The following is a 63,094-nucleotide window of genomic DNA, read 5'->3' on the forward strand; positions in this document are numbered from 1 at the left end:
ATTTAAAACACATCAAAGTGGATGAAATGGCTGTGGTCTGCTGCCAAAGATGCTTCTTTAGCATACAAATAGAATTGTCTTAAAAGCTAGTTACTATTATGTGTGATCATACCAAACGCCATCAAATCCAAAAGTCTTTAACAAATTCTGTTGAGAGATATGCCTGGAAACAATTCAAAATCAAGCTCTAAAGAGATAACAGTACACATCAGAATTCTTTGATTGAAGGAACATTGAACGCTGCAGCAAAAGGTTTTTGTTTCTGCAATTTTGAGCATATCAATTTACAAACTTGTTAACTTTGGGCAAATGTGGGAACATAAACTGAAGAAGCTTAAACTAGCAGCACCAGATTGCATCAAATAGGAGGTAAAGCTTATGCTGCTGTGATGCAAATGAGGGAAAGAATGAAAATCAAAGCAAACATCCAACCACAATAAAACAGAAGAGAATCAAAAAAATTTAACAGATATCTTTACACATCAAAGCTCCATTTGTCACAGAACACAGACAACACTTCATAGTCGTGGAGACAGAAAAACTCATCTGACCTTACAAGGGATATGTATCATGCACTCACCAGACTCACTATATAAATAGAGTTTTCTAACCTCAATGTTCAAATATGCATGCCTAATTTCCCACCCACCAAAAGACAAAGAATAATCCAGGGACTCCTGAAAATGGCATCTACTTTGACGCTAAAACATCAATTGCCTGAAAAACAACACCATTCTAGATCAATTGCAATGTGTGAAAAATTGAATTACATGAACTGTAAGCTAAAACACTAAATAACCACATGGAGGGAAGAGTAAAATAAATCATATGTAGCTGAAGTTTGCATAAACAAAATCCCATTGGTGAATCACTTAACATGTCAGAACTTAAGAAAAAATGAAAAGGAGAAAACAAATCTCATAAAAGGAAAGATACATTTTACTGACTCATGGAGAGGCTGGCTCTGACTTCGTTGTCCCCTGTCTTGTTCTTCTTCGATCTGGAGGTGGTCCATCTCTCCGTCTCTCATACCTTCTATTCTCATACTTTGAAGTAGTGCGTTGCTTCGGTTGATAAGTAGGGTATGTGCATGGAATAATCTCCCCATTGACATACTTGTCTCCTACAACAAAATGAAAAATAAAACGTGCATGAAGGGATCCATCATAACATCACGCACATGGGTACATATGCTAAGCAACATGTCATTAACTGATATAGTAAAGCACCTCCATAATCTTTGTTTTTAACATCTATGTACGAGTCTGGCAGTACCCAGAGGACCCCAGGCAAACCTACATAACAAGAAGATAAAAATAAATTCTTCGTAATGTACCATAATATTATGCTAAACAACATGAAAAATGAAAGTCGAAACCAATGTCAATAATTGCTTACCCTTAAATTTCTCAGATGTGGCTTCATCTACTGTGCATTGGAACCCAGTGTAAGTGGTGGTGCTAAAAGCATACATATTCTTCTTCGCCTCTTCCATGCTGGGAAAAAAAAATTCATAAGCACCAACACATTAAAATGCATTACAAAACACTATCACAATTAAACTAACCAAGAAACTCTCATTCAATTTCCTACTATTGTTGAAAATGAAAAAAGAAACATTATCAACACAACCAACTTCATAAAATCCCCAATTCAACACAAATACAAAAGAACAATAATAAACACAGAACCAGAAAAAGCTCATCATCCATGTAAGCTGTTGTCACATCTAACCAAACTATCATCAACGTATAACACCAAATACACAGCCTTCAGTACTGGAACATCGAGAACTCATCTCTTAATGATCCAAAAACACAAAACTCATCAACCATGGTAACTTTAAATAAAACCATAACGAACTAAGACCAATAAATGGCACTAAAAGACACGACCTTAATGCAAAAAGCCATCCTCATAAGCATCATCATGGTCCATCAATACAAATAACCAAACCAAAAATCCAGACAAACCAAAACCCATCAACCAAAATATTGATTTTTCAAAAAACAAAATATAATATAATTAACATCCGACGAAAAAGGACACAACTTTACTACATGAACCTTAAGAAACCATGTTCACGCACATCCTAGTTAGCCATCAATACGAGGAAAACCAAACAAAACCCATCAACCAAATCATCCATTTCTCAATCAAAACCGCAAAAAGACACAAACTTTACAACGAAATCACTAAAACAAGAACAAAAAAGAAACCAACCTGCCCAAGACAGTAGCAAGAGTATTAAGATAAGTATCAATCATCTGTTCTCTAGTAGGAGCAGGGTCTTTAGGGAACTCCATAACAATCAACCAATGATTATAATCACAACCGGGTAACAGTATCGTCTCTCTATCATCATTACTGCTGTTACTTCTTCTTGCTGAGTAATCAGAACCTACAGCAGCCCTTGTAATCAAGGGCTGATACCTAATCTTGGGAGCTGAAATCAGCTGTGAACAAGTCCATGATTGGGGTTTGAGTGAAGTTAGGAAGGTGGGTTTAAGGTTTGAGAGCGAAGGGGTTAGGGTTTTGGGTGTTAGAGATGAAGAGAGTGTGAATGTTGCCATTGGAAAGACTGAGGGGAGAGTGGTGTGTTTGTGTGTTGAGTAATGATTTTGTGGGGTTTTGGAAGAGATAAGGTAGAATGGAGATGTTGTCTGTTCGGTTGAAACGATAGCGTTTAGAATGTTAGCCTTTGTTTGGCAATTTTATTAAGGCATCGTTTTGGAGTGTGCTCGTACCTATATTTTTTAAATTTTTGATTTTTTAAAAAACATATTAAATTAATAATATTTTAGTTTTATTATTATTTTGATATACTTATATCAAAGATAACAAATACAAATATAAAAAAATATTTTAAAAAGCATCATACATCACAATTTCAAACACTACATAAATATAATCCAGCCTATCGAATGGGATTTGATTTAGTATGATTTGATCGATTATGTTATTCATTTCGGTTAAAACTTGATTTAATTTTTAACTTTTTTTAAAAAAATAATATCACTTTAATTTTTTTGAAACTCTTGTAATAACAATATTTTAAATTGATTAAGATCGATTAGGGTTAACTCATCCAATTCTACACAACACTAATAAATTTTTCCATACTGTGATACTCATATATAAAACAAACTAGAAAAACTTTCCAGACTTAAACCCAAAACAATTAACTATCAAATGATAAAATTAAAAAAATAAAAAAATTAAAGGACTAAAATAAATGATATAAAACCCAAATAAAAAAAATTATTGTAATATGAAAAGAATCCATGATAAAAATGTCATGCCCATAGTTGATTGGTTGGGTTTAAGTATGAGAAGTTTCTATTTAAAAAAAATTAAAATAATGTTGTTTTAATTTTAAAAAAATATATTGTAACGAAAATATTTTAAATTGAACAAGACAAAAGGCTTAACTTTGATTTAAGTATATCGTTTGGGAATGCGGCGCAAATCATGTTTCACAAAATTTTTAATTTTGTTTTGCTAAAAATTAAATTTTTTTTGTATGTTTTGGATCGTTTTAATACGCTGATCTTAAAACTAATTTTTTTAAAAAATATATTATTTTGATATATTTTAATATGAAAAATACTTTAAAAAACAATTACAATTACACTCCAATCAGATACTTGTTCTTGAAAGATCGGTTTTAATAATTTTCTTGAAGGTACCATGGGCATGGATTCGAAGCTATTTGAGACTTGCTTTTGTGATATTTTCTTTGCTTATTAATTTTTTTATTTGAAAGTAAATAAAGGTCTAGGTTAGAAATTTTGGGTATTGAAAACATATTTACCACAATTAGAAAATTCTTCTTCTTCTTATAATTATAGGGTTGATAATTTAACCTGTTTCCATGAAAGTTTTTTTTTCCTTCTATGTAGGTCTTAAACTCTAGTTATTTTTTTTTCTCTCTATAGAATCAATAAACTAGAAAAACTTGCCCAACAAACATACACAAGATCGGTTTTAATAGTTATTTTTTTCTCTATAAAATCAATAACCTGCCCAATAAAGTTTTCCGATGGTCATATATAAAATAAACTAGAAAAACTTCTTAGACTTAAATCTAATACAATTAACTATCAAAGGATAGAATTATTAAAACAAAAAAATTAAAGAACTAAAATAAATAATATAAAACCCAAATAATTTTTTTTATTGTAATCCACCATGTTTTACAAAAAGAATCTATGATAAAAATGTCATGCCCATAGTTTTTTTTTTTAAAAAAATTAATATCCAAGACAATATTTGATCCAATCTTGCCTTCACTCCAAGACAATATCCAATCCACACTAATAGCCCGATCCAATCCCAAACAAATCCATCCTAGCTATTGGGTTAGGCTTAGAAAGCAAAATTGAGCTTGGGCTAGGTCTTGCCATCCTAGCTAACATGCTCGTAAGCCCCATGTCTTTCTGCCACAGCCTGCCTCCCTAGGCAGCTTGGAGCTCCGGTCACCACCCCAAGAACACCACAGTCATTTTCCGGCATCCTCATGTTCTTCCCTGTATCTGACTTGGACAAATTGAGAACCCTCCGAGTCTTGATAGAAGAAGGAAGTCTCAAGTTCAAAAAACTATCGGATTTGATTCTCTTGCTGTGTGGTTCCAAGATTAGGTGCATGTTACATCACAAAACTATCAAATCCTGTGGAAGAAAAAGTCCATTTCGATGCGTGATAAGTATATATTTTATCATAAATATTTGACCAAATCTTCTACTTACATCAGTTGCTCAACAAAACTTGTTTATTTCAGAGGGTTAGCAGAGATTAGGGTAGAAAGTAACGCTAGCAGACAGGAAGAAGAGCTAACCAAACCTTGTACTTACGTGTAGAATATCTCCTTGCTAGAACATATTTCCGAGAGATTGCCTGTGTAATGACAGGCAAAGAAAGCTTTGCTAGCAGCCTTGCACATAAATAATTATTACCTTTTAATTTGTGTGGGTGTGGCTATCAATTAAAATAATGCCAACAATTCTCTTAAGGCGTGCTGGCTTCAAGGTAATAAGATGAACATTTCACGGATGAGGATCATCCTCCTTGCCAATTGATGTATTCTTTTAAAAAAATTAGTATTTTTTAATTGTATACTAATAATATATATATATATATTTCCAGTTATTTTTATTGGATTCTAAAGTGGCGAGATAAGTCAACTGCAAAATTAACTCAATTTTTTTTTTATCAAAAAATTAACTCAAATTTAAGTCTATTTATTTTTGCGTTTTAAAAATATTTTTGAAAAAAATTGATTTTTTTTAATTTTTTTTCTTCAAATTAATTTTTAGATGTTTTCATATCTTTTTGATATGTTGATATCAAAAATAAATTTTTAAAAATAAAAAAAATTATTATTTTGATGTATTTTCAAGTGAAAAGCTAGCAACTGCTACCACAATAACAGACGGGCTCTTAATGATTATGTAAACTCGTAGAAATTTAACTCTTCACTATCATTATTTAAAAAATTTTTTTCAAAAAAATTATTTTCAATTCATTCATAATATTTTAAATAGAAAAAAGGTTTTGTTCAAAATGATTTCAGAATAACGAATAATATCTCTGCTATTTTTCATTTTTCATTTTTGTGTTTCAAAATTTGGAAAACAAATTTTTAGAAAAATAAAATAATAAATAATAGAAAAAGAACTATCAACTAACGACATAAAAAATGATAAAACTTACTAGTGAAATTAAATAAATTTCTTATAACATGAGCTTAACTTTCCTTTGGGAATTTAGTGTTCGGACGAAAGCCATATTGACTTTCGCAAGACTAGAGGTTACATGTGGTTTTGTTAGGCTAGGGGGGAGTGTTTCTTTAACTTGCTTAAATTGATGTTTTTTAAATTATTTTTTATTTAAAAAGATATTAAATTAATATTTTTTAAGTGTTTATCGATGATTTTAATATATTAATATTAAAAATAAAAAATATCATTTAATTTAATATATTTTTAATTAAAAAATATCATGCACGACATTACATATTGAAGAGGAGATAACATTATCTGATCTTGTTTCCATGCTTAATTATTGTAAACAAATTAATAAAATAAATACAAAAAGCTGTTGTATATATGATTCTCTCTTTGTGTGTTTGTTTGTACTAACAAATAGGGCAAGTTACTTAACCATTCCAACTTCACAAAGTTCTTTAAAATGTCAAAAAGCCATCAAAGGAATGTTTAGTTAAGTCAGTGGCCCTTTCATGATCAAAAGAAAAGAAGAAGAAGAACTAAGTGTCATTGGCTTTCATTCTTTAAAGAAATTGAGTGCAAGCAAAGGCCTCTAATTGGAGTCTTTATGCTTTGTGTTCAATGGCTTTTGGTGATGCTAGCTAGCTTGGTCTAAATCCAATTCCCAACATGGCTTGGTCTAAAAGTATTTTGTTTCTTATTAATCAATGAATTAATTTCGAATTAGCTAGAATGGAAAGATAAAGATGAAATTCAAGCTCTTAATCGCTTCATAAAGTTCACAAAACCAATGATTAAGAACCCGTCTTTGTTTGGAATTTAGGAACTCTTTCTTTAATTATTGGAAATAACATGAATTTCATCTTTAAAAAAAGCAATATAAAAGTAGCATTTAATTAGTGGCATTTAAAAAAAAAATACCCCTTTACTTCGATAAAAAAGAAGAAAAAAAGGCCAGAAACAATAAGAATATAATTCATTTTTCAGATTAGAAAATAATTTTCCTTTCTTTTCAAGCATAGATTTTCTAATTATATATATATATAAAGGGGTTATACATTAATTCTCAATTCTTATTGAAATGGGAGGAGCATCTTTGAGAACTCTACTTTGTCACATCTTCCATGGTTAATTAAAAATACATAAATGAAAGTAAATAAGAAAGAAAGAAAAAAAGAAACATCTTCGTGTAACAAGTGATATAAGATGAGGTGTGAGTGTGTGTATTGTACACAGATGGGAGGGAAAGAAAAAAAAAGGCAAAGAAATTTTGTGTGGACAAACAAGAGAGCAAGAGAATTCTTTGTTTGGTAATTATGGTAATTTAGAAAAGAAACTAAAAAAAGAGAATTCTTTGTTCCAACCCACCCATCTCTCTACTGCTTTCTACCATAATTGAACATGAAACAATAAACTACATAGTCTTATCAATTATAACTAAAAAAAATATCAGATTTTTACTATGAATTGTACAGTATAACCTATAGTAAATCTATAGTGAAAAAGTTTATGTTATTTTTTTTTGCTTTTGTCTTTGTTTTTTTCTTTTAATTATTTTTTTGTTTAATTTAGTTTGTTAATATTAATTTTTTTTTCTATTTAGTTATCAAACTTTCATGACACGAATCCTAGGTTTGACATGTTAATCTAATTTGGTGGGTTAACCCGGTTGATTTTGTTTTTTTTTTTCTTTTTTTTCATTGGTTTTTTTCTTCAAATTTTATCTTTTAATATTGTAACTATAACTAAAAGAGATCAACTTTGTACCATGAATTGCACCATGCAAATCCACACTGAAAGGTAGATGCCTTTTAGTTATAGGTTTTTTTTTGTTTTTTTTCTTTTTAATTAATATTTTTTTGTTTGATTTAGTTTGTTAATATTAATTTTTTTCTATTTAGTTATCACAGTCTCATGACACGGATCCCAAGTTTGGCGGATTAACCTAGTTTGATGGGTTAACCCAGTTGATTCAGTTTTTTTTACTTTTTCTTAATTAGTTTTTTTCTTCTAATTTCATCTTTTAATATCGATTTGATTAGAAATTAAATTTCATGATTTGTTTTGTTTGTTTTTCATTAGATTATCGTAATCTCATTAGGGGATTTTATTAACAATATAACACAATAAAAATAAAAATAAAATAAACAATAGAAAAATTCAAACACCTTTATTTTATTCACATTGATTCCTCTACTTCTTGGACAAATCGACCCACTTACTTCGTCATTTACAAGAAACAAATCCCTTTAAATTTTAATAGACTATTTAACATTAATTACTCCAAAGATCAAGCATGTCAATTTCTTATGACCAAAATATCCCAGGAAGTACACGTAACACGTGTATCCTGGTTTCACCATTAAGTACACCTCAATGTTACCTCGCATTGACATCAAACCTTGTGCCTATCCACTTGAAATTGACAAATCTATTCTTGATTTATTTAATTAAATATATGTATGATTTTTAATTTATATTTAAAATCTTTGTTATAAAAAAATATTTTTAAAGTTTATATATTTTTTTAAAAAATTATCTGATCCATAACAAAGCACGGGTTAAATAATTTTAAAATTCTAAAATATAGAATCTTAAAAAGAGGGTGGTCCAACTTAAAAATATGATAAATTCTTTGTGGTCTAGCGTTTTTATCAATCAATTATTCTAATTTTGTCTCGAAGACTCGAAAACGACCTGAATTATATAATAAGGTGATCGTCATTAGCAGTTGAACACAGGATTAGCCACTAATCTAATTGCAAATTTATCTGCAAACCCATCATCAGTGGCCATACTGTGTCTAATAGCAACACATAGTAATCCCCTTTTGTCGTTGCAATTTTACTATGCGAAGAGGGGCAATATTTTAATGTAATTCCCATCCATCAATTGCTATCAATCTTTTAAATGTCGGTTTTAGTAGTTAATATATTTATTCTTAACATTATTATAATAATTCTGAATGTAAGAGAAATTTCTAAACCGCACAATTTTTCATCAACACATCGACCTAATTTTGAAATATTCTGATCTACAAGAGTTTAATTAGTTTTAATTAGTGAAAATTAATTTTTTTCTTCCAAACTAATCAGCAATTAAATAAGATTGCTACTATACATACAAATATTTGCATTCAATATACTTATATATAAAAGATAATTATTGAAATATTTCACGATGAAACATATATAATTATGTTATTTGTGTGTTTAATATTGTGGTGCAGATTGTTTTTTAAAAGTGTTATTCGCTTGAAAATATATCTAAATTATTTTTGATAGCAGCACATCAAAAATCAACGAAAAACACTATAAAAAAATCAATTTAATGCTAAAACACATCAAAAAATAGAAATTACAACACTCCCAAACAGTCAATCATGAATCATGCGTATTCAATCATGTGAAAAATTGAGAAAACATGGGATTAAACCTTAAAAAGCCAAGATTACCATGTGCTAAGCTCCTGTTATTATAGTTGCCAAGAAGAACAAACATTAAAAAGAAAATGGAAGTAGGGTCTAAGACAATGACAAAGGTTCTAAGTAGTATATAATATTTCTCTTAAAGGCCAAGGAGCATGCCTGAACAACTATATGGTGCGTATGGTAAGAGTCCTAAGCCAAGACATGAGCAAACAACAAGAGTACAAAATGGTCAGTTTCTAACGAGGAAGGAACATTCGAGCAACGAAAGAAGACAAGCAGAAGATCCAAAAGGGTGGATGGTGTCTTGCTCTGCGATAGCAAGAGGTTAGTCTGTATATGATCTTGAGTATTTCAGAGCCACATTTCCCATTTTACTGCTTTTTGTATAGAAAACTTTATCATGCTTAAATTATAGCTAAATTCCTAGATATTTATAGAAAGATAAATATAAAAAGATCAAAAGTCAAAAGTTATTTTTTTATTTTTATTTTTAGTTTTTTTTCTTCCCCTTGTAATTATAGTTATCGTTTAAAATTGTTAATAACATTTGATGGAGTTTTTGAAGTTGATTTGTTTTGGTTACTTACTTTTCCTACCCCAAATATATATGAAATATATATCTTTTTATCAAAAGTCAAATAATAAATGTATTTTTAATTGCATAATTATGTAGAAGAGCTTTCAACCGCATGCATTTCGGATCTTTAACTGAAATTAATGTTTTATTTTAGTAATTTTTTAAATTTCGTTTTATTTCTTTTTTAAATCTCGTTTCAGAAACTCCATAATTTTAAAGTGTAAACCAAAACCTCCAATCTATACCGAAACAGAACTTAATTCTATGCATAATATTTCCATATGCTAAATAAAAATGAAGTTTGATTTGAAACTATTAACACATTTGAATGCTAGTTTGGGCAGGTTTCGTGTGTTTTGAGCAATAAGAGCAACCCTTCTCCATTTTATAATTATAATTGAATTTTTTTTGAATAATCTTTGAATAATCAATCTCATAATCTTGAATAATCTGTTCAAGAAAATAAACTAAATAATTTTATTTATATTAGATCTTATAAATCATTATAATTGTTTTTTAAAGTAACATATAATTTTTTTAAACAATCTGTTCAAATTAATTTTTTTAATATTTTAGATCATTTTAATGTTCTAATATTAAAAATAATTTTTAAAATATAAAAAATATTATCTTAATATATTTTTAAATAAAAAATATTCAATTCTACATCCTAAAATACGATTCAAATATGAAAATAGTACATGAATTAAAATAGTTGAGATAAATTATAGCTCATGATTGCTCTTGATCTTGAGTGGATTTGAACGGTCTAAAAAAGTGGTGTGAATGTAGAATTGATGGATGCCATAATTGAACTTGTGAGTTTCGATCTTGACAATTCAGGGGATTGAAGAATTAATTATGAGAAAGATGAAGATTGAAAGGCAAGCATGTTTTTGAAGATGGAGGCTGCGTACCAATTCCCATTGGAAACAAGGAGGAAATGAAGGTACGGTCACAATCCAAGGGGGGTTCTGACCCCTTGCGATGACAGCAGGCAGAGGACCCAGTTGCTGTCGCACGCGCCCGTGCCACGCGTGGGTCCTACGTTTGACCCCAGGAAACAACAAAGGGACATGGTTCCCATTGAGGTCAAAGCTTATTTTAATTTCTCTTTTTTTCTTCCTCTTATTTTTCAAACTAAGAAAAAACATAAAAACTTATTATAAAAATATTAAAGCATGTAAATAGAAATCCGGATTTCAATTTTGTATTTTATAAATATACATGGAAAGTTAAACAATAGAGTTTAATTTTAACTGATTTATTGTTATCGTTGAATTTATATTTTTATGTTTATTTAAGACATGTTTTTTTATTTTTAAAATATAAAATTTTATTTTAAAATTATTGTATAAATAAATTTATTATTTTGTGTCTACCTTCCAAATTCTAGAAAGTAGAAGATATGATCAAGCCTCACGTAAAAAAAGAAAATTAATATATAGATACTTACCCATTAAAATTGTCTCTGTATAAAATATTGGATGGAGAAAAAACATTTTTAATTTTTTGTATTTTTTTTAATAAAATAGATATCTAAGTCAATTTTTGTGTATCTTGATTAATTTTACGAGTTCTAAAATTAACAATCATACAAGTCTTCAATTATCTTAAAATTTATAAAACTTGAATTAATAATTTCTATAAAAATAATTTAAAATTTTACCAGCTAAATTCTTAAGATTAATTTTTATTGTTAGGCCATTCAGAATCGTGCGGCAAATTAATTAGATATATAGTAAATTTAGTCATTATTAGTTAATTAGGGGTCCACAAGTTATATATTTGTACACATATTGTATAATTGCGACAATCAATTACCATGGTTCTCTGTGTACAGCTAGCTTTATATGACTATTAACGTACATTGTGTATATATTCCACACGCTTGCCGCTAAAAATTCTTTGAGTTGATTCTAATGAAAGACTATTGACTTATAGAAATATAAAATATGAGCGTCCAGCGACCTTGAAGAAATGAAATGAGTCTTTTCTTGCATTTTCAGGGAAAATTAGGACTCTATGAATCTTACCTAACTTGTGCCCTTTTGAGATTTGATTTCTCAATTTTTCCAAGTCAACTAGTGTGTGTATATATATATATATTGAAAAAAAATTGATTTTTTTTTCCTAGTCATTTAAGCCAAGCTTGAATATCATCACCGATATCGATTCATCCTCACCACTATCCAATACCCTTGTCTCGATCGCACACTTTCATGTATTTTTTGAGATTCAAAAAGTCAGAGATGCTTCATGCATCACCTACTAACGTACACTCTGCGTAACTCCAAACTAGTCACTAAAATTCTTGACACACACCAAATTATATGTGTAGAGCATAAACATCAACCTCTGGCATGACGAAGCACTAAAACCAATGATGATCACCTACCTCTTCACTAATGGTACAACAACTAACAACTCATCATGAGATACATGCAACTTCACTCACTACGAGGTGCTCGTAACATCACTTTTTACAGGATAAGCTAACATAACTAAGATCTATAAATGTTTCGGGTCAACACATAAACATTCAAGCCAAAAAAGCTCATTCAAGGGCTCAACTCTAGTTCATTCATTAAACCCACACTTCCTACACTTTTCTGTATATTATTTTCTTTTTCTATATTTACTAACTTAAGTATCAGAGTGTTTCTTGTTTCGACAATAAACTCGTTTTTTGCAGAAACATCAAAGCTTAGAGATAAAATCTATGTTCAAGCTCACACATTTCAGCCCAAAATACAGTCATGAAAAGTCCAATCCAATTATGAAGTTTTCACAACATCATCACATATATATTTCCTATTTTGAGTAAAATTTGATCCTGTAATTAATAGATTCAATGCTATTTTTTTTTAATTACTTGGGAAATGGAACAAATGATGTAGTCCTTATAAGTGAATTTGTTGCTAAGCAATTAAGTTAAATCATGCAAGGTTGACTACCTTGATACAAGAGCTGCATTTAGTCCTTACACCTAATTTTTCGGGATCAATGTTTAATTAATCTGACTTTGCAATGAGAGAATCTGCTACCTATTCATTAATTTAAACGATCATTGACGAGTTTGGTAACTTATCCGATTGACCCTCCATTGATTTTTGTCATGAGATTGATTCCAATGTGCTGATTTCATTGCATAAGAAATTAGGTGCAGCAAATTGTTTGGTCAACTGTGCCACTGATCATCTGTTAGCTTTGCCTAATGCCTATAATAGCTAGTAATTTGCTTCCATTTTCCACATATATCTTTTCTTGAAAGCATGCTTGATCTATAGTTTATATACATCTATACGTAAAAAAGAACTAATGTAGGAACATTACATTATTGGTTAGTGATTGAATACTTGTAATGCCAACGGATCTTATTGAAAGAAAATCTCCCAGCTCATAAAATAGTCATACCGTGTGCCATGCAACAAGTCTACTTCACGGGGAAATTGAACCGTATAAGCGCTATTCATAGCCTTTTTGCGCCAAGCAATTTGGATAATGCATAAAGACCTCACGCAATCAGGACATGGGAGTTGATTTTCTCATCATTTCTACATTTTCCTCGTATTCATATGGGAGGTAGCTGTTCATCGTATGAATTTCCATGTGCTATGTCTTGAGAAAATGGGAAACATGATAGAGTTGATGGCTGTGGAAGTGAATGATAATCTCTATGTACAATGACTTAAGACTTAATTAAGACTGTTCAGGAACACCCCAACATATCATAATTGTTGAGAACTCCCTTCACTGTTATGTGATAATTGTTATAAATTATTTCAAGATGAATAGTCCCTAGAGAATCTGTAATAGACTCCATATAGCATCATATACCTAATAGTGGACTAATGCCATATCCACCCCAATGATATATATTTACATGCTTGTACGAAACGACTAGCCTACTAAAATCAATACGAGGATCCAGTTCCATAAAAGAGGGTAATGCACCCGCTCTTGTATTAATTGAGAATTATATTCTATTTTCACTTGATGGGATAACCCTACATGCAATATGTACACACAGGTTGGTTTTTGCATAGTAAAACCTAAATAAATTCATCTCTCGAATTTAATTGAAAACAAATTTTAATTTCGTATGAAAGTAATGTAGAGATTCATGAAAACTTTAGTACTTTCATGAAGAATTCCTTAGAAAGAAAATATTATCCTAACTCTGATATATATATATATATATATATATTTTGTAACCGTGGGTGTCCGGACCAGTTTACGCGTACCTCGACTAATCCTTCGAAACCCTGAAGTTAACGACCAGGTGACCCTGAGAATATATATTTGTGACACTCGAACTAGTGATCTTTAGAGAACAAATCCATGACCTGACTAATTAAACTACACCCTTTAGGGTTTTTAACTTCTATTTTGGGTGGGAGATTGTGTGTTGTTTTAGCCTTGTGTGCATCAAATTGGCTGGCATGGGTTAGGGAAATTTAATCAACACGCTTTGAGTTGATTTCAATGTGCTAAGGCACTACTACTATTATTTATTTATTTATTTCATATTTTTTGCTTACTTGTTAACAGCCAGCACAGTAACCATGAAAATGGCTCAGGTACTTATTAATAACAGCCAGTGCAGTAACCACGAAAATGGCTCTGCTAATTGGTATGATAACCATTAAAGGGCAGGGCACATAGTCACCTTTACAAGAGCACCCAAAAACTATAACATGGCATCTTCATGAATCCCCATCGTAATCATAACCATGCCCACTTCCCTTTACTCAGAAGGAACAAAATCTTTCAATAAAAAAAATTAAAAATAGGAAAAGAATTTTGATGTGTGGCTAAGATGGTAAGTAGATTTACATCACAGTTGATTGATAACGATTCTTGAAGTTTTATTAGTAGTTTAGACTTTTAAATTAAAATAATTCATTGATATGATATAGAGTTAATATAATTTGAATTTAAGGATATGCATTGCAACTTTCCAGAAAGAAGTTTCTTATAGATATATGAAATGATTTAAAGATAATAAAGTATAAGAAAGTAGATTGAAATGGATGTGTGAAGAGTTTTAGGGGAAGTTATTTGTTTATTTATTTATTTTTATTTTTATTTAGTTTAGAAAATTATTTTTTATGTGTTTTTATTCTTCCTACTTAGTTTATATATTTTATTTTTAGTATAAAAAGAATACTTCAAAAAAAATTATACCATAATAAAATTTTAAATTAAAATTTTATTTGATAAAATTATATATTGCCTGTGTTTGCTGTCTTTCTTGTTATTTTTGTTTGTGTAAAAAATAGGAAAAAATCTTCTACCCCCAATTAATTAAGAAACAAATGAGAGAACAAAAATTAATAGAGAAGAAAAGTAAAGAAACGGAAAAAAATTCGATTCAAAATGCCTCCTCTCATTTGTCCAATCATCCCCTTTGATATGTCAACTATCTATTATTTCTGTAAATTCCCTTTGTCCGTACCCCTCAACATATATAATATAGCATATTGATTAAATTCCCTCAACCATATAATATAAATATTGTATATAGCTTCATTATAAAGAGAGAGAGCTAAGCTTTACCTCAAAGTCTCAAGCTGCAATAAGAAGACACGCAAAGATTATCAATACAAACAAGTTTGTGGCCATGGCAGAGGAGTTTCAGGCCGGGATTTGTGGCGAGAACTGGTGGATGAATTCTTCGAAAAGCATGTTCATCGGCGGCTTATCACCATGTTCTACGGTGAGCCTCCCTAGTGATCATATGGGAACTTATAATGGGTCATGGGCCACGGCTGATATGGTAGACTTGAAGCCGAGGTCAATATCATGCAAGGAGTCTCATAACACTACTTCGGTGTCTGATACCTCTATAGCTTTCCTAAATTCTCCAAAGCCTCAACAGGCTAATTCAGATAGTGGGGGTAGCAGTAATTTGATTGATTCCACCTTGCAAATGATGGGGTTCGGGCTCTCGTCGTCGTCGTCGTCATCGGATTGGAACCAAGCTTTACTGTAAGTTTGGTACACATGTTGTTCCTCTTTTTATTTTTTTCCTCCTTAAATTCCAATTAGGGTTGAAATCCAACTCGAAGGTCTTAAAGTCCGAAGCACTCCGACCACAAGTTAGGAGAAAGAATACTTGACTTTGTTTTATTGTTTTTGTTTCGAAAAGCAAGTCAAAATGATCATCAAAGTTTTATCAAGTGGCAAAGATTTTAAATCAATTATCAGATTCTTTGATCTTTTTGCAGCTCTGGGAATGGAAGAACTGAGAGTTACAATTCCATGCTGCAAGAAGACATGAATTCAGGAGGACTAAACTCTTCTCAAATCCGAAAAGATTGGAGTCCAAAGAGCTATGCAAGAACTGCTGAAGATTTCTCCTTGGACCAACAAAGGCTAAATCCGGTTAACAGTTCCAGCAATTCGCCACCAACTTGCCAGGGATTTTCTACAGGCTTTTCAATGGAGCCAACAGCTTCTTATTGCTACCCTTCAACATTGATACAAAGTTTATTTGAACCAGATCATCTTCAACCACAACAAGTACAATCTCTTTTCAACAACCGGCCCATGAATTACCTGTCGCCGACAGCTCCAAATTATGGGACCAACATGAGTGAATTGTCATCTCCTTCTTGGACTAAAGTATCTCCCTTGATAAAATCTTGTTTGCAAAAGCAACAGGCTAGTAGTTTGCACTTTACTAACAACACAACCTACTGGAATGCCTCACCAACCGGAATAAATGATATTAGAGCAAGCTTTTTACCCTCATCACCATCTCAATTTCTTCTGCCAACTTTTCAAGAGAAACCCAATTGCCCCAGCCTCACTATACAGGTAAAGATGATGATTAAACAACTCATTTATTAGCCTTATTCATCAATATTTAATGACTAGGGTTTCAGACTAAATCTTTTTTCGTGTATTTATTTATATTTCAGCCTAACAGAGAAGAAGTTCGAGACTCGGTTTCAGTAGTTAAGAAAGGATGTGAACCAGCATTCAAAAGGCCTCGAATTGAAGCACCATCTCCACTACCAACTTTCAAGGTATACAAAAACACAATCAATCAAGCTTTTGAGTACTGAAACGTACCGAACTTATTTTTTATCTTTCATTCTTTTTTTCCTTAATATTCCTTTTATCTTTTGAAGAAGTGAATGTGAAGGTGTTATTTTGTCATCAGGTCCGGAAAGAGAAGCTAGGGGACCGAATAACTGCCCTCCAGCAATTGGTTTCACCTTTCGGAAAGGTTAGCTTTTGGATTTTTCTACTTTTTTCAAATAGCACATTGACCATAGCAAGTCTTTGCTTTGTGATTCGATTGAAGGCTCATCCAATGGTCATGTACTCTACCTTTTTCAGACTGATACTGCATCGGTTCTCCATGAAGCTATTGAGTATATCAAGTTCCTCCATGACCAAGCCACTGTATGTTATCTTATCTTCTTCTTCTTACCATATGAGTGTTTCATCCATTGATTCTCACTCCTTAATTCAAAGTAGGGTAAGAAGTCTTGAGTTTGAGTCCTACGATCTTAGGAATCCTATAAATGTCTGTATACATAAATTAATGGGAAAACCCTACTTGATTTAAACAGAATTAGACGTTAACAAATACATTTAAGAGCCTAAACTAATGAATTAGCATTTAATATATGTTTTTTTGTTTTTTTTGTTAATGCAGGTTTTAAGTACTCCATACATGAAAAATGGAAATCCCATTCAACATCAACAGGTATAATACAATTCTTTCTTTATTTCCCTTTTTTCCTTTTGTTGCTTTTGGCCAACACTGCCACTATGCATGTGATGAATCAAAAGATTCTTTTGAAGTACAATATAACTAATTGGCAGGCTCCAGAAGACAAATTGAACGACCTAGAAGGGCCAAAACAAGATCTAAGAAGCCGAGGACTATGTCTTGTGCCAATCTCCAGCACATTTCCTGTTGCTAATGAGACCACTGCTGATTTCTGGACACCAACATTTGGTGGCACTTTCAGGTAGAAGGATGATTATAGTAAAGCTAGCTAAACAGCTTCTATATATCTAATGATCAAGCACTGATTTTAAATCCCTATAGTTTTGTATCAAACCAACCAAGATGGAAGGAAACGCTCATAACTTCAATATAGGAAGAAGATTATAGCAGGAGCCACTGTACTGCTGTGCTAGCTAGCTGTACCAGTCTTGAACGAAAAGCTAAAGAAAACAAATGAAAAAGAGAAAAAGGAACTCAAGCTTCAAAGATGGACAGACAATGCTGGGCCAGCTACAAGAAGAATTAATGATGTTAGGCTATCAAATGATTAGGAGCCACTTGAGATGAAGAATATAAATATCTAGAAGGTAATCCAAGTCGTAGTACTACTGGTTATTAACTAATACCTTAAAGGTGGGGGCTAAGCACAGGAACAGCTGCTAAATTCAGCTAAATATATTAACATCTGTGAGTTTAGAGATTAATTATATGTTGTTGATCGTTACATATAAATGGGGTGAATTTAGCAGATTGGAACAAAATGCCTTTTGTTCCTGTTGCGCCATTGTTGTGGATGCATAGAGCTGGCACCACCAGTCCACCTTTATACGTATAAATACATATTGCTTTTGTTATTGTAGATGAAAGAAAAAGAAATAAAGGGATTATTGTACTCATTGATTTGTTTGTTATTCAAAAATATATGTACGAGTGAGTGGAGCTTTTTTGATTTGATTTGTAACCTTTTCACTTGTTTATATGGCTGCATTGTGGTTTTGCTAGGTCATTGGTCGGCCCACTATTCTTGCTTTTAGGGTTTTCTGCTTATTCTTTTTAGATGAAAGAGATAACGTGCATGCTTGTTTCTGTATAAACTTTCCTCCCCGTATGTATATTAGGTAAAGATCATACCATATTCTAAGCAGGTGTTTGGTTAAATGTGAATTGTTAGGTATGTTTCGTGTGTTTTTTTTTTTTGGAGATTGAAGAGATATAGATAGATTTATATATTTATTTACCTCATGTTCTTTAAAAGTATAAAATTTAATTTTAAACTTTTTTTATATGAACAGATATATTATTTTATGTTTCTATCTCTATCTTTCTAATTAGTATATACATACATATTAATTAACCCTTAGATATTAAGTTCGGTGGTCAAGGAACTTCCTTCTTTTCTCAATTTTCTGAATTCGAATATTAAGGCTAATATTTTTTAAACTTAATTTTTAAAATACATGAATGTTAAAAATTAAAAAAATGTAAAATATAAAATTACTTTTAAAAATCGTCATCCATGAAATCTATGCAAGGGCGTGCCATTAAAATCACAAAAAAGATGCTTAATAATAATTGATACGCAAGCTAGTCTAATTATATCTCTAGCAAACCTTGGAAGTAAACGCAAGGTTTGCTTGAGAATTAACCTCATCGGAGCCTTACTCTTGGGTAGCTAGCTAGCTTGTTAAGCATTCTTAATGGTCTCCACTCAAGAATTAATCCCTCCCTGATCATTTGTGTTTTGTACTGTTGATTTATGTAAGAAGTGCTGCTTTGAGGGTAATAATTGTACTTGTGCACAACTTTATTCAACATGAATATCCGGCCTGCAATATTGTTATAATTACTTCTGACTTAACCCATCTCTGTTGTGTTCTTTCTGTGGGGAAATAATAATAATGATGATCATTATAATATAGAATTGTAGCTTTGATTCTATATATTAAAAAAAAATGGTGAAATTGTACGGTTGAACCGCAATTTTAAACAGGCCATAAATGTTTATTTCAAGATGGAGATGCCTGTTTCATTTCCATGGCTGTTCAGCAAGGCCATCCTTTTTGGACATGGTCAACTTTGCAAAATCCATGTCCATGGATTCCAAAGAAGCTTTCTTCTAGTATACTTGAAGTTCCCAGCAAGTCTTTTGCAGAGAATATTCACCTTGTGTGGATGTTTTATGCACTTCCAAATAAAGCCAATAAGGGCATGACTACTCACTTCATAGCTCCTGAAGAAAAGCAATAAATATTCCTGTAAAGTTCGCAATTTACCTTTCGTTCTCCTTTTTGCATTGATGGCAGCCCATCGATCCACATTCACAGTATGAGAATCCCTATAGCTAGGCAAGCCATCAACATTCATTAACTAGTAATTAATTTCTGTACATATCTTTAGTGTTAGACCTTCATATATAGAATGATAAAGAATCGTGCCTGTAAAGCAAAAAAAAGCTTATTAAAATGTAGGGAATACCAATTGATGAAGAGGCTAATCATCAAGTACTGTGCAAAATTCATATATGCTTGAAATTCAAGAATTCTCGCCATGACAAGTGACTAATCATGAAAAAAGAAGAAAAAAGCTACTTCAAAAGTTAATATATATCTTCTTGATTGGTATCTCTTACACTTGCTTTATAATCTTTTCCATGACTTTGGAATTGATCAATCTGTTGATGGGGTATCGTCTCATACCTTCAAGCATTGGGATCGGTACCCGTTGCTGTAGGATATACTATAGCATCAATGGGAATTGAGTTCTTCTTGTTATTTTTTTCTTCAAATGTGAGGTCGATAAAAGAAGAAACATAGAGAGAATACTAAAAAGGAAAAGCATCTAGGGCATCATTGTGATGCTAATAAAGTATGCGACTCCCAGCTGCAGTAGATACATTCTTTTACTTTAAAAAAAACTTGCTATTCTTTCTTCTTGTCTTGGCTAATCAATGGAGATTAAAGTTGTCTTATGCTAGAAGTTTTCGTTCATGCTTAAAAGGGTTATTTCTTTTCTATCAATCTTGAATAGCGTAAAAGAACCATTCCAACCCAATAACTTAAGCTATTAGGTGAAGTCCCAGGATATAATTTATATTATTCTCTAACACATCCTCCTAAGTGAAAGAAACTTACACAGACTCACTTTACCTTGTACTTAATTTTTATCAAATAAATAGGGATTGTAAGATTCGAACTCGCGACTGCTTGATCATCAAGACTCTGATACCATGTCAAATAACTATTTCAACTCAATAGTTTAAGCTGTTAGGTGAGGTCCCATGATATAATTTATATTATTCTTTAACAAATAGAAGAATAAACTATTTGTCTTGTGTTTCAAAAGTATTTTTGAAAAAAATTAAAATTTTATTATTTTTTTCTTTACTTTAAATTATTATATTCTATGTTTTCAGATATTTTAATGTATTAATTTTAAAAAAAATTAAAAATACTATTTTAATATATTTTTAAATAAAAACACTTTAAAAACATAACTACTACACTCTCTCTCAAACATATCAGTTAATTAAAGAATCAAAAGACATGGCTTGGAACTTTGAAAAGACGATTGAAGTACCTACGTAACTTCTTTGATATTGGCCAAGCTAGAGAGTAAGCTTTTTCAATTACTTTGGATCCTCCTCGAGTTATCAATCTCTTTGACCTCATTGTCACCATTTCAAAATAACATATATTCTATCCATCAACTGATCATGCCAATCCAAAACTCACTGTTAATGCAATTACGATCGACAATTATTCTCACTTTAAATTAGAACAATTCAAGATGACTTCGATTGCTTTGAGAGAGAGTGTTTGATAAAAAAAAAAATTCAAAGTATTATTTATTTCAAAATAAATTAAAATATTTATTTTTAAATTTTAACATGAATATATTAAAACGATTTAAAAATATTAAAAAAATAATCTAAAACAAAAAGAAACTTAAATATTAACGAAAAATTATATGTTCAATCTCAGATTGCATGTAATAGGAAATAGAGGTATTCATGACGAGTTCTAGCCAGTCCATAGTACTGATCATCTCCATATCTAAGTCTTGGGAATAAGGCCCGACCAATTCTCTTAGATTTAGGCCTTACCACTGATCTTGCTCTAACTAAAATATTGGGCCACAGGTTAAAACTTGAAAAGAATTAGTGATTTTGGCTAACAAAAACAAACCTCAACAGTGATGTGTGCTGTTGCTGCCTTGATTCCAGAAAAACCTTGCCAAGGAGCGTTGATAAGTGATGTAGAAATAAGGAATAGAAGCCCAGAACAACCAGAGAATTGCAGAGAGTAAATGAGATGGCCATACAATAATGATAATAAACTGACAAGGAAAATCCAGGACCGCAAGAAGTGATCTTCTTCGTAAGTGTGGGGACATCACTGGTCCAGGATCAAATTGGACCACTCAGCTGAGCTTAGAGACATTCTACAGCAGTCCCAGAAGAAAAAAACGGAAAACAGAGGAGGAGAAAGAGAGAAGTGATACATGGAATCTTTCGTTCTATTTTTTCCATTTTTTTTCTCATGAGAAATTTTAATTACAGTTGTTAGACTTAGATATGAAATCCACTCCTAAAATATTTTGGGTTATTGATTACCGGTCAATTCAATCGATTATTTTAGTTATAAACTAGAGTTGTTTTGTTTAAAAAAAGTTAATAATTCGATAGAGTTTAATTAGGCCAATTAAATCACTAAAAACAAACCTGTTTGAAGTCAGCTTTAGATCAAATTTGAATTCTTCTGGTAAATCTACCATGTCGGGCCGAATCTAATAACAATGATTCCAACAACTTTATGGACCATTCTGCTCTGAGCATTATTTTTCTGCATTGAAAACTAAAAATAGAAAGGTGGAAGCGAGAGCCTTTTTGTTTGCTCGTGATGAATTGATTGGTGCCATATATTGATCATGAATCTAGCCGATTCCTACCAGGATCCTCTTCAAACATGAGCAAATACAACATCGGCATGTGTCTACCTATTTTGTCATTTCCATGAAGGTGGTTTCTTTTCATTATTCTCTTCTTCTTCCTCCTCTTCCCGGAGGGGTGTTGGATGCTTCTTCCTCCTTTTCACCTTATATTCTTTGACGCATTCATGGAATCAACAGAATTTGATCGGACAGAAAATTCTCATTTGGTATTGGAAACCATTAAGGCATCTAGAGAGCCGACTGATACTAATTATCATCCACCTTCTGTAATTAGAGATAAGCACAGGAAGTGAAGAAACTTCAAAAGCATGTAAATCCTTTCATCACAACAAGAACATGAAACTGAAATTTCTTGTAAGGGAATACAGTTTATGAGATTAAGAATGTACGCATGCATTTGTACAAGGATAATCCAAGTTGGAGTGTTGCTGATGAGATTAACACCATATTTTGTTTTTTTGTCTGAAGGTGGATTACGATGCTACAGCTCCAAATCAGTAACATAACGATTTATTTTTCCAACAGTTATTTTTAAAAATGATGTTTTATTTGAAAATATATTAAAATAATATTTTATTATTTTTTAAAAGTTATTTTTAATATTATTATATTGGATCAATCTAAAAATATAAAAAAACTTTAATTTTAAACAAAATAAATTCAAGAATTTTAGAAATATAATTTGAAGAGCAATTTTTTATTCATGCGTGGTTTCAGCCAGGACACATGGATACTTTTAAAAGGCTCTTATGGGTCATCACGGGGCAAGACTTTTTTTTAAAAAGTATTTTTTATTTAAAAATATATTAAATTAATATTTTTTTATTTTTTATTTTTAATATCAATATATTAAAATTATTAAAAAATAATAAAAAATATTAATTTAATAATTTATTTAAAAAATATATTTTAAAAAAATATCTAATAACAGAAACATTTACTCCCAAATACACCTTTACAAAATTAAGTCCACTGAAAAATGAAAAACAAGGGAACAAGGAAAAGAGAACCGGAATGTGCATCCAGCACCATTTGTTTTTGCATTTAAAATTGTGTATTAAAAATGTATTTGGTTTGAAAAAATTTTAAATTGATTTTTTATTTTTTTATGGTTTTATATATTGCTATTAAAAATAAAAAAAAATCTAAAAAAAATATTTTTATATAAAAATTACTTTTAAAAAGCAGAATTTACCATTGGATTAGGCTTTGATTGGTTTATAAGTTAAGTAGATGTGATATTGTATGTACACGTATTGAAATGAAAGTTGTGTTAATAAAAATTGATGAATATTTAGTCACAGTTATCATTTATGAAAAAAGAATATTAAAATTAACTAAAACAAATAAAAGACTTATTTTAGGGTCATTTAAACAAAACAAACAAAAATAAAACATATATATGTATATATAACTTGTCAAATGAAAAGACGAACAAAGAAAAACAAATAAAATTAAGAAATAGTTATTTAAAAAATAGAAATTATTTAAAGAATTAAGAAATTCAATGAATTAGATTTAGAAGAATAAATAAATTCTAATTTTTCAATTCAAAGTGAGGCATTTTGTTCCTCTTTTTTAAACCCATTTAATGCTATTTTGGTAGCTCAATCATAGAATTTTCTCTTTCTATATTTTCTGAAATATAAATGTGCGAGTTTTATTACATTCCCACTGTTTTCTGGTGCATGAATGCTGAGCATGAATTGTGCGTTCAATTTCTAATATATTCATCAGTTTCCTTTGAATCTACTCAATTTGACTGGACTGGCGATTTGTGATTGGCAATGGAAACCATTCAGGCATCAGATCAGAGAACTGGAAGAGATTTAACATGCAGCTTCTGTAATTAGCTAGAGATAAGCACAGGAGGTGAAGAAAATTCAAAATGAATTTTCATAGAATTCCATAAAAAAATCTTTCATCAATACAAGAAGCCTTTGTTATAAAGGAATGAAACATACGTTTGTGACACCAAATATACTCCAGAAGGTGCACTTTATTGATCAGGTGAACATAGGACTGAAATTTCTAAGAAGCGAGTGCAATTTACTGGCTCAAATCAAGTGGTTCCCTTGAATTTCTTTGCAATGCCAGCGAAGTACTTCCCCTGGTGGAAAGCTTGGCCTAGTTCCAGCTCAGTAGGCTGTCTGGTGCCATCCCCAGCAAAGGTACCTGCACCGTATGGGCTGCCACCCTTCACCTGCTCCATTTCAAACATGCCAGCTCCAAATGTGTATCCAATGGGCACGAAGATCATTCCATGGTGAACAAGCTGGGTGATAGCAGTCAAGCTGCATATTGAAAGGAAAAACATGTGCTAGAATTTCAGAGTTCATACTGTAGACGTCCAGAATTATGAACTTGGAAGAACAAGAAAAGGATGGTCAAGAAAACAAGGGTTTTTGTCAGGTGTTTAAATGGAACTTACGCAGTTGTTTCCTGTCCACCTCCCTGAGATGCAGTGCTGAAAAAGATTCCAGCTGGTTTGCCTGCAAGCTGTTGGGTTCCCCATAGCCCGCCAGTTGCATCCAAAAATGCTTTAAATTGTGCAGCCATCATTCCAAATCTTGTGGGGAAACCAAAAAGAACACCATCAGCCTCAGTAAGATCGTTGGGTTTGATGATTGGGACATCACTCTTTGGTGGTGCGCCCATCTTTCCAAGAACTTCTTCTGGCAGGGTTTCAGGTACCTGTGATCAATATGCCAAGAATATCAGGGGAACTCTAGTCCTCGATACATTAAAATACAAAATACCTTACCTAGAGCACATTGCAAAACCTTAAGAAATTTGTGATATAATATCAGAATTTTATGATTTATGGATGAATCAAATATAGTTGAGGTTTTATCCAGTTAGCCAAGAAAATCATCTAAATTAACTCATATCTCCTTTTCAACAGAATTGACTTCTTTGCAATAGCAATGTTCCCTTCCAGAGAAATAAAATCGGTCCATTCTGTTCTTCACAGGGAAGTTGGGTTGGATAACATTTTACAGCTATGAGGTTCCATGCCGGCAACTAGCAAGGGTACAGTTTGGCATGAAGCAGCCCCCCTTCAGTATTCATACTCTAACAAGCGAACTAGCACATGCCTGCAGGGGATACTTTTTTCTACCAATCCATGGCCCTACAGTCAACTATATCTAATGAAGCATGAGAACTTGGAAAGGAGGCAAAATTTAATATGCCGCTGTCTTCAAATTTTCTTCTAATTGCTAGAAGTCTTCCTACGATTTCAATGATGCTAAACTTGTTGACGTTTGCTCGAGAGGTACATGACAAGGAAAATATGCTTCTCAATCACTTTGATTTATCTCCGCCTAAGGCTAAAGAGTTCAAATTGTCAATGTTTCGGACAAGATTAAACACAGACCTGCCATAGCTTAATTTCCACTCCTTCCACAGTATCAGCTCCTTTCTTAATTTCTTCAGCTAGCCTTGCAACATGTCCATACATAGAGTAGTAACTGCAGAAGGAATCAAATAATTTACACTTGACATGATCAGTGAGACTATTCTGAAGATCTAGAAAAGTACATAAACAGAATCATAAACTGTCCTTGTGCAAACTCTATTTTCCCAAATATATTTTATTTCTAGAGAAAGAAATTTCTTTCAGTCATCATTGATATGATCTTCGATCCCTACAGGATGATGAGAAGGAAAAGGAAATTTACATAAAGGTAATTATTAATTCATAGATAAGTTATCTCAATGCATGATGGAGACAGCAAGCTTTGTAGGGAAACAATACCAAGCACTATGGAGGCCTACATCAAGAAAAATAATCCAAAAATATTTTTGATCCTAAGAGTGGTATAACCACCATCAATAATACATCAACGTGGTGGATAATAGGACTAAACCATCACCAAGGGGACAGCTTTGAGTGCATGAATTTCTAAATCAACAAAGTTATTAATTTAAAATTTTAAACAGAAGATTGTTAAATAGCTTACATAGCCAATCACATAATGATGTGTTGTTAAAAATAAAATGATTTGACATGAAACCTAAGCCAAAAACCGGCTCAAAGTCGGCAAGTTGACTCGCTGGGCCTGCGAGGTTTTATAACAATGGTGTACTCCAGGCCATGATAAAGAAACCATTTGTGATGGTTATGCATATAAAATTATATGCCAAGAACTAGTATCAATAATGGAGAATAAAGGGAAGACGTTTCCTAAAAGCAAAAGGCCAGCATTCCTCTCTCTGAATTATAATTTCAAAGGTAGGTCCAGCTTTAGAACCACTTTTTCTTGGCTAATTAACACCTACTGATAACTGTTGTGTTCACAGTTTTACTAAACTTATTGTATACATTTCTTGTTTCATTGATAGAGATTGCAATGAAATGAAAAGGAAAGAACAGTAGACCCCTCTACTTGAAACACATAAACAGCATCATGTCTTATAGCCTATCACTCCCTTCTTAATTAACCTTCTAGCCAAGATCAACAAGATATTTTCACAACACTGATGATGCTGGCGTATGAGAATTCTCCATAGTTTATTACAACAAATCCATGAAATTAATTATCCTACAAGAAACAAAACCATCCATTGATGAATTTGATTTGGTTCTTGAAAGAAACTTGAATCCCTGATCAAACATTCACCAAATATTATTCAAACCAGTTACCAAAGATCAAATTCTGAATCTCTCAAGAAAGCTGACTTCCTGGAGCCATTTAACACCAAGAGAACAGAAACTAACAGCTATCACTGCATTTACAGCTAAAAGAATCGTTAAAAACAATAAAAAGAGACAAGAACATGAAGAACACAATCAAGAAATGATCAGAAGTCAAACGTTTATGCACCAAAAGAATCATGATGAAGAAAACACAGACAAAGAAACACAATAAAAACAACAACCCAAAACGAAGATGGTAAAGATGGATCATAGTAATGCTTACATGATATAGATTTTTACAGCCATTGATAGAGTATATCTGTCTTTTCTCTCTTTGCAGAATTATGAAGCCTGAAGGAAATGTGTTGTTGACAGTGAGGGAATGGGAAGGAGGGACCCTTTATTTATATATTTTTTAGTCCACCTCGGGGTTTGAGATTTGTACTGATTAGGCAATATTCGGTAGTGATTTTTAACTTTCTTTTTATTATTAAATTTTAATTTTTTTTTAATGATTTGAATCGTTTTAATATATTAATATTAAAATAAATTTTAAAAATAAAAAAGTATTAATTTAATATTTTTCTAAATAAAAAACACTTTAAAAAATAACTGAAACCATATTTTTAAATATCATCTTATATTTTTATAAATTTTAAAAATAAAAAAATATTATTTTAATATTTTTCTAAACAAAAACACTATAAAATATAACCGCTACCAAACTCTTAAATATTTAATAATATTTAGTGGCCAATACTTATCTCTACGGTACAAAATAATTAGTTTTGTTTTGTTAGTAAATTTGTACTTAATGAAGTGATAATAACATATTCATCTACATCATAATTATTTATGTCATTTTCCCTTCATCATTATAGTGCAAGATTTTATTTATATTCCATTAATCTATTTGAAACTTAAGTTATGATAATAGTTTATTAATAAAAATATATTAAATTTTAATTTTAGTTATTTACATTAATGTGAAAACACGAGAATTATATCATTAACTATATATATTCATTTTTTCTCAGAAATAAAAATAAAAATTAATTATTTTATGAAGATGTTTGGTAAAGGTAAGTGTATGTTAAGTGGGAGAATTTAGCAGAGGGTAATTTATTAAAAGAGGATGATAATTAACCAAAATTATTTTAAAAATAATTAGGTGAAATTTTACCTTTGAGAGACATTAATTTACATTTTTAACACATTAATTAACCTTAAAAATTAATTTTTCAATTTTAACAATTATCTTGGAAACTATTGTTTTTTTTGTAAAAACTCTCTTCTAAATTTTAATTTTATGCGAAATACAACCTAACCAATCAACTTTCAAATTAATTCCCTAAGAAAAGCTTTATTCAAATAATTAATAAATTCAAATAATTAATAAATCAAATTAATCAAGCATTGGATCCAGAGTTGTCGGTATCCTCACTGTCTTTTTTTTTTTTAATGAATATAGAATAATAATAAATAAAAATAATGTTTTGTTTGCTTTCATACTTGTCCCAGTCACGTGCTGAAACGTGAGCCATTAAACGTGATCCTATTTGGCTAGTGGAAACTTGACTTTGGTCTTTGTTTTTTAGCGATTCTATTTTACAGCCTTTTTTCTCGGGGATTTCTCATTTTAGTCCCTAATTTATTTACTCATTCTTGATTAGATCCTAAACCATATGCATTTTATCAATTTGATTCCAACTGTTTTCAAATAACTCTCAACCCCAGGGGCGGAAAATGGTGTTGAAGGACGAGGAGGCCGAGGCATCCCTAACTTTGAGAGATCTTACATTTTAGTCCTTTATATTTGAAAAGTCCTTATTAGGGAAACACTAAATCCACTGATTATTTTCTTAAATCCACGAAAAAAAATCATGAATAGTAAATAGTATGCATCTTTGTTTCGAAGCACTATTTCCATGTATTTAAAATTAAGAATTTTTGTGTTCTCATGTTCGAGTCCTGTGGTTGCTCATATGATGGTCACTGGAGGCTTACATGGTCGTTAACTTCAGGGCCCGTGGGATTAGTTGAGGTGCGCGCAAGCTGGCCCGGACACCCACGTTAAACTAAAAAAAAAAAATTAAGAATTATTTAATAGAGAAATAAAAAAAACCTACCTGATTTTAAATAAATTAAAAAGAATATTGATTTATGAAAAACCTGATTAACTTGATTATACAGATTTACAACTCAACTAACTAGCTAAATCAAATTTAGACTGATCGAGTTAACATCAATAAAAAAAAATAAAGAAAGGAGAACAAAACAACATTCAAGATGATAAAATTTCCCCTTTTTTTTTCTTTTTTTCTTTTTGGGTGCATGTAGGAATTATATATACTTGCATGTTAATAAAGAAGGGTGGATGGTTCCGACACAATCCATGAGAAGCGATGCATTTCATCATGTGATAGTTGCGTAGCTAAAAGGAACAAGCAACAAGAAATAAATTAAAAAAAAAGAAGAAGATGATAATCAACACATTGATTTGATTTCCAAAAGGGAATCTGCTACACCAAATTGACTTGGAAAACACGATAAATTGAAAAGTCTATTCACTTATCTCAAGAGAGAAAAATAATAACAAGAAGCCTAAGCAGTTGATGACTAGCTAGGCTGTAGGGCCTAAGCACATGTTTTTTTAGTTGGAATTATTATAGTCATTAAATCTTATCTAGTTCAGAAGATCCAGTTGATTCAGCCAATCCAGGCGAGAATTGACCACGTTTACTTCAATATTTTTTACTTAATTTTTATAAGATGAGATTGTTTCTTCAAAAAAAATTACTAAAACAAAATTATTTTGGGTTAATGATCCATCCTGGATCCATATGTGGTGCTTTCTTGGTTCATAGATTTACATCATGAAATTGAGGCCGTGTGGAATTTAATTTTTTTCCTAATTGTTTCTTGAAGATAGAGAAGAGAATTGGAAATGGAGATCCATATAAAAATATTTTTTTATTGAATATATCCTAATACATATAAATTAAAAATGGAGATGAAGAGTTTTTTTTTTTTTTTTAGCTAAACATGACATAATTTGTTGGGAGTTTGATGTTTGTAAATTGTAAACATTAGAATTTTAATATATTCCTGCATATAAGATGTATGTTAATTCACATTAAAATATACAAAAAAAAAACTAAAAATTCAACAATTTTGTGGTGAGATCCACTTGGTTAGGTATTAATTATATATCGAGATTAAACCTTTCAGTACTACCAAATATTAAAATAGATTATGTAATTTGATAGTATAGTCCAAGAGTGCTTCCAAGGCATTGTTATTGCTGTTATAGCCAGACACAGTCTCTCGACACAGGACATTAGTTTCATGTTCATCCTAGTCATATTCTAGGTAGTTGTCTCCCTCACCAAACTATATCGATCCTCGTAAAATTTATCAAAGCATTTAATATTTTTAAATAATTTCTTCCTCACAATATCTTTCGATCCATTCAACTTTGATTTTTCGTTAAACAATACATATAAACATTAATTATATCTTGCAAAAATATATCTGTTAGATGAATGCATGAGAGTTGATGCATCTCATCATCTGTTAGATTGTCGGTATCACCAGCTTGACTTTGTTTATCTATTTGCGTGTGCAGACAGTGTCTTGCATAGAATACAAGCAAACGATCAGTGACAGTGATTACTGGTTGGTGAAATAAAATAGATTCCCAATTAAATAGGAATATAGCCTCCACAAATGACCTCAATATAATATAGACTCAAAAAAATACCTTGACTTGTATTATTATTATTATTATTATTCACGTGGGGTGTCCGGGTCAGCTTGCGCGCACCTCGACTAATCCCCACGGGTCCTGAAGTTAACGACCAAGTAAACCTCCAGTGACCATCAATATTGACAATCACAGGGCTTGAACCTAAGACCACAGGAGAGCAAACTCCTTGATCTCAAGCTCTTACCATTAGGTCACCTACTAGAGGGTTACCTTGACTTGTATTATTGAAAGCATTCCTCGTGCAATGACATTCCGGCACAATTTGTTTTTTTAGTTTATAACAAAGTTTTAAAATTATATTTGATTTGAAAAAAATATTAAATTAATGTTTTTTAGTATTTTTTAATAGTCTTGATATGTTGTTGTTAAGAACAAAAAGAATTTAAAAAATCATTTTAATGTAATTTGAAGGAAAAAAAAAACAGTTACGAACTCTTTATTAGAATACCAAATATACATTAATAAGCTGATGGTGTCATGTTTCAAAAGTAATTATAATAGAAAATAATATAAATTATTGATAAAATTTATAATGTATTTATAACTCATGAATCTTGTTTTTTTTAAGTAAATGAGGGGCTAAAGTATAATTTAATTAATAGTTTTACTAAGAGAAAGTATTCTTGGCATGTATTAATAAAGGATAAATATTCTTTACACAAATATTAATGTTGATTGAAATATTATGGAACTTTAAAGAATTTTTACATATAATCTCTTACATAATATTAATATTGATAAAAATATAACGGGTTCTTAGAAAATTTTTATAAACTATCATTTATACAATATTAATATTAATATATAAAAATATGATGAGCTCTTAGAAAATTTTTATATATATAAGAAAATAGAAAGAATAAGATTTAAAATGTAGTTAAGTGTGATTAGGCTCTTCCCCTGAATTTCTTTGCCTTGTTGGATTTTGGATAAATTATTATATACATGAATGAATTTCTTTCTAGAAACTCTATTTTATATTTGATCCTCGAATAATAAAATGTTAAAACCTACCACATATACTAATATCTACTTTTGTATGAACAAAAATCAATCATAGTTACTTCAATTCCTTCGGTTTCCAAATTATTTTCTTTATTTTGCAATGATTATTTTCGGTTAGATATTAATTATATATCGAGATTGAACCTTTCAGTACTATCAAATCTTAAATCATTCAAGACTGCTGCATTTATGAGAGTTTTTTTCTTACATATATATTTTTTAAAATATGAAATGTAGATCATCCTTTGGTTCATACGATTATGTAATTTGATATTATAATCCAAGAGTGCTTCCAAGGCATTGTTATTGCTGTTATGGCCAGACACAGTCTCTTGACACGGGATGATTAGTTTAATGTTCATCCTAGTCATCTTCTAGGCAGTTGTCTCCCTCACCAAACTATATCGATCCTCGTAAAATTTATCAAAGCATTTCATATTTTTAAATCATTTCTTCCTCACAATATCCTTCGATCCATTCAACTTTGATTTTTCGTTAAACAATACATATAAACATTAATTATATCTTGCAAAAATATATCTGTTAGATGAATGCATGAGAGTTGATGCATCTCATCATCTGTTAGATTGTCGGTAGACTCAAAAAATAAAAGAAACGGTGTGCCAAGAAAGATGACAGACAGGGATGTCTCTTCTCTCCGAGGCTTTAATTAATTTTGTGCGCATGGCAGCAATCAACTTCTTGTCACTTGACTGTTACACTTTGGATCTTACGTTAAGAGGTTACATTCAAAGATTGAAAGTGTTATTTTTTCTATAATTAAGGCTAATAATATATAGTGTGGGCTTGCTAGCTGTAAGTTTTGAATGTGGTGTTGCAGTTTTACGGAGATGAATTAAGTGGGTGGGATTAATTGTTTTTTCACATGTTCAACAGGGAACTTCTGCAGGATTACATGGAAGTACCATGCATTCCTGTGGAATTGCGTTAAAAAGAGATGATTGGAAATTGAAAATACTGTTTCATAATGGTTAACTGGAACAGAACACCAAAAAAACTTGTCGATGGTTGTTTGTAAGGTATAAAAGTCTTTTCACATTGTTCATTTAATTGAGCAGTTAAATAATCAAAATATTATTGAAAGCAAAAAAATCTAAACCTAGCCTGAAGAAGTATTTTTATATTTTTATAACAGTTTTTTCGTTATTATAATTTAACTTAAGAGGCATATTTGATAAAATATAAAAAATAATAAACAAATAAAATACAAAGTGAAGCTATAAAAAAAACCCTTTTAAAAAAAATTAAGCATGAGGTCAAAAAGTGTTTTCAGTTTTTCATAATGTTTTTTTTTGCAATTATAAAGTCAGCTCTAGGGCAATTCTGTATTTGACTAAATTAAAAAGGTAAGTATGCGTGGGAGGTGCTCGTGCCCTTCGAGTGGCGCCTCCCGGCGTCGAAAAATATCCTTCTACCATGTCGTTGAAAGCGTTGTTGTGTTCTCTTCTTATTGATGCGGCACGTATCTCCGATGGTGGTCTGATTTGTCGCCAATTAGTATTTTTTTTCCCCTCTTTATTGTTGATATTTAAACTTCAGTCCTTTATTTTTTTGATTTCTAATTTTTGGTATTGGCCCTTTTGTAGAATTTTTATTTGTTTTTAATTTTATTCTTCAATCTTAATTTATCAAATATTATATTGTCCAATTTGGTCCTTTTTTTCCCCTTGTTCTTTATATAAAAGTTTTATTGGCTTTCAATTCATCAATCAATTCAAATTGATTGTATTATATTTTCAATTTGGTCATTATTGTTTTGATTTCTAATTTTTTTTTCTTGTCCCTTTTGTAAAAGTTATTATTCTTTTCAATTTCACCCTTCAATCAAAATATTTTTTTGTTTTTTATGTTAATTTTAATCCTCACTCTTTTGATCTTTTTTTGTCCTTTTTCTAAATTAATTTTTGTTTTCAATTTCACCCTTTAATAAAAATAATTAATTATGTTTTTCAATTTTGAACCTTTTTTTTAATTGCTATTTTTTAAAATCCTTTTGTATAGTTATTTGTTTTTTTTGAATTTCATCCTTTAATATTTAATTAATTGAGAATTGAATTTTATGGTTTTTCTAGATTATGTGCTTCGAGTCTAATGACCTAGGTCATGAGTTTGAAAAGTTAACATGATTTTTTTTAAATAGTTTTATAATCCTCTTTATTTTTTTATCGGATTATTCTAATCTCATGAAATGGATCACGAGTTTGACGAAATATGTCAGGTTAGCTCACCCCTGATTACTAGGATTACATATTTGTCATAACTAGTTTTTTAATGTTATTTTTACCCCATTTCAGCACTTGAACATTAATTTTACATAAAAAATAGCTTATTTTATTTTATTTCAGCACCTAAACATTATGTTTTACATAAAAAAATAACTCGATCCTATGGAAAAGCATGGACACCAAGGCCTGTGGAATACTATTGGATTTTCCTCCCATCAGCTTAGTCCTGTTTAATGGAGGATTCCCTTTAGTATAATTTGATGATTGTGTTGTTTGCATATACAGTTATTAAATTTAGCCAGGCTTGACATATATCCATTAACCTAAAGTCTTATATGAAATTGTTTTTTTTATATATATAATTAGTTTGGACATTTACTTGGTTAAATCTAGAAGACCCGGCTAGTTGACACAGCTTAATTGACTTTTAGGGTTTAGATGTGGACTCTTGGCTGGCCATGAGTCTTGTTTTATACTCCTTTGCTGCTCAGTTCAACATCATGGCGAGGCCATCTTTTGTTGTCTTGAGTCTTGTTTTGTTAGGCTGTGATCCAAGCATTCTGACGGTAAACAATGGTGTGTTATTGAATGAGTTGGAGATTTGAAGTCGTACTTGGCTGCAAAGTTAGGCACGAAACCTCAAGAGTTTATCCTATATTCAAAAATTATCTCCATCTAAAAATTTAAGTTATTAAATAAAATTTTAATATATAATTTATAAAAATTAAAATTTATATAGAAATACACTTACTCGAGGTAATTTTTTCCTTAAGATTTTGATAATGGTATGCATGATTTGATATTTATGGGAAGGATCCAAACTTCTACATGCCAAGCGTCCTATTTAATTTTATGGTCAATCGGTACTTTAGCTTGCCTTTTTATAATTGAATTTATGATCTTTAGCAGGTTCACTTTAATTAGCAACTATATGCATTCGAGAGTGTTTTGATCTTAAGTCGTGCATGTTTACAAATCTGTACCAACTAGAAACTATAAGCTTTGTTATTCCTTTGTTTGATGCATTCATGGAGAAAGAAGTTTAGAAATTATTGTTGGTTTAGGGATTATAACAAATAAAAAAAATAAATTTGAGAACATCAATAAAAATGTTAACAGAATATTCTTTTTAATGCCAACAAAATATTTCATTGGTATGTTAGAATGCAGATGAAATATAAAACTCTGACGAGCAATTTTTTAATAACAATATTCTGTCATTAATTTTATTAGTATTGAAAAATACCAATGAAATCGTCACTATAAGCCGACAGAATATTCCATCAGCAATTTCTGATTTTAAGGTAGTGAAAACATGATCTATTTGAATGAATGTTTATTAATACGGTTAAAGAATGATAATGGGTATCCATAGCTCGGGTTTTATCATATTCATATCTTATTCATTATTCAATAAATATGAAATTTAAATATTTATACATTATCAATTAGGTTTTGGGTATTCATATTAATATCCATTAGTTAAGTATAATTCATTACTCAACATAAAATAAAATAGTAATATATAAATATGCATTGCATCAGATTTAGATCGAGTTTAACAATATTTATACACAATATATTATCAATTAAGTAAGGTAACTATCCAAAAACATTTACTCATTCAAGCTGGTTTGATTCGGTATTTATAATATCAAGATAAAATTATCATCTATCTCAAATCCTCAACAACATCATTAAGGCCCCGTTTGTTTGCTGGAAAGTAGTTTCCTTTTGGAAAGTGAATTCCGAGGAAAGTGAATTCTGGGAAAGTGAATTCCGGGAAAGTATTTTCCGATGTTTGGTAGTGTAATGGAAAATAAGTTGGAAAACACTTTCCAGTGTTTGGTTATGTCATGGAAAATAAACTGGAAAATAACTTATTAATGTTTTATTTTTCTCAAGTTTATTAAAATAATGAGGAACAAATCTTACAAATTAAAAAGTTGAATGAGAATGAAATTGAAAAAAAATATAATTTCATAAATTATCTCAAATAAAATAAATAATAACCAAAATAATAGAGATCAAATCTAAAAAATTAAAAAAAATAAAAGGTGAATAAATTAAAATAATAATAATTAACATTTCATAAATTATTTCAAATAAAATAAGTAACAATAAAAAAAATGAGGACCAAATTTGATAGATAAAAAATTTCAATAAAAAAATGATAAGAAAAAAGCAAATAACAATTATAAAAATAAGGACCAAAATTAATATAAAAATTAAATTTTAAGAGATGAAATTGAAAAATAAATATTCAAAACAAATTATATATAGCAATCAAAAGTTTGAGGATCAAATTTGATATAATTAACAAATAATGACATTTCTAAATTTTTCACAACTTCCAGAAAGTGTTTTCCGCCCAAATTTTTCAGGAAAACACTTTCCTGAAAACCAAGCCAAATTTTCCTTTGACTGGAAAGTGTTTTCCGTTGATCAATTTTTCTAATGGCAAACAAACACAGGAAAGTTTGGAAAGTGGTTTTTCGGAAACCACTTTCCGGAAAACAAACACAGCCAAAAGGAAAAATATTTTTCTAGAAACCAAACCAAATTTTTCTTTGACTGGAAAGTGTTTTCCGTTGACCGGAAAGTATTTTCCGTTGACCAACTTTTCTAATGGCAAACAAACACAGGAAAGTTTGGAAAGTGGTTTCCCGAAAAGTGAATTCCGGGAAACAAACATGGCCCTAAGTAATACTTATTAAACATGAGATGACATCAAAGTAAAAAAAAAAACAAAAAACAAACATGTGATAAATGTTGTTTAAGCAAGAGGATGGGATTCATGCTAGGCATTGAAACGAATGTATTGTCTGCCCTAGAGAGATCTAAAGATAGCAGCATCAATGCCCTTTGTCTTCAAGCGTGCTCTTCTCTTTGTAATTAAAACCACTCTATCACGCCCTCAATTTCATCCCCTTTACTCAATCTATCCATTATAATTATAAAGCCATTAAACACCATTATTGTGTCATCTTTTGTCTGCTTGGCTCAGCATTCACTCTTCAGCACCAATGATTTTGTTAGCTTGATTAATATAAATATACCTTTTATCATCCACGTTGTTTTGAGATAAAGAAAAAAATTATTAATTGATTCATTGAATTAAAACTTTTTGCAGGCAAGTTTGGACACACGGCCGGATTGAGTGAGGGGAGAAATGACATTAGATCCCATTATGCCCAGTAGAGCAATTGCTTGCTTAAATGGGGACACCAAATGGTCTTATCGTCTCTTTCCTTTTCTTTTTTTTTTTAATAAAAAAACTCATTGAGCCTTCAACTCCACAATCATGGATTTAAATCTTGCTTTTCTTGGGTGGTTGTAATTGTCTCTGTTGGCCTTTGAGAGGATAACATTATGGAAGGTCTCTTGCCCTTTATAGGATTGACCACTCAAACCACAGCGTGGCCGGCCGGCGTACTGTGGCCCATATGATCCTACTCTTCTTTCAAGAAATCAAAAAAACCTTTTTCAAGAACTAATAAACTTTTGGTAAACACTGGAGAAATGCCCTAGACAAGGAATGATGTTGGCATCCTGGGCTTTTTAACATGGTTGTCTTCCATTATCTGAGTGCTGATTTGAGAAAAAATTTCTGGTAATCAGTACATGAACTACCTAGTTAACCTAGATCAATTATTTTAATTCAAATGATTAATTAAAAAAGATGTAATTAAATTGTCAAATCCATTACCAAAATCATGCACTGCTTGATTTATAACAAATAGAGAGTTTTTTTTAAGTCAAATAAAAAAAAAACCCTTTAAATAACAAAGAATAAAGTGATTTATTTAAGTTTAAAATGTAAAAGGACATATGACGATTTAATTCTTAAATAAAACACAAACAACTTGTCATCTATAACCATAAAAGTTAGCGGTTAAAAGATCACTCGAAAATCAAGACATGGGTATTTTATGCCTAAATTTTTTATTTTTCAGTCTATTTTTAACCTAAAACACCTAGAAAATACTCTTAAGACATTGATTAACTTATTTATGGTCTTAAAACCCTAAAATCAATCCAAAAACTCAAATTCAACCAAATTCAAAAACATTATGAGCTTACATCTACCTTCTCATATGATGGAAAGACCAAAGAATACCTTAATGCAACTCTTCTCATTAAATGAAACTAGTTGACAATAAAATCAATTTTTTTTAGTCGAAATTGGTGTCAACCGATGATTTTTCCTCTCTTCAACTTAAATTCAGTAACTTTCTCTCTCTTCTCTCAAACTAAGAATAATAATAAAAAAAAAAGAATAAATTTTTTGCCCAAGATAGAATTTTTAAGAACTAAAATAACCAAAAAAATATTAATTAAAAAATAGGAGGATCAAAGTAAGCTTTTCATACCAATTTTGAAACTATCATCTATTTTCCCCATTTTTTCATTTCGATTCTTTATCTTTTAATCTTGTCATTCTTTAACATATTAGATGCAATTGGCCATCAATCTAACCACACTGGGATCAAGTCGTAAAGAAAAAAGTTCAATGATCAAAATAAAAGAAAAAAATTATACAACAATGCACTCTAAACCAGAAGAGATGCATGGATTACAGTAAAAATACCATACCTTTGAGTGTTGGTTAATATAACAGAATATCTAGGATACAAGCATATTCTCGTCCCAGGTCAGCTCTATATGCACAAAAGTGGAGATATGTTTTATGCTTGAGATCTGTCATTTGCAAATTAATTTTGTAGAAAGAAAAATATTGGTTCAAATCCTCAGTTTCTTTGTATAGAACTGTAAGATCATTTGAATCATATGTAGCCCGTCGGAGGTCGTTACTAGCTGCAATCTTGCGACAGAGAACGCGGCCTGGAAAATTGGAGGAGGAGGTTTTTAAGAAGAAGAAAAAAATTTAGTTGTTTTTATCTATTTCTATTTAATTTATAAAAATAAATATTATACTTATAATTTATTTTTGTATTTTGCTTAGGAGTTTATTTTTTTCTTTTATCTTCATGTTTTCTTAGATTTGTTTTGGGTTTATTTAAGAGGTTGTAAAGTAGAAAAAATAAAATTATCAAGTATAATATCTAATTTAGTAATAATTAGCATATTTAATTAATAGGAAAATTCGAGGCTATATAAAGGGCCTCAGAAGTGTTGGCCAAGCCTTTTAAACCAAGAACCCACCCGAAGCCTATAATACCTAAGCAGTAGAGAGATGGCCCGAAAATCATAACCCTAGCACTCATGACAACAAAGAACCCTAGATCCAATAGCATTACGGCATGGTAGGCTCACGGAGTCAATTTTTCAAGTATTGCACTGCTGGTGATAGGTACGCTTCTTGGTGGATGCCTTGTTTTGAGTGTTAAGTTATTTGACCTTCATGATCTTCAATGGATGTTTAACTCGGTATCTTTTTATCTTTTAAAATTGTTTAATCGACCCAAAACTTGGCTCATGATCTAGACCGAGTTTCTAAAAAACCAATCTGTAATCCAATTGACCCAGTTAAAGTTCTTCGAAACAATGTTGTTGTATTAACTTGCTAATCCGTGATGAGTAACCTTCCATCTGTTCTACGAGAATCATACAGAATGGAACTACGTAAAACTACATAGAATAAGCTGTTCTACGAAAGAGAGAGGATAGAAACATGGGACATGATACGAAACAAGAAGTATTTTTGTCCTGTTCGCACCAAACATGAAATATCAATAACCATGAAGGTCCTGTACAATCCAATCATGTTCCATGTACCAAAAGCTACTGATTTTTGTAAGAGATAGTAGAGCATCTATGAATATAGTTCGATCCCTACTTTGGCTTTGGCCAAATTCAGCGGCTCCTCGCTAGACAACATGTGTTCGATGTCGACAGACCAGAAAGAGGTAGTGAACACTTTACCATCATATAGTTCATCAACCTACTGAGGGGACACCAACAACTCAAATATCCAATCCCATTGGAAGCCCTGCTTCGATCCAATCTGGTATTTTTTGCATCGGTATTGCAGTTTGTTTTGTTGGGGAATGTCTCTGTAAAGTAAAGAAAAGGATAAGGAAGAAGTCGAGAAATATTAAAGAAGATGAGAGACAAATCAGCTGAGGGAGACACCAGTGGATGAGCACTCAATGGCCCTTTCTTATATTCTACCAATATGAGAGAGACACCAAAGTGAAAGCAGGAACTTTACTTGTTGGAGACATTCACTTCGGCTTGATGCTTCTTTTACCACTTACTTTAATCCACGCCTGCCTAAATATTCAACACAAAAACAAGAAAAGTTTATCCTCTTATTCTCAAAAAGAAATCCAATTCACCATCAACTTTTACACCCAAAGACACATTCACATGTTCAATGTCATCAGCCGGCTGTCTACTCAAAGCAGGATAAACATGTTGCCGACCAAGTCAAAATTGGCTAACAAAGAAGGTTCCTTGGTTTCATAAATATAATAATTTAAGATGCTCCATTGCTACTACCTGTGACTTGAACAGGATCTAAACCACTATCAACCTGCTATTACTAACTTCACCAGAAATTTTCATGTGAGAATGATAAACAAAACCAAGACTTACCAACCAATGCGGCAACAGCAACTTAACAGTAGATTTAAGCTTTATGTGTTGCATATATGTAGAGAGCATGCAGTTATCCTTGAGTTTATATGCATCTGAGCCAAATAGAACATACACAATAATATTCTGACTACTGACCTGAGAAAGAATAGATCCTGGAATCAACAGAGACGATCCAGCCAAACCTTTAACTGGTCAAGATAATTGTAAATGCACGAGTATGTGTATACATGCCTTTAACTGGTCAAGATAATGGGCACACACTTCACACAAGCTAAGGATATTAAAGCATGCTACTCATTGAAAAGTGAAAACAAGCTCTATGAAACTAAACCAGTCAAGGAAAGTTGCTAAACAATACTAGAAGGAAAAGGGGGGGAAACATTGCGACTTCCCGAAGCAAAAGCAATTCTGGATTGAATTGCTTGAGCAACTAACTTTAGAACACAACATGGCAGTGATCAATGAACAAAGGAGCAATTGATAATCACATTTCAGCAAAATCATTTGGACTATGAGAAAACCAAGTTGCAACAACCAGAAACCCTTGAGGGACAAGAAGGAAATCTCTGCAAATATTAACATCCACATGCCTGGCTATCAGACAACTATTGCTAATCAAGACATTAAATCTTTCCATAGATTCATATCTACACAAGACATTAAACAACGTAACATAAGACCTATAATATTGAGCAGACTCTTGTGATACCAAAGCATGCCAGTATGTCAATGCACAATTATATAGATAACAGATGCGAGAGTTCGTCCCAATCCCATAACCTACCTTGCAGTCTCAACATAACAAACAATAGCAATCCAAGCAAGGTCGAAAAAGAGAAAATAAATCAATGGATGCATTCAAGAAAATAGAGAAAGCACCAAGACCATCGGTGGGAAGGAATGACAGCAATGATGAAGCAAATTTGTTGAACAATGCCGATGAGTTGAAGTTCTAAACTCCAGAAAATGCCATCCAAATCACTGGCTTGAGCTTAAAAGGATCCGATTTAACATATTATAACGTAAAAACAGCATAGCTACCATATCTTATTGTTTCCTTTTGCATTCAAACTACCTTCAATCGCAGTACTTGACAGAACAGAAACAGTTGCCATATCAATAAATTTACAATTCAGATACTCCTTTGCCAACATCAAAATCAAGAAAACTATAAAACCCTTCAAAAAACAAAAGAACAGGAAAGGAAATGGCAAAAATTAAAAGTAGATTGGAGACAATTTTCCAATTTGAAACCTTTTCAACTACAACCATTAAATTTCAGAGATTTGACTTATTAAAATTTACAAAACTAAAAAGAAAAGAAAAGAAAAACATATCCCATATCCCCTATCAAACCTCCGATTCCTTTGTTTGTACACGAAACTATCCAACAAACCCAAATAAGCCCATATCCCCAAAACAAACCCCAAAATCCACCTCCATCCCTCAAAAGACTCTTCACCCTCCACCAACAATCTCTTCATGCTACCCCCTACCACTTAAAGTTTGCACCAAACTTGAAGCATGTCTTCTAATTTTCTCATTCTCGTCATCCAAAAACCCAACACAAATCTCCAAAACCCCTTCTTTTTCCGCCTCAACACGCATTTCCTCCGCGAAACAACACAAACAAGTCAATGTCAAAAGCGCGCATTGCACCCCTCTTTCACTCCCATTCCTAATGACCTTAACCAAAACCTCCAAACACCCATTAACCTTCCTCATTTCTTCCCTCCCTTCCTTACATTTCACCAACAAACTCAAAACTTCCACCGCTCTTTCCAGCCCCATCCCACCAATTTTCATCAAAAGTGGCACAGCCCCACACTCCACAGCACGCTTCCTATTATCAACAAATGAACAAATTGCATACAATGCAGTGGCTGCTTCTCTCACTTCACGCCCTTTGCCACTATAAAGAACCCAAATAAGCGTTTTTATCGCATTTGGGTAGGCTCCGATTGTAGCTTTGTTTACTTCCACAACAGCCAAGCTCGTCAAAATTGTGCAACCGATGGCCCGGGAACTTGCCGACCCAGCCCGTATAACATTTATGACCCGACTAATTACACCTTCAGCGACAAGGCCCACCTTGTTATCATCATCAAGAGAGAGATTAAGGAGGAGGGCCAGCGCTTTCTCTTGGATTTCCGACTCGGTCGAGTTGACACAGTTTAGAACCGCTGAGACAGCACCGGACTCGGTAAGTTGGCGGCGGGGTCCCGAGTCCAGCTTGGTGAGTCTAGTGAGTTGACTCAGGGAGTGAAGCTTCGACTCCAGCGTCGAAGATGGGGACACGAGAGTGTAGATTAGAAGCTGGGTTTGGTATTTCTTCGATTGGTCCGGGTTCAGGTTCCGACACGGGTTGGGGTCTGGTTGTGATTTTGGGATGGTGAAGCTGGAAATCAGGCTTCTCAAGGCGTGGTTGGGGATAAGACAAGGGTGCTCAGGCAAGGGGAGTTTGGTAATTGGACAAGTACGGTGGCCGGAGTCGAGCCACCGTTGAATTGAGGAGCGGTCAAAGGTGTGACCCGAAGAGAGAATAACCGGGTCGGACATGATTTCTAGAGAAATTGGACACTTGAAGTCATCAGGCAAGTGAGTGGCCATGCTTTTGAGGCTGTAAGAAAACTGGGTTTCGTTTTGTTTTGTTTTGTGTTTTGTTGGGTTCTGAGTTGTTTCTCTCACTAGAAATGTTGACTCAGTGTATGTTTCTCTCTCTATAAATAGTGAGAGAGGGAGAGGGGGGTTTAGGGGGTTTAGTTCTATGCATATGCTGGGGTTAATGAGGGAAGTGGTTTAATGACTATAATGCCCTCGTGGCTTATCCAAATTTTCACAAGAGGTTTTTCATTTTTCTGTTTTATTTTATTTTTGAAAAAAACAAAATATATATATATATATATATATATATATATATATATATATATATATAATCGATGATAAATAACACTATAAAATATATATTTAGGTTAATCACGATCATGTCACTAATAATCATTGTTTATATAAGAAAATAATTAATATACATTTATAATGTCCAGTTAAATTAATAAAAGATATAGGTGAGATGTAATTTTGATTTTAAATTACGAAAGCATCTTTGAATTTAAAAACTTTAAATTCAACTCTATTTCTCCAGTAAATAAAAAATGTTTGTAATTTTGATTTATTTATCCTCTCCTACTCCTAAAAAAACCACAAAACATTCCCATTTTGGAATTATAACCCTCCTATTTTTTTCATATATTAATAGCAAGTAAACCCTAGAAAATGCAAATGCAAAAATGCTAGTAGTAATAGTTTTGGGCTTGGAGGGGCATATTAGTAATTCAGCAGGGGTTAATGTTCTTCCGAAATCTTCCGCGCTTTGTCGGCTACTTTGCCGACCGGAAACCGGAAACAAGATGGAATGGGAATTTTTGGGGGCTGCTTTTAATGGGGGGCAGTTTTGGAATACAGGGTTTTTTTTTTTTTTTTTAATTATTATTATTATGGGCGTCAAACGGTCCATTGCCTTTTATTAATGGCTCATAATTAAAGAGCATACAGAAGAAACGTATGAAAAGAGTAAAAATTTCTGTTTTGGAAAAACAATTATAGTTGTCATGTCTATATTTGAAATCATATTTGAAAAACAATACGTTATTTGTTGCTTTATCAATTAATTTAAATATACTATTTTAAAAAAATTATCATTTTAATTTTTAAAATAAAATAATTTATTTTTATCGAGTTATTTTTACGTTAAATCTGACTAAATTAATTAAGTTGTGAATTAACTATGTTAGTCACTAGAATTTAATAATATCAATTTTAAAATTAGATTAAATTAAAACACAATTTAAACCAAATTAATTTATTGGATAAACAATTCATATGACCAAACTTAATTTAATAACTTTGAAAAAAATCCACCCTTACTTTATTGAACACACAAGCTTTCTTCTTTTATTAAAGTTACTATAGCCATTAGTCAACTATGAGAAATTGTCCCAATTTGATTCTCAACCTAACCTTAAATATTTGAAACAAGTGTGTTTGTTTACTGAGAAAATTTATAATATTCATGTTGATTTTTTAAAATTCTTTTATCATTGTTTAGTGGGATATATTTTTATATATCCCTCTTAATATCTAGAGGTTACAATATTTATTTTGATAATAATAAAATTAAAAAGAAAAGACAAATTAACACAATAACCTAAGAACCAAGAAAACACGCTTCATCATAGATTTTTTTTATTGATTAATTATCCGAAATTGGAGATTTTAAAAGGAAGTTGACATTTGCTGCACAATTCCAATTATATCATAATCTTACTCATGGGAAGGTTTCACCTAAGATATTTGACAAATGATTGATGATTAGGGTGTTTTGATAACAAATAAATGAATAAATAAAGAGCAAGCATTATACGCTATCTATTAATTAATTTGGGAAAGATGCCCTCAAGAATATTCAATCCACAATAATAATAAAAAAAAACATAAATCTTTGAAAAAATTTCTTATAGAACTTTTGACACAATACGAAATCATAAGCCGCATGAGGTAGTCGAGTTTACTGTTTGAGAGTGTGGTTGTAATTATTTTTTAAAGTGTTTTTTAATAAAATGCATCAAAATGATGTTTTTTTATTTTTTTAAAATTATTTTTAAAATCAGTGCATCAAAACGATCTAAAACATACAAAAAAAATTTATTTTTTTAGAAACGCAGTTACAACCGCGTTTCCAAACGCTCACTAAACATAATCAAGCTTTATATAAATTTATTAAAAATTAAATATAAAAGATGTAATTTGTAAATATTCAACTTTCTAATTAAAAAAATATATAAAAATTTATTAGGATTAATTAATATATAATCATAAACAACACAAGCTATAACACCTTACAAAAAAAACCAATACAGTCAGACAGGACAACATAATATTGGACTCACATAATACTTTAATACTTTAAATTTTCTTAATTAAAGGCAATGTACATTTATAAATAATATCGTGTAGAACCTCACATAACAGCTTAAAATTTTGAGTTGAATTGGTTCTTTAATAGAGTGTAATAATACCTGTTTTTTAAAATGTTTTTTTTTCTCAAAAATACATTAAAATAATAATTTTATTTATTTATTTTAAATTATTTTTAACATCAAAACAATCTAAAAAAATTAAAAAAATTATTTTAAATAAAAAAATAAATTTTAACCAACAAAAAATTAAAGGTGGAATCACAAACGGAGACTAGAACCGGAGCTGCAGCGTGCTGTGGTGCCAATTGACAATTGCATTTAAAAACAAAGAAGGCTTTATTATTTATGTAGGATGGGCGGTGGCGGTGGGCATATGTCCAAGCTTCAGGGAAAGCTCCAATGATGCCAAAATACACATATTAGGCAAATGCCAAGAATTTCTGTGCTATCATGCATGGAATCAAGGAGATAAGAACAAAAAACTTTAAATTCAGAGGTGAAAAATGAGTAAATTATTATTGAGCATGGCCCCTTTTCTGGCTAAATTCTGGGACACGAGGTAAATCAATTTGTTGCTGTGAATGGATGATTACGACCTTAATCCTAATTAGTGGATTTTAGTTTATTTTTAGCTTTAAATTAGTGCATTCAATAATAATTTCAATCAACTAAGTATAAAATAAATCAGTATTTTTATTATATTCTTTACAATTACTTAAGATGTTATTATATTCACAAGTAATCCGAGTCAAATCTAAAGCTATCCAAACTTATCTTGTTATATAAAAATGGGGTGGAGGAAAAAAAAATAAAAATATCATATCAAACTTGGTTCGTTGGTTAAAAAACCATGGACTTTATTTTATTTATAACATTACAAATAAATTTAAAATAATATTTCTAATGATTAACAATACAACAAACATACATGTAATTCTTTTTGTTTAAGAGGCTTGTTGCGATTACTTTTCAAAGTGATTTTTACTCGGAAACATATTAAAATAATATTTTTTATTTTTTAAAAATTATTTTTGATATTAGTATATTAAAATATCTAAAAATATTAAAAAAATATTAATTTAAAACGTAAATTTAAACAATATATATATATATTTTTCTCTTTTCTAGAAGACTTTACACAGGGAGAAAAAGGGAGAGGAGATAGAGTTTGCAGTCTCATCACACAGCTGTTCAAACAACTAATGGCATGGATTGATTTGAAGGGAGAGGGTGACGGGTTGATGGATGTAGACTGGTTCAATATCCTCAGCCTTTAGTTTATTTTAGTCTTGAAAAGGAAAGGTAATATGGAGGGCTTACGTGCCTGCCTCGAAGAAAGATCAGCTGCCCAAGAGGGCCTCTGTTCTTCTTCATTATTGAAAGGACACTCAATAATAAAGGAACCAACGTGCTTCATGAGTTTTGTCACCTTTTCATGCTGTGGCTAAATTAACTTTTTCTAGGCCGTTGGGCCGTTTATACAGGTATATGCTTTGTTGTCCACACGGTTTACTCCCTCCTGAAGATGATATAGAAATTTAAATCTTGTTTGCTAATTATTTTATGATGTGAATTGGTCAATATCCTGTCGAATATGCAAGTAAATGGATGGTATTCATCGTGTGATTCTTAATATCGATCATAGATATAGCTATGGATACATGTGAATTTGTTAACTTGATGATGTTATATTAGTGTCTTGGTTGGTGTGAATTTCTTCCATGTTTATGTCTTAAAGGGATAAATACTATTTGAAAACAATAAAATATTTCGAGATTGATCACGTAATAATTTTGATCTAATTTTAGATTTTATGTCGAGATTGGTCACCTAATAGTTTAGACTTGTTTAGATCTTATATCGAGGTTGGTCACCTAACAATTTAGACTCGTTTAAATTCTATTTTTAGGTTGGTCACCTAACAATTTGGATCTATTTAGATTTCATTTTGAGGTTAGACTACTGGATCACTTTCTTTTTTGTCATCATACAATTTAGGCCCATTTAGATTTCATGTCAAGATTAGTCACTTAATAATTTAGATCCATCTAGATTTTATTTTGAGGTTGATCATCTAACAAATTGTATCCATTTGTTCGATGCGCAAATAGCTTTTTAGATTTGCTTCGAACAAAGTTTAAATTGTATACATTCAAAATTATCATAATAATATTTCGGTTTTTCATTTGTTTTGTAAAAAAGTATTTCAATTGTAGTGATGTTAATATTTTTATGACATTCATGGCTTCTTGATATATAACTGTTATAATCATCATTTATTTTAAATTGAAGAATTTCATTCTACAGCTATCATAAACTTCATGTTAGAAATTAGGGGGAAAAAGAAAAAAAAATGAAAATTCTTTCTTCTCTAGTAGAGAAAATCATGTTCTAAAAGTCATCACATACTATATCTACACAATTATATAAATCCAACAAAAGCATGGCTGATTTTATTCATCAACTCTAAGTTCCTATTCATGAACTCACCACATCAAACTAAAACAAATGTATACAATGCCAAAAGTTGATAACATGTTGGATCAGTTAACAAGTTCAAATGTGTTTTCAAAGATTAATTTTAAGAGTGTTTACCATCAGATCAGGATCAAGTCAAGGAATGAATGAAAGACAACCTTTAAAACACAACATGGATTATACAAATGACTGATTATGCCATTTGGTAAGTCCAATTCTTATAACACTTTCATAAGATTCATGAATCAAGTATTAAGACCATTCATAAGTAGATTCATTGTTGTTTATTTTGATAATATTTTGATTTCTAGTCCCTCTTCAGAGTCTCATTTAAAGCATCTATAGGCTGTATTTGATACTTTAAGGAATGATCAACTTTATATCAACTATAAAAAGTGTAAGTTCTTCACTAATACTATCATTTTTCTAGGTTTTATTATATCTATTAATGGTGTTCATGTTGTTCTGTCCAAGATTTCTGAAATTATAGAGTGGTCGACTCCAATAAGTATCTATAATGTCCGGAGCTTTTCACATGCTTGCATATTTTTATAGGAGATTCATCCAAAACTTCAGCTCTCTTTTTGCACCCATCATAGAGTGTTTAAAGAGGCATACCTTTTAGTGGATAAATGAGGCTGAATCTAATTTTTAGTTAGTGAAGCGGAAAATGATTGAAGCCCCTGTATTATCAATTTTAGATTTTGAGAAACTATTTGGGGTAAATTGTAATGCATCCGGGATAGACATTAGAGGAGCACTTAGGTAAGATAAGAATCCAATTGCCTTTCTCATGAGAAGTTATCTAGCTCAAAAGAAGAACTACTTAACGTATAATTTGAAATTTTATGCTATTATTTAGAGTATTAAGCATTGATGACATTACTTTGTGTAGTGAGAGTTTGTTTTATTCGTAGATTATAAAGCTCTAAAATATATAAATAGGCATTATAAGTTAAATCATCGATATGCAAAGTGGGTTTTGTTTCTATAAGAGTTCACTTTTTCTATAAAACACCAATTAGGCAACCTAAATAAAGTAGTTGATGTGTTTACTAGATGGGTTACTATGATCAGTACAATTTGTGCACAAATGATAGGATCTGATGCTTTCCAAGAGCTATATTCAAATGATTCTTCATTTGAGCAAATTTATGTCAAGCTGATAGGTGGAGGTAAACGAGATAACTTTATAATTATAAATGATTATCTATTTTGTGGTTTGCAGTTATGTATTCTAGGTTGCACCTTACGAGAGCATATCATTTGCTTATTATTGGATTATATTGCCAATCTAGATATCTAGTTTTGTGAGGAGATATGTTGTTTATTAAAGGTCTAAAGGGACATTATCAAATGCTAGGTTTTATACTCCATTACCGATTCTTTATGCTCCGCAACTAGATGTTAACATGGATTTTATATTGGGCTTTCCTCGTACCCAATGAGCTATGAATTCTATTTTTATTATTGTGGATATGTTCTCGAAGATGACCCATTTCATAGCTTATAAAAAAACCATGGATGCATCCTAGATAACCTATTTTTACTTTAACGAGGTAGTTTGTTTACATGATGTTTCTAAGTCCATCACTTTAGATAGAGATGTGAAGTTTATGAGTAACTTCTAGAAGAGCAAGTGGGGAAAGATGAGTACTCAGTTGAACTTTAGTACTAAGCTGAGCTTCATCATCCTTACAAAAATGGGTAGACATAGATGGTTAATCATAGTCTTGAAAACTTATTGTGAAGTTTGGTGGGAGAAAAGCCAAAATAGTAGGACATGGCGTTGTCATAAGCCTAGTTTTCTTATAATCATGTGTTTCATAGCCTTCACAGAGAATTTAAGGACTTAGTGACAAGTCTTGTTACAAAGGCTGAACCTCTTCCATATGCAGATTTGCGTAGTCATCTGCTAACACATGAATTTATTCATAAATCCTCCCATTTTTCCATGGGGTCTGCTGCAATTCATGCACCCTTGTTGCCCACGCTGAACATCCCTCATTCAACACTTATCTCTCACCATCAGCCTGCTGCCCAATTTGGTCGAAATAGGGGCCGTTTTAATGGCAGCTGGCGTCCTCAATAGTTCAATCACAGAGGGCATCGCAATTCTAGTTCCAGGCCTGACTTTCGCAGCTTCCACATCACTCCCAGCAATGACAACAGACAGAGCAACTGGCAGGGAAATTGGCAGCGCAGTAGGGGATACAATTCTCGCTGCCAGTTGTGTCAAGCTTTCGGACATACTGCTCCTCAGTGCTCTCAATTTCAGCAACGTGGTTATGGTTAGCAGCATAGTGCCAATCTGGCACTGCACAATCCTGCAGGTACTGTTGAGTGGTTTTCGGACATCGGTGCCAATCAACACGTCACACATGACCTTGCAACCTTGACTGTTTCAGAACCATACAATGGTAATGATAATTTGCATGTTGGTGAAGGTAAGGGACTTTCCATATCTCATATCGGTCATACTAAACTATATACCTCACATCGTTCTTTCACTTTATCTAATGTCCTGTATGTTCATGCAATCACGAAACCTCTACTTTCTGTTCAGAAATTTTGTCTCGATAATAATGTTTATTTTGAATTTCACCCTTTTCTGTTTTATGTCAAGGATCTCAACACCAATGAAGTGCTCCTCTCAGGACAGAGTAAAGATGATCTCTATACTTTGTCCAAGTTCAGGTCTCCCGTCAGTTCCTTAAGCCTATTGGTCTCCCTGCATTTATGTTTTTGCTGATTTGTGGCATCGTTGCCTAGGTTATCCTACCTCTCGTATTTTTCAATTTTTAGTCTCGAAAAATAAGATTATTTGTAACAACAAACGTCTTAATTTTCAATGTCAAAACTGTCCATAAGAAAAATCCTCGTGTTTGTCTTTAGGACTTATTGGTCACAAAACTTCTGTTCCGCTTGAATTAATTTTTAGTGATGTATGGGGCCCTGTTCACCTTTTTTCTTTGGATGGTTATCGTTATTTTGTTATCTTTGTAGATGTGCACATAAAATATATATGGTATTATCCTCTTGTTGCCAAATCTGATGTTTACTCTATTTTTCATCAATTTCAAACTCTTGTCGAGCGTCAATTTTCATTAAAAATAAAATATGTTCAAACTAATTGGGCGGTGAATATCGCAAACTCTCCACTTTCTTTCAAACTATTGGTATTCATCATCGTCTGATATGTCCTCACACTCACAAACAAAATGGAACAGTAGAAAGACGTCATATGCATATTATGGAAACCGGCTTTACTTTTCTAGGACAATGTAAAGCTCTATTTTGTTTTTGGAATTATGCTTTTGACACTTCGGTTTATCTCATCAATCGCATGCCTACTTTTGTTCTTACAAATCGATCTTCATTTGATTGTTTGTTTCAACGGTCTCCTGATTATCATTTTTGCGTACTTTTGGATGTCTCTGTTTTCCTTTTTTGCGTCCCTATAATAATCATAAATTGGATTTTTGGTCTTCTCCATGTGTGCTTTTTTTGCTACAGTTCTACTCACCTTGGTTATCGATGTTTTGACATTGAATCTCATCGCATGTATATCTCTCGTGATGTCCGGTTTCATGAACATGGTTTTCCGTTTGATAATTCTGAACAGATTGCACAGGTCTCGACTCAAAACCACACACCACCTCCTGCTACCATCCTTCCAAATCTAACCCACTCCCCATTGTTCATCGACTATGACACACCACCCGAACCCGCCTCTGCCCTACATTCACCTCCTACCAAAATACCACAGCCTCCACCTTTCCCCTGCCGATCACCACATGCATCTTTATCTCACACTCTGTTGCAGGTACGAGTTGTAGATTAGTTTTCCCTGCACTTCAACACGATGTCTCTGCTAGTGCTGGGACACCCTCTGGTTCATCCTCTGCTTCCTCTTATTCTGCCAGTCACTAGGCTACTACAGACTCTGTCTCTGCTGCCAACCCTGTTGTTGCTGCCCGCCCTCTATTTGCGGCAGCTTCTCCACCAGCTTCTTCACCTGGTCTGAATCTAGTGGTTGATCTCTTTGCTTATCCACTGCAGCAAGACACCTCCGTGACACCAACCTCTCCTGCATCACCACCGTTGCTCAGCCGCCACCCTATGGTGCTTAGACCACGGCAGCCCAAAACCACAAATATAGTGGCCTCTGCTACAGCTGATACAGCTGCCACCCGTGTATTGCTATCTCCTTCCTCTGAACCTCTTACCTTCTCTAATGCAGATAAATATGTTGATTGGCATGATGTTATGTGTGATGAGATCAAGGCATTGCGTTCCAATCACACTTGGTCCTTAGTGCCCTTTCATCCTTCGATGAAAGTTGTTGGCAGTCGATGGGTATATCGGATCAAACGTCATGTTGATGGCAACATTGAACATTATAAAGCCCGTCTAGTTGCTGGAGGCTTTACCCAGCAGGAAGGCATTGATTATTCTGAAACTTTCAGCCTAATCATTAAGCAGACCACCGTCAGATTAGTATTTTCCATTGTGATTTCACATAATTGGAAGATTCATCAGCTCGATATTACTAATGTCTTTCTCAATTGTGTTCTTACTGAAGAGGTCTACATGAAGCAACCTCCAGGTTTTGTTGACCCTGCTCTTCCATCTCATGTGTGCAGATTGCACAAGTTATTATATGGTTTAAAATAGGCATCAAGGGCATAGTACACCCGTCTAAGTGATTTTTTACTGTCCATTGGTTTCCTTGCCTTCAAGGTTGACACCTCCCTGTTTATCTTATCTGATGGTACTAACATCTTTTATCTCCTGGTATATGTTGATGATATTATGCTTACGAGCAACAACTCTGCCATGCTTCATCGCCTAATCCAGTTACTAAGCTCAGAATTCAAGCTTCGTGACTTAGGTGATGTTCACTACTTTCTGGGTATTGAAGTTCAGTTTACAGGTATGGGTCTGATGTTGCGCCAACACAAATATATTCTTGAAATCCTCACTCGGGCTGGTATGACTTCTTGCAAACCCATTGATACTCCAGTTTCTCCTTCCAAACTTACTATACAGTCGGATCATCCATTCTCTGATCCCACACGATTTTGTCAAATCATGGGTGCTCTTTAGTATCTTACCTTCACTCGCCCAGATATCTGCTTTGTTGTTAATGGAGTCTGTCAGTTCATGCATGCTCCTACAGATTCCTGTTGGGCTGCTGTTAAACGCATACTCCGCTACCTCAAAGGAACGACATCAAGGTCGTTAACAAAAGTAACATTGAAGATGTAATTAGGAGTCATTTCTGGTACTCTGCTCCATCTTTGTCCAGTCCATGGTCCGCCTCGCCACAATCGGGTTTGACCCTTGTATAAGAACAACTGCGCGAACCCACTTGGATCAATGCCAAAGAAAACGATTCCGGTTCCTGGGTCATCTTTGGACTTCCAGGATGACAGGGACCAGTTCAAAACAATTTTCTGGCCCAGCCCAAAGCTTCATGTCAGGAAGCAAAGTGTCAGTAGCATGATCAAAACTTTGCCACAAGACCCTTTTGCTATCCCGTTGAACCAAGATCAAATTTCCTGTATCCAGAAGCTGAGCCAGGCAATCGGTCATTGACGAGGCTGAAACATTTGTAGACCAAACAGGAACAATACTTCGATTATTTTCATAAAGTACAAGGTTACCTTGATTGTCGATAGCTAGGACCCCGGAGGTACCATTGACAGGATTATCTCTATTTTCTACCCATACAACAGCTCGTTCTGAAACCTTATGGTACCAAATTCCCATGTAGCGGCGAGTAGAATTGCCCGGGCTAAAGAACCCAAGTGTATAACGTTGTCCACCAGAGACCAAAACATCTCCATCTTTGAGTGATTGGTTTGGAGCTATGATGTCAATAGATGAGCAAAGAGGAAAAGCAAGGAAGAGAAACAATGTACTCAAAGACTTTTTTGCAGGATTCATGATTTGGTCTGAGTAAGGTAATCAGTGATTGTATACGTATGCTGGTGAGGTCGAGTAGATGATTTATGTTAAAGAAATAGTTTAATAAGGAAATAAATGAGGAATTAGATTTAGAAGTGTGGAAACATTGTTTTTAAGATATTTATTTGTTTCATACAGAGACAATATTTTCAGAATACAACTAAGTTCTTTGAACCTCTAAAAGAATGAGAAAATAAGATAAAAAAAATACATGTTTATTGTATATATGTTTTATGTGTATTGATAAATTTTATTAGATTTAAAAATCTTATAATGAAACATTATGTTTTTTTAATATAATGACTGTTAATAAAACTATATAACTGTTAATGAAATAATTATATTTTAAATTAAATCAAATAGTTCAAAAATAAATTAATCTCGTTGACATATCAAATATCAAATGTCATCTTTTGATATTATAAATATTCATATAATATAATTAGAAAGCCTACTAGATGAACATATTCACTATAGCTTTCATTTAATTTAATAAACAATAAAAATTTAAACTTATAAATACTTTAAAAAAGAGTGTTTATTTTCAGGATAAACATCTTTTATTTATTTATTTATTTATAAACTACACCAACAATTTATTATTAATGTAGTTGGGGGGTTTAATGAGTGGAGCAAAAGCTACCTAATGAAAGGTCCATATGAATAAAATCATACCTATACATTTTCATTTCTATTAACTTTATTTAGGTGTATTTTTCTGGACAAGGGGGTTGCTCAGTGAGTGGAGCCATGCAATAAATGACAACTTGAAAGGTCGTTAGGAATTAATTCCCGGTGAGATTTTTGTGCTGTTGCGCAACTCTTGTGAGCTAATTGTGCATTAGAAGACAAATCTTGTCAATTTTTAGTTCGTCACATCTCATGTGAGATCCGAATATGTGATTGATTCCTGTGAAAAAATTCTATGCATGTCAATCCTGACGCTTTTAGCACCCCAGTTGGCTCCTGGACATTTCCAAGTAGTTTTCAACTCCTTAAAACCGTTCTAAATGAGTATGGCACAACGATATACAAAGCCAACCAGCACATACATGGTCACAGAAAATGTAAGCACTGATTTGGACGGGAGACTTTCCTCTTCCATACATATGAAAATTACCAGTGACACTCGTTGGTTTTTAAGTTTTGCCATTTATGGTAGGAGATGGAGACTTTTTAAGCTTCAGTGTAACACACGCATAGTCGAGAAGCCGCAATCGTACTAGCTGGTGAGGCTAGAATTCTGACGTAGTGATGATTTAAGTAGTGCTTTTCAGCTTATTCATGTTTTCCAGGCTACCTTTTTGATCTTCTTATCATGAGTCACGAGACATAATGAGTCCATGGTGAACATGGTGAATTCTACTTTATTGTCATTGCAGGTTTCCCAAAAGCAAAGGCAAATCTGTCTACCAGAAAATTCAAGTTTAGGCATAAAGCACAATTATAGATAGCCTATTAAAAATTTGATTTTGCAATACCTTACCATTACTAATTAACAAACGGTGCATTGAGAATCTTAATTATTTCCTTTCCAGAGGAAAATTCTGAGAGATTTCTGTTGGAGTTATTCCCAACTTGTTATCCAAAGGATTTTATGAAATTGAGAAGTCAGCTAAGTTCTGAGTTTGACTAAATTCTTTCCTGAAGAAGTTTGAACAAGTTTTTCTTCTATAGAACCATCAGGGTTTTGATTTGTTTAATGTTCTAGCAACTTGTTGGAGTTTTGAATGTCTAAGTAATGTATATCCAGTAAACATCAAATCCAAATCTGGCTTCTGTCTATTCCCTGTTCATATATATATATATATATATATATATATATATATATATATATATATATTCTACGATGTCCAGACATAAAAAAAAAAAAAAAGCAATCCCGACATTGGCTTTGTTTTCTTTCTGATTGCTATCAAAATTTCACTTTTGGTGTTTCTTTAAGGAGAATTTATCTATAATTCACAACATGATTCAGACTTCATCGCGCTTCGATTTTGGTTGTTGTTTCATCATTTATAGAAGCAGTACCTCCTCTAGCTGTTGACGAGTCTGAATCATCCTACTTTCTTCTGATAGTGAATGCAGGCTTGCTAGGAGACAGAAGAACTATTTCATTATCCAGCATAAACACTATTGTTGACATTATTGGTCGATCTGCTGGGGATTCTTGAACTCATAAAAGGCCTATTTGAATGGATTTCAAACATCATGAGTAGGGTATGACTTTCCTAATTCCAGATCCACCATCTCCTATGCTTTTCTTTCATTCTATAAGTCCCAAGCCTGGAAATAGAAGTTCAAGATATCATCCTTCACGATAAGTATATGATAAAAGGAAAAACTAGGGGAGCCATTATTTGGAAACTTCTGCATTTCACTTACTTGAGCAATCAAATTCTGAGGACTTTTATGATCATAGTAGTCATTGTTTTTCCTGCCACTTGTGACCCGGGAGTACTAATTAAGACCCCATATCTGAAGACATCTGTGCCACTGCAGTCAAGCAAAGCAAAAGAAGCTGTTAAGAACTTGTCCCATTTTTAGTTTTATGTATATGTGTGCTTCATAGCAAGGTGATGATATAAACGAAAAGTAAAATAAAATTGGGCTTACCCAACCGAGCTACCGTGTGTAGCTCAGTTGGACAGACAGTCTGATAGTTACCTTGGGCTATTTTATTTTCTAGCCCAAACGAGCTGCTAATTTTCAAAGCAAAACGGTATTCAACTTTTTCTCTCCTCTCTTTCTCTATTATTTTTTACTATTATTTATGTTGAGTTCTCTTATTTTTTGAGTTACCACTATGTGCTACAACTCTAGCTAGAGCTATCATAGTGGAAAATGCCACCTTTCATGGTGAGTTACTACAAATATTTTTCAAATATTTTTTCAGATTAGTGCATCTTCATGTCTCTAAACATGAAATGTCTCCTTGAAATATTGCATGGCAAAATCTCCATTTTGTCTCCGGGTGCCTGTGAGCATGACCGATTGTCTCCATATCCCAGGACCACATGTCACTAGGTTTCTATGACTATTGGTCTCCAAAAGTTTTAAGAAATTGACAAATATTGAAAGGCATGCCCATATAGGAAATATTTTTGTGTATATACAAAGATAAACTCTATACTATAAGTATTTTCCTCTTTCATAACTAGTTAAAATCTTCCAAATATATATGTTTACAAGACTTGGGGGCAAGTGATCATACAAACAAAAAAACAATTAGGCTTCCTCGATTGAATTATATATTATAGTTGTATTGGGCTCTCAGCTAAACTACCATGTGTAGCTTAGTTGGGTTGAATTTCTCAGCCCAACTGAGCTACCTTGGGTTGATTTTTTCAGCCCGAACAAGGCTTAACTTGATTGGATTGATTTTCAAAGCCAAATGAGCTTACCTTTCCCTCTCTTTGATTTTTTTCACTATTACCTATGTTGATTCTCTTACTTTTTGAGCTACCATTATGTTAAGTTGTACAAACTACAACTTTAACTAGAGCTACTATAGTGGAAAATGCTACTTTTCATGGTGAGCTATTCTATATATTTTCAGATATTATTCCAGATATTTTTCAAGGTTGACTATATTTGTGTTAATTATTTTATTTTATTTTTTTAAATAGTTAATCGTTCAGTTAAAAAAAACAAGATTTCAAAAAACAAGGTTATTAAACTTGGTAAGAGCTATGATCTAGTTATACAAAAATTAGATTCCAAAAGTAAATCGGGTTTTGGTTCTGTAAACCAAGTCAGTTGTGCCACACCTTAAAACTAGAGTCCACCTAGAATGTAGTTGTCATAATATTTATAAAAAAAATTAAAATGATGATATTTACAAAAATTAGATTCCAAAAATAAATTGAATTTTGACTAGGTTATAATTAGACCCGTCAAATCAATTGAGTTATATTAATTCACCTTTCACACGAACTAATTTAAAGCTCATGACAAGGAGCCGGATCATGAGACCTCCAGGGTGACCAACATGATTTAATGAGATGAAAAGGTTTAATTAGACATAAACCTTTATTTGATTGCTTTTGATTTTTATTAAATGAATGCTTATAACAAAATAAATTTTTTTTTTGTAGAGATACTATATATTGACAAGAGAAAGAGAGGTTATGGTAGTAAATTATTCAATTTAAATGAAATTTAAATTATTGCCCTTCTTATATAAGAAAATATTGTCATATGAATACTTAAAAAACTTTTGATAGTTCTTTATGGAATAGGATTAAATGTATTAATCTACATTTATGTCTTTAATTTTTTACTTGGAATTTGGTTAAAAAAAATAACATTCTAACAATATTGACATATATTGACGCATAGAAACTTTGATTAATTTTATTAAAGATAAGTTTCAAATATAGAATTCACAATCATATTTTTTCTTGCTGCTAGAGAACTGACAATGAGGGGAAGGGCGAGCCATGTAACTAGCAGGTTTTGAATAAATTTCTGAAGTCAATAGTATTAATTTTAATCTCTGCTCATAAATTAATATATGAAGTTAAAGATATAAGAGCTTATAACGACTCCTTCTAATCAGAAAAATCTAATCTGGAAAAAATCTTAACCAAATAAAGTCTAACTTCTAACTAGGAAAATCAAATTAAAACTCTATAACTTAACTAGGAAAGAAATTCTAATCTAACTAGAAAAAAATAAAAATCAAATAGCTTTTACTGATGATCATGGTCATTTCTGGTTGACCATCAATCGTGGTTGATTGATCATAGACAATTATTATCTAATATGGTTGATTATGTTAGAAAATCTAGGAGATCAATTCTCAGATTTATACAGCAATCTTCGCCCCATTCACAATTTCAAGCAGTAGCAGGAAGAAAGAAAGAAATAAAGGGAAAAAACAATCTCCACATCCATTTGCACAAACACTTAATCCCATATAACAAAGAAAGCCAAGACCTCAAGACTGCTGAATTCTCTGTAATCACATCCTTAACACGCTCTGCATATAACTTTATTAGAAGAGCTTATCGAGCATCCACAAGACTGATTGTCACCTGATTCACTGAAGAACTTGTGTCTATAGCAGGAAAACTGGGATCATTCTGACTTCTCGTGATTGAAAAGGTAGGTTGTGTTGGAGATGGAAGAGTAGTGTCAGTGCTCAACATGAAAATAATTTCGGACATTGTTGGCCTGTTTGCTGCACAATCTTGCACACACAATAGACCAACATGAATGCACCGCAGTACTTCTGAACTAGGACATGATTGCCTGATTGATAAGTCCATCATCTCCAAGGCGTTTCCATCTTTCCACAGATTCCATGTCTGCATCATTCACCATACTTTGGATTAAAATATGTCAGGACACAATAATTGCTTAATAGAAAAATGAGCTCAAGTTCTGCTTACATATCGTATCAAATTTGAGGACAGATCTTCTTTGAAAAAACCTATGTTCTTCCTACCACTAATGATCTCCAGAAGTAAGACTCCAAAACTGAAGACGTCGGATTTTACAGAGAAGAGGCCATCCAGAGCATACTCTGGTGACATGTATCCACTGTGTAGTGCAGCAAATAAAAGGAACTTCAGTTAGGAAACAATGTATGGCATAACTTCATAAGACGTTGATGTCTTGTGCTTACAATGTGCCGACGACTCTGTTTGTATTTGCTTGGTTTTGGTTCCCACAAAAGATCCTTGCAGTCCCGAAATCTGAAATTTTGGCATTCATCTCCTCATCTAGAAGAACATTGCTTGTTTTCAAGTCTCTATGGATGATTCTTAACCTAGAGTCCTGATGAAGATATAGGATCCCTCGAGCAATGCCCATTATGATTTCAAAGCGCTTTTCCCATTCCAGAGATGCTTTTCTTGACTGATCTGTTTAAAATTTTCGTAATCATTTCCATTAGAACATGCATTTGAGGAATTATATCTAGTCTGCTAGACAGTCTCAGAGACATACCAAAAATAAGGTAGTCCAGGCTTTTGTTAGGCATGTATTCATAGATCAGCATCTTTTCTTCTGCTTCAATGCAACAGCCAAGAAGTTTGACAAGATTTCTGTGCTGAAGTTTTGCAATTAACAAAACTTCATTCTTAAACTCATCTATTCCTTGTTCTGAGCTCTTCGATAGCCTTTTAATAGCTACCTCCTTTCCATTTGATAGCTTTCCCTGAAAGAAATTCATAAAGTGCTGGTTTACTTACTAGAAACTTTGTCTCATGTTCCATACATCTGGAGAGCACCATGAGGAAATGGTGTGAATTGTAATATAATTAATGGAGCTTTCCCTTTTTCCAATTGAAAGAGAAATTACCTTGTAGACAGGACCAAATCCACCTTCTCCAAGTTTTCTTTCAGAAGAAAAATTGTCTGTTGCAGCTCTGATGGTGCCTAGATCATAGAAGGTTATATTTAAATTCTCTTCGCACTCATGGGCGCTCGTAAGGTCCTCAGAGTTTGACATGCGATTTTCTGGATCCAATGATAGCAACTCACATCTCCTTCGCTTCTCTAGATGGCCTGACAAAATTAAAGAGCACTTGTGGAATTAACTGAAAAACTGGTTATTAGAATATATAGTTGTGGTAAATCAAGGAGATGGAGCTTAATTTCATGATGCAGATAGGTGTAATTAGCAAGAGATGGAGGTTAATTACTTTTTATGGTGCTGCCTAATACTGTGGTTTGTCTGCTGTAATTCAACAACTTGAAAAGGAATCCTACCTAGGAATCTTGTTTTCAGGATTTCTTACCTTTTCTCGCACGTTTCTTTCGAGAGTGAAGGTAAATTGATACAAAAAGAAGCAGCAACGCAATAGCAAACAAAACGATAACTCTAACTATCCAATTCGTAGCCGTGGAGGATTTTGAGCTGTTCTTTGCATATGCAGCTGAAAAATATGATCATATCAGCTTATAGAAAAACTAATGTCAGCTGAAAAATTTAATCAGACCAAAGTTTTGGCACATCGATTACTAATTGCACTACTTACCAAGCTCCCCTGCCTCCACTCGCAGATGAAAGTCCTGTCCCTCATCAGTATATTGCTGCATGTCATTTAGCTCACCATACCAAGCTAAACAGCCTTGTCCCTCATTATTTATATCTAGACTAGCATATCCACTGCAATTACAGCTCCTCAAGCACTCCATTTCACACTCTTTCAAGCTCAAATTCGTGTAAGCGCGGGTCCTGGTAGCATCAGGAATCTTCACATTAGCTATCTTCAAGAACCCTTCTCCTGCACCCTTCCCACATTGGAATTTTCTCTTCTCTACACATGTATGCCAATCATGAGGTGAAAGAGGTTCAAATCCTGGTAAGCATGAGCACTTTATCGCGTTGTTGAAGTTGCATATAGAATAAGAGCCACAGTTTGCGTAAACATCACATGAGCCATCAGGTTCAAGCCAAAACAAAGCCCAATCCTGGCTATCTTCACGCCATGTGACTCGCTTAACTATGCCAGTAGGTTCTAGCACCATTGAAGAGAAAACAGAAGTGTTTCTTAGATAGAAAGTGATGTAAGTTCCTTGTTTGTTGCTGACAAAACTATAGTTGAGAAAACCAGCCTCATTGCTGAAGTCTGGACGATTGCTCTTGACCCCGGTTGATATATCAGGTGTACCACTCAGGCTCCTACCGTTCCACGGTCCAACTCGCCAAAATGGAGTCAGATTCCTATACAAGAAGTACTGAGGTGAACCATTTGGGTTAAGCCCAAATGAGAAATCTCCAGGTGCCGGATCATCACTTGATTTCCATGAAGTTAGGAATTGATTTAAACCAGTTTCCCGGTTCAAGCCGAATCTCATTCCAGGCAAGATAGTATCAGTAGGGTAATCAAAGCTTTGCCATACAATGGATTCAGAGTTACCTGAGTTGTTCTTAACCACCAAAACAAGGTTGCCTGAAGGTAAGAGCTTGGCAGATGAGTTGGCATTTGGCATAGAAATGTTTGTGGACCAAAGAGGAGTCCTTCCTTTGCTATCAACAACAGCCAGATTTCCATCTGCAGCAATCTTGAAAATGCCAGCGGATTTCTTAAGTGGAATTTCTCTGTTGGCAACCCAAACAACAGTTTGTTTCGAGACCTTGTTGAACCATATTCCAACGTACCGGCTTGGAGAGTTGCCTGGACTAAAGAAGCCTAGTTTGAAATTTCCGATGGAGGATATGAGGGATTCATTTTTGCTATCTGAGATGAAGTGGGTTTGATTTATGATGTCAATTCCACAACAAGATGCGAACAGAATGGAAGCCATGAAAAGTACAATGGCATTGGAAAAGAGAGTTCTCTTGGTGTCCATGGAGGCATGGATGATTAGTGACAAGATTTTGGACAAACTCATATCCTAGGGTTGTCTTCCAGGGTAGATCACAATGCTTCTAGAAAAATACATGGTTGAGCATTTATTGCTTTTTGATAAGCCTCTACTACCACAATTTATGTCAACAAGGAGGTGGTTTGGATCTTGTGAGACTCTTGGCTGGTCACATGCTAAACAGGCTATCTGCATCTATTAAAGCCTCTGACTCATCATAGTACTACTGACTAATAAATCCTTTCTTGGTCATGAGACTTAAAGCTAAAGAAAAGCATTGCTGTTTCTAGTGAGTTTGAAAAATGGGTTGCCAACTAATTTATTTTGTCACAGGTTATTGTTAAAAAAAGCTGTAGAGCATTTACCCCTTTATTTTTAAACACTGGTAAAGCTGTAGAGCAATTCGTAAAACTTTGGCCATGAAGATATTTCATGAAATGATGCAAACTTTTCATCTATGTCAAAACTTTTGTCTCTTTAGTCCCCTGGATCTCTTGTTGTTTAAAAGCACCCTTCTGATGTTCCTTCAGAAGTCAGATTTGGCACTAAATTTTCTGGTTGTTGATTAAAAGCTAAAAAGCCTAGAGTTTCACTCCATTGATGCTGGAATGGAAACAACATCCATATCAACACAGTGTAAGGGGAAATGTTGGCAAAGTCATTAGCTTGTGTGTGGTCAAAA

General features: G+C 32.4%; 5 protein-coding genes across 7 annotated transcripts; 1 reads left to right on the forward strand and 4 right to left on the reverse strand.

Moving 5' to 3' along the window:
• Positions 1–437: 437 nt before the first annotated feature.
• Positions 438–2,629, reverse strand: LOC7495288 (multiple organellar RNA editing factor 9, chloroplastic). 2 transcript variants are annotated; one of them, XM_024611553.2, is made up of 5 exons: positions 2,224–2,629; positions 1,399–1,496; positions 1,230–1,295; positions 948–1,123; positions 438–717 (listed from the first exon to the last, which is right to left on the reverse strand). In XM_024611553.2, exons 1-4 carry the CDS (start codon positions 2,571–2,573, stop codon positions 948–950), a joined length of 690 nt encoding a protein of 229 aa, XP_024467321.1. In that variant the 5' UTR covers positions 2,574–2,629; the 3' UTR covers positions 438–717. The 2 variants fall into 2 exon arrangements, with proteins under 2 accessions (XP_024467321.1, XP_006377271.1); XM_006377209.3 differs by having other exon boundaries at positions 937–1,123; positions 2,224–2,628.
• Positions 2,630–15,236: 12,607 nt separating this feature from the next.
• On the forward strand, positions 15,237–18,383 carry LOC7497032 (transcription factor bHLH112). Of its 2 annotated transcripts, XM_024581726.2 has the most exons (8): positions 15,237–15,728; positions 15,968–16,559; positions 16,664–16,771; positions 16,909–16,974; positions 17,088–17,153; positions 17,410–17,460; positions 17,580–17,728; positions 17,809–18,383. In XM_024581726.2, the coding sequence occupies exons 1-8, from the start codon at positions 15,361–15,363 to the stop codon at positions 17,858–17,860; spliced, it is 1,452 nt and encodes a 483-aa protein (XP_024437494.1). In that variant the 5' UTR covers positions 15,237–15,360; the 3' UTR covers positions 17,861–18,383. The 2 variants fall into 2 exon arrangements, with proteins under 2 accessions (XP_024437494.1, XP_006377272.1); XM_006377210.3 differs by having other exon boundaries at positions 17,580–18,383.
• A 5,927-nt stretch (positions 18,384–24,310) lies between these two features.
• LOC7497031 (probable NAD(P)H dehydrogenase (quinone) FQR1-like 1) lies at positions 24,311–27,515 on the reverse strand. The gene is made up of 4 exons (XM_002316661.4): positions 27,363–27,515; positions 25,817–25,910; positions 24,869–25,131; positions 24,311–24,731 (listed from the first exon to the last, which is right to left on the reverse strand). Exons 1-4 carry the CDS (start codon positions 27,383–27,385, stop codon positions 24,500–24,502), a joined length of 612 nt encoding a protein of 203 aa, XP_002316697.1. The 5' UTR covers positions 27,386–27,515; the 3' UTR covers positions 24,311–24,499.
• A 14,238-nt stretch (positions 27,516–41,753) lies between these two features.
• Positions 41,754–43,406, reverse strand: LOC112323427 (U-box domain-containing protein 8). The gene has a single exon (XM_024581657.2). It carries the CDS (start codon positions 43,271–43,273, stop codon positions 42,149–42,151), a length of 1,125 nt encoding a protein of 374 aa, XP_024437425.1. The 5' UTR covers positions 43,274–43,406; the 3' UTR covers positions 41,754–42,148.
• A 15,459-nt stretch (positions 43,407–58,865) lies between these two features.
• LOC112323424 (G-type lectin S-receptor-like serine/threonine-protein kinase At4g27290) lies at positions 58,866–62,561 on the reverse strand. The gene is made up of 7 exons (XM_024581635.2): positions 61,080–62,561; positions 60,840–60,977; positions 60,401–60,606; positions 60,046–60,256; positions 59,723–59,960; positions 59,487–59,637; positions 58,866–59,402 (listed from the first exon to the last, which is right to left on the reverse strand). Exons 1-7 carry the CDS (start codon positions 62,437–62,439, stop codon positions 59,100–59,102), a joined length of 2,607 nt encoding a protein of 868 aa, XP_024437403.1. The 5' UTR covers positions 62,440–62,561; the 3' UTR covers positions 58,866–59,099.
• Positions 62,562–63,094: the final 533 nt, after the last annotated feature.

The sequence above is a fragment of the Populus trichocarpa genome, chromosome 11 (assembly GCF_000002775.5).
Source record: "Populus trichocarpa isolate Nisqually-1 chromosome 11, P.trichocarpa_v4.1, whole genome shotgun sequence".
In the NCBI taxonomy this organism is placed as follows: domain Eukaryota; kingdom Viridiplantae; phylum Streptophyta; class Magnoliopsida; order Malpighiales; family Salicaceae; genus Populus; species Populus trichocarpa.

Excerpts from the sequence above, each read along its gene's own strand:
- LOC112323427 (XM_024581657.2), bottom strand. The coding sequence starts at position 43,273 with ATGGCCACTCACTTGCCTGATGACTTCAAGTGTCCAATTTCTCTAGAA.
- LOC7497032 (XM_024581726.2), top strand. The coding sequence starts at position 15,361 with ATGGCAGAGGAGTTTCAGGCCGGGATTTGTGGCGAGAACTGGTGGATG. Across the intron at positions 16,772-16,908 it reads CTCCACTACCAACTTTCAAG|GTCCGGAAAGAGAAGCTAGG; the intron begins GTATACAAAAAC and ends TTTTGTCATCAG. Across the intron at positions 17,154-17,409 it reads TCCTCCATGACCAAGCCACT|GTTTTAAGTACTCCATACAT; the intron begins GTATGTTATCTT and ends TTGTTAATGCAG.
- LOC7495288 (XM_024611553.2), bottom strand. The coding sequence starts at position 2,573 with ATGGCAACATTCACACTCTCTTCATCTCTAACACCCAAAACCCTAACC. Across the intron at positions 1,296-1,398 it reads CACATCTGAGAAATTTAAGG|GTTTGCCTGGGGTCCTCTGG; the intron begins GTAAGCAATTAT and ends CTTGTTATGTAG. Across the intron at positions 1,124-1,229 it reads TAAAAACAAAGATTATGGAG|GAGACAAGTATGTCAATGGG; the intron begins GTGCTTTACTAT and ends ATTTTGTTGTAG.
- LOC7497031 (XM_002316661.4), bottom strand. The coding sequence starts at position 27,385 with ATGGCTGTAAAAATCTATATCAT. Across the intron at positions 25,132-25,816 it reads TGGAAATTAAGCTATGGCAG|GTACCTGAAACCCTGCCAGA; the intron begins GTCTGTGTTTAA and ends TATTGATCACAG. Across the intron at positions 24,732-24,868 it reads GGTGGACAGGAAACAACTGC|CTTGACTGCTATCACCCAGC; the intron begins GTAAGTTCCATT and ends TTCAATATGCAG.
- LOC112323424 (XM_024581635.2), bottom strand. The coding sequence starts at position 62,439 with ATGAGTTTGTCCAAAATCTTGTCACTAATCATCCATGCCTCCATGGAC. Across the intron at positions 60,607-60,839 it reads AAAGAAACGTGCGAGAAAAG|GCCATCTAGAGAAGCGAAGG; the intron begins GTAAGAAATCCT and ends TAATTTTGTCAG. Across the intron at positions 59,638-59,722 it reads AACAGAGTCGTCGGCACATT|TGGATACATGTCACCAGAGT; the intron begins GTAAGCACAAGA and ends TGCACTACACAG.